Genomic DNA, 60,948 nt, shown 5'->3' with positions numbered 1-60,948 from the left:
ATCTCTCTGTAACAGTTCTGTAATGGTTTGCCCCTTCACCCCCCATTATCTCCCAGTGGTTCCACCCCGATCTTTCCCACCTTTCCCTCAATGCCAATCTCCCTGAAAATGCTCAGTCATTCCCCTGTCCCTCCCTGGTGCCCTGTCCATCACTCTGCTCCCCATCCCACTCTCCCAGAATCTTCCACCTTGGGCGTTGAGTGAGTGGAGGAGGGCCAGGGGTCCCTCCCTTGAACTTCCCCCATTGGTTTGTGTGTCTGTCTGTCCTTTTGCCTTCCACTCCCCCAAATCCCCCCATTGATGGTGGGCGTTCCTTCCCCCTGGTTACTGCCCCAGTATTTAAGATGATTGTAAAAGGCTCGGGAGGGCTTTTGGCTGTCAGGACAATGGTATTCGGAGCTCCTCGGAGCTCGGATTAAACATGAGACTTTTTCCCCAGCCTTGAGTCGACTCCCTCATTACCTCCTCGGACGCTGCCTCTCCTCCATACAAGGCAGACAGCAAAGCGCTCTGTCTTAGCCGCTCCCCGAATCTTCTTGAGACGCAGGGGAGTGTCCCCTGCAGCTGACTGTGCCTCGGCCGGGCAGGCGAAGCCAGGGGGCTTCAGGGCGGGCATGGCGGCACCCAAGTGCCTTCTAGAGCTGTGACAGTTAAATGTCATTCAGTCCCAGTCCAGATCCCTGATGCTGTTTGAGTTGGCACCTGGTCTATCCTCCCTGTTCCATAAACACCCAGGTAACATCCACCTCCTCTCTATACCCCTCCCATTGTACATTTTTCTTTGTCCTGCAGGAAAAAAAACCCACAGGAATATTTATCACGCATCCAGGATATTTTCCTACTTGCTTGATGTCATTAAGGGAGAGGGGTGCAGCTGCTTTCACCTTGATTGGACTGTTTTATAAAAAAATCATGCAAGAATCTGTATACAATCCTGTAGGGGTGGCTCTGATGGGCTCTGATGGGGACAATCACTTGTAAAACTTGCTGCAGAATTCTGTGTGTAAATTTTAAAATGCTGTGAAAAACAGCATTCTCTATTATACTTACAGCCAAACTTGATGGGGAGGTTGGGGGGAGGGGGGTGAAGGAGGTTATTTCAGATGTGCCTGAACCAGCATTTTTCTAATCCAGGATAATGTGAAATATGGCGGGTTTTGGTGTTGAAAAGCATCATACAAAAATGCCAAGGCCTCTATGCTTTGGGAAGAAGTGATGTGAACAGGAGGGAAAACAAGGGCCTCAGGAAAAGAATAAAAACTCGATTTAAACAGGGGTATCTGGTGCCCTCCTGTGGAAATTAGAGGAGCAAATACTGGGTGGATTTAATGAGCAGATCCTTCTCTGCTCTGGAGCCAGGCTGGGGGAGATGAGGGTATTTACCTGAAGAGGAGAAGGATCCAGGAAGATCTCAGAGCCCCTTCCAGTGCCTGAAGGGGCTCCAGGAGAGCTGGAGTGGAACTTAGGACAAGACATGGAGGGAAAGGACACGGAATGGCTTCCCACTGCCAGAGGGCAGGGTTAGGTGGGGTTTTAGGAAGAAATTGTTCCCTGTGAGGGTGGTGAGGGGCTAGGATGGATTTCCCAGAGAAGCTGTGGCTGCCCCTGGATCCCTGGAAGTGTCCAAGGCCAGGTTTGAGCAACCTGGGATAGTGGTAGGTGTCCTTGCCCATGCCAGAGGGTGGGATTGGGTGAGTTTTGAGGTTCCTTCCAACCCAAACCAGTCCATGGTTCCCTGATATCAGTTGTTCTCATCATTCCATGGAGCACAGCCCCAGGAGGTGGGGGAAGGATGGCTCTAGAGATGAGCCTCCAGATCCCAGAGCACAGCTCCACACATGTCAGAGGGGTCTTCTTTTTTTTTTTTGTGGGAGTGCAGAACAAGAACTGATGGCAAGAGATGCAAAGTAGGCCAGTTCAGATCAGAAACTGAGAAAAATGAACCATAAAGATGATTAATTGTGGAATAAATTACCAAGGGATTTCCTACCATTTGAGGTTTCTCAAGTCAACACTGGAAGGCACTCATGAAGTATTAGTGGTTAATGGTCAAAAAAATGCTTGTGGAAAGAACAACACATTCAAGCACAGAGTGGTAAATCCACAGCTGGAATGCCAGAGCTGGAAGTCAGTCACAGCTTGCAGAAATTAGCAGAGGGCACCTCCTCTGGCCTGGGTAATAGAAGAGAAAAAATAATTTCCTCTAATTGCTTACTTTATCTCTTTAATGAAGGGAACTTTGTCCCACCCCTTGCCATGGGCAGGGACACCTGCCCTTATCCCAGGTTGTTCCAAGCCCTGTCCAGCCTGGCCTTGGACACTTCCAGGGATGGGGCAGTCACAGCTTCTCTGGGAATTCCATCCCAGCCCCTCACCACCCTCACAGTGAGAAATTTCTTCCTAATATTCCATCTACCCTACCCTCTGGCAGTGGGAAGCAATTCCCCCTTGTCCTGGCACTCCAGGCCTGTGTCAAAAGTCCTTCTCCAGATGTCTTGAAAGTTTGGGTGTTCTTTGATGTAATAAATTAGATGGGTAAAGTTTAAAACTTGCTCTGTATCTGATTTGAGACAGGTGTCCTGTGAGGCTTTAACAAGAAGAGAACACACTCAGGTGATTCATATCTCTTTAACATTGAAATACCTTCCAGTATATTACTATAACTGACAGGATGTATGTGTGTGTCACGTCACAGTAATCATAAGCCCTGTGCATTTTCCACATTTATTACATCCTAGATCATTCCCGAGATGATCCATGTGCCTTGAGGGAGCTGAACCTTTACCTTTCCCCATGTCCTGCTGCCACCTGATGGTGCTGAGCAAAACCGGCAAATTTGGGGCTAAAAAAAAAGGCGGAAAACGGATCCTAAAGCTTTTGTAATATAGTGACATTTATTGCTCTGCCACCAAGGGGTAAATCAGGCTGCATTGTCCCCATCTCTGATAACTGACAGCTCCTGTTCCAGGTCAGAGTCACATTCATCGTCTACTTTATTTCTTCTCCTTTCAGCCACAGAATACTCCACCGATGTTAAGGTCAGATACAGTCTAATTTGGGCCTTACACAATGGGCTGGCAGAGAACCTAATTAGCACCTATTAATGAGCTGTGGGCTGCCAGATCAGGAATTACCTGGATTAAGGGGCTGACCAAATACAACTATTCCTGTGCTTCTGTACAGCACCAAACCAGGGCTGCCCCACTGACCTGAACAGTCTCCTGAGCTTCCTCCCTGCCTAGGTCCCACAGCACATGTTTGGTTTAGATCTGGCTGTTGGCAATCCTTCCTGACCTTAAAACCTTCTCTACTCTGCCAGTTCCAACAGCTTCCCTGAGTCCCTGACATTTATTTCCTCAGGAAGAGGTTTCTTCCATTCCAATTCAGGTGCTGGAGGAGAAAATTAATGATAGAATAAAACCAAGTGGAGGCTCTGCATGTGTGTGTTAACTGAGTACCGGTGCTTCAAGCTGAATGCATCTTTCACTGGGATATTATGGTTGGGATTAGCTGATAAATCTTATATACAGCTACCCACCAACCCTGCTCCATGTGACCTGATTGCACAGATACTAATATTTAATTTAAGATGCAAGTAGCCAAATAACAGCATGTCATTGGTGCCAGAGCCAGGATCCTCATGTTAACCAGAGGTCTCTTTACCAGGGGATGGCCATTGACCCCTTCACAGCAGATAATAAGGAAAAGCCACTCTGTGGGGTGCCAAGTTTAAAGCTGTGTGGAAGAAGCTCAATGCATTTCACAGAGTGCCCCAACATTTGGGTTTGTTCAGATGAGGAACAAGAGCTAAAACTCCTCACAAAGTCAGTCACAAACTTCAGCTGTGCTCAGATTTGGGGGAAGATCCCCCAGAGGGTTGAGCTGGTGGGTCTAGGCATGCAGCATCCAACATTCTGAGCAGCTGACAGGGATGCTTGTCCCTGTGACAGTGAAATCCAACCACCACCATCCCAAGTTCTGCTGGTGGTTTTCCTGTAAAACCCAACGACCACCACAGGAAGCTCCACTGGTGTTTTTCCTGAAAAACCCAACAACCACCACCCCAAGTTCCACTGGTGTTTTCCCTACAAAACCCAAACATCACCACCCCATGTTCCACTGGTATTTTTCCTGTAAATCCCAAGCACCACCACCCCAAGTTCCACTGGAGTTGCTCCAGCCAGCTCCAACTCTCCCCACTCAGCTGCTGCCTGTGGCTCCTATTTACAACTGTGCTTTTTCCCCCATTCCTTGGCTGGCAGAGGGTCCAAGCAGATCCACAGTGGGGGGCTGAGAGCTATGCCAATACTTTTACGGGATTTTGCTCATATTCCATCAGTGATCTGTGCAATGCAGAGCCAGGACTTTTCAGGCAACTGTCTCTGCTTTGCCAAATGCTGTTTTAGACAAAGTGCCCTCAGTCACAGCTCGCTTTCTCCAGAGGAAATGACTCCATGGCCCATCAAGTCATCTTTACCATCACCACGGGAGTTCCTCTCCAGCTCTGCCCCTGCACAGCTCCACATCAGTCCACCTCAGCCTGGTTTTCAGGGCTGTTTGTCCATGCTGAAGGCAACAGCCCAGAACGCAGCAACACACAACACGCAGCGCCTCGAGACACAGGTGCACCTACTGAAACAACAACATTTTGTCTTTATTAGGAGTTCCCATGGTAATATAACACAGAGTTCTTAAGGAATAAAACACAAGACTTGGGGTTGGGATGGGGGGTTGTTTTTGCCATTGAGACAATGGTCAAATATCAGTACTCCTCTTTGTCTACACACATGATCAGCTTTAGCACTTACAGCTCTTCCACTCATGGTTCACAATCACAAATCCAAGGGTTAAATCCAGCTAGTATTAAATCCTACTTTTTTCTTTTATTATTTTTAGAGCTTCAAGTCACTGCGGTTAATTAATTCATTAAGTCATCGTCTTTTTTTTTTAGCATTTACATATGACATTCATTAAACAGACACAAAGCGAACGAGCTCTCACAGAAAAAACATGCTTACATAGCCTGCAAAAAACTTTTTTTTGTGATTTTTTTTCTTTCCTTTTCAAGAACAAATTAAAATTTAACAAGTAATCATGAGTCATGAAGGAAAAAAAAAAAGGAAGACTTAAGTGAATACTGAAGAGCTGCAAGTGTTTCGTAGCATTGAAACGGATCCACAATTCTTTTTTTTTTCTCCCCAACTCATTCAAATTGATTTTAACATACAGGTGACAAAGAAAAAAATTAAAAAATGAAAATAGCTGCAATATATATATTAAGTTTATGGGTTACTTAACAAACAAAGTGCAAACTCTTTATGCAAAACTAGAAGACCCAGGAGTTGAACCTAAATGGAAAATGCGTGGAGGAATATGGCAAAGTTTTTCTTAACTTTTGTGTTCAAAGGGGCCTAAAGAGTTTAGGTGCTGCAGCTGGTAAGGTTTGGGTAGCTAAGTAGCTTCCAGACACTTTGCAAATCCCAGCATTGACACCTCATAACAACAAATTCGGTACTCGTTTCTTGAAAGCTTTCATATATATATATAGGTTTTTTTCCTAAAAGAACCTGTAAACTCCATTTAAGAAAATACAGCTATGGAAAAACAAGGTTGATGAAGGTGGCAAAGCATAAAGAGAAGAGGGAGCAGAAGATGCAGCCAAGTGCCAGGGCAGGCAGACAGTGGAGGCAACACTCTGGTAATAAAAGCTCTCTGTGCTAAGACAAGTCCTTGGGACTGCTGAGCCCTCCAGCTATGCCTAAGTAGGGATCTGATGGTGCAGGCTTATCCTCCATGTCCCAAAAACAAGAAGCCTCCAGTCCCAGAGCTACCAGACCTTCAATCCCAGAGGGTGGTTAAACACCCAGACCCTGCTGGCTGCCCCAAAGCTGAGGCATTCCTTTAAGGACCACTGATGGTGTCTCAAATCCTAGGCATGTGAGGCTGGGTGGGGAACAGCCAGGCCTTCCCATGGGGATGTGCAGGATTCCTGCAGGGCTGGGTAGCTGTGACATTTGTACAAGAGATTCTCAGCTGCTGGGGACTCAGCCAGCTCTCAGTTACAGCAGCTGGGCTTGGACTGGAATTGCCACAGGTGCTCAGCACACACTCCCTGACTGCCCTTTGAGAGCTAAAGATAAGCCCTCAAAGCTTTAAATAACCTCTCCTTGATGGCCAGGGAGGGGGTTTCTGCTACAAAAACCTTTCAAGCAACGTGTTGCTCTTTGCCTACAGCTCCCTGCCCATCCATACCCATCTTCAGGGGCAGAAGAAAAACTAACTGCTACAAATGCTTCCAGATACTCCATCCCAGCAGCTCAGATGGTGTCCACCTCCTCTGTTTGCACCAGCTCAAGACATGATGGACTGAAGATCCTATGGACTTGCTCCATGCCCTTACTGCAGCTACGTGACAAGAAATGGCTGGAAAATGCAACTAAGGGACACCTAAAGTACCAGGGTGGCAGTGGCAGTGACACTGGCAGGAGTCTGTTACTTGGATGAGGTTCGGGAAGAACAGGGAGATTCCCAGTTCTCAGATAAGGCTTCGTAAACACAATGACACAAACATATTAAAAACACACACACAAACATTTAAAAAGAAGTTTCCTCAAGGACCTAATTTGCAGCAAAGTCCAGAAGAAAAAAGAAACCAAGGAAAACCAACTGAACAGAACGGAGTCCCCAAGGATTCTGGCTCACCCACTGGCTGGGGTGATGTTCTCTGCCATTCCTAGTGCTGGGTCCTGTTTCTCTCTCCTGGCAGCATCTAGTGACCTCAGAGCTGGTGGTGGAGAATGGTCACAGACAGGCTGGGATTCCTGTCCCTCTGTGCTTGCCTAGCTAATTCTGCTGGAACACAGAACCCTACAGAATATCCAGTTTAAAACCCTTGAACTACTCTTCTGCTTGACATAAAAAAAAAAAAAAAAGCTTTTTTTATGCATTTATTTTTCTTTCTTTCTTTTGTGTGTGTGTGTGTGTGTCTTGAAGGCAGCTCCTGGGAAATTCACTTTATCCTTCCTTTACTAAAAGAAAGATGCTGAATAGGACAGAGACCATGTATCTCAAATACCCTCTTTACATTTACTCTTTCATGTCAGAGGTGTCAAAACAGGGTTTATTTCTTTAAATGTGTAAGGGGCTGAGGGGGGGAAGTGCAAGGGGTTGGTGAAGATGAGAAAGGAACCTGAGGGGACTGAAAGAGGTGCTTTTACTTCAGCCCCTCCCCACACTCGGTGCCCGCAGTAACTGTCACAGGCTCTAAAAGAATCAAAAAGGGTCTCCAGGTGCCCCGGTCCCCCCCAGGTGTACCCGGTGGGCACAGGAGGGTTCGGTCCTTAGCCCAAGCTGGTGATGTTGGCACGGCCACCCGGCGGGGCCACAATGCGCTGGGTCGTGCGGCGTGGGATGTTGTCATCAATCTGTGCCCCTGTGGGAGAGAGAGGAGGAGTCACCAACTCTGCCAGTGTTTAAAATCCATGTGGGTGTGGCACTTCGATGCTGCCTTAATGGCTGGATTTGCTCTTAGAGGTCTTTTCCAGCCTAAATCATTCTGTGATTCTGTCTTTGGGGGAAAAGCCTTCACTGGCCCACACTGCCTTAATTCTGCTGAAATCTGTTCTGCATTAATAATATCTCTGCCCTGAGCACCTGAAGCACCCAGCCCTGCACAGTAAGAGGTGGATGAATGATTATCCCTTAGCCAGCTTTCCTATCCCTTTCTATAGTCTGCCCTTCTTGCAACTGTAACACCAGCTGAGAAATCAAATCTTTCACATCCCAGATCCACAGCTGCTCTCAGCTGGCAAAGTGTGTCATCTTAAAAGAAAAAGGGTTTTTTGCAATAGCCTCTTAAAACCAGAAAATTCCCATTTCTAAACACAGTTGGAATGGTCTTAAGCTGAATGAGGGCAGAGTTAGATGAGATATTGGGAAGAAATTCCTCCCTGTGAGGGTGGAGAGGGGCTGGGATGAAATTCGCAGAGGAGCTGTAGCTGCTCCATCTCTGGAAGTGTCAAACGCCAGGTTAGATGCAGCTTGGAGCAACCTGGGATAGTGGAAGATGTCCCTGCCCGTGTCAGGAGGTGGGATTGAATGGGCTTTAAGGTCTCACCCAAACTATTCCAGGATTCCATGATCTGCCCTCTCTAGACAGCCAGCCAAGGACTGAGCCCAGAACACATTGGAGTGCTCAGTATTCATGTCATGAGAAGAAGCAGGAATTTAGGACAGCTCCTGTACTACTCTTCTTCCTCTCTAAAGGGAAAAGCTCCCAGCTAAAATCCCCCCACAGCCTCTGTCATTCCATCCCTATCCCAGGAGAATGAACTCAGATTCAGCCACGATTTCAGTACAATAAATCACTCAGCAGTAAATCATTCCCAAAATCACATACCAGACAAGCTGAACCCAGACTGGTGCAGGTTCCTCACGGGGGGTGCCTGCTGTTTGGCAGGAGAGGTCTTGGCTGAGGATGCTGGTGTGACCGTTTTGGGTGTCACCGACACCTCACAGACTGGGCCGTCATAGAGGCCTCGGGGCACCCCCCGCAGCTCAGCCAGCTGCAGGGAGAGAGGGCAACACTGCCTTAAAACACAGCCACAACACAACCTTAAAACACAACCATAACACAGCCCAACAACTGCCCAGATGTGGCTCAGCCAGTGACACACGTTTCAGGATTGGTTGTTGGTAAGAGAATTTGAAAGCACATAGCATCTCCTCTGTACTCATCCCTGGGGAGCTGCTCTCTATCTATATTTATTTTGTATCTATATCTAGATTTTATCTATATCTATTTTACATCTATATCTATATCTATATCTATATCTCTTTATATCTGTAACATATTTATATCTGTATTATACCAACATCTATATCATGTCTATTTCTATTTAATATCTAGCTCTATATCTGTATTATATCTATATATATTCTATATCTCTATCTATATTATATCATATCTATATAACTATATGTTTATATCTATATCTGTATTGCATCTACCATCTATTTCTATTTTATATCCATATCTATATAAATCTTTCTATATAAAACATGTCTGTGTCTCTCTCCAACCCAAACAGTTTTGCAGCAAACAAATATTTTCCTATAAGCTAAAACCAGTGTTTGTGCAGCTCAACACCAGGGGCTCTGAGTCCGTGGGCACCCCAAAGCTCCTTGGCAATATGGACTTGGCTGCTCTGCACTCCCAAAACCCCCACTTTTGGTTCATCCTTGCTGTGCGGTACTGTGAGTTGGGAACAGGGTAGGTTCCTATTTTGGCTCTAGATTTTTGTGCAGGACAAGATGCCTACTAATTAGTATGTGATATGGAATGTGCTGTGGCTCCATCCAGTCTGTCCCCTGCCCCAAGGGTGCTATCCTTTAATGATCCTAACCTACCTGCCACTGGATTAAAGGCTCCTTATAGGTCTCAAATGCACCTTATTACTCATCCCCAAGAAGTCAAGCAGTGCTGAGACCAGCAGGGCAGACCAGAAGAGCCAGGCTGGCTTCAACTGCCAGCCCTGGAGCTGCAGATTGGGATAAATGCAATTATTCCAGTTGAGATGCTGCCCAATTTGATTTATGGGCCAGACATGTATTTCTGTGGGAGGACACAGCAGAAACCAGGGATGTGTTCTCCATGGGGCTACATTATGCCAGGTTGTAATTTTGATAACTTGCAATTTCTTTAAAAGAACAATCAAAGAAAGATAATTGCAAGGAGTGGGAGGATCACTTGTGGCCAGCAGAACCAACACAGCTCAGGAGTTGTCCAGGAGAGGGCAACACTTCAAACAGCAAAATAATTTATTCTCAGAAATTATTTCATCTGTAAATAAACCTCTTCAATTCTCAGAAGTTGAGTTCACTGTCATCTCCCCTGTCAGGCAAATTCAGGCATATCAAAAGACAGGTTCAGTTTTGAATGGGTGCATTTTACAGAATCACTTTCCAACTATTTTAGCCTCTTATAATAGAACATTGTTCCTTTTAAACAGTCTGTAGGCTGTGCCTGTGACTCACTAATCACCAGACAAGAGCATCTGATTGTATCTAGGCAGAAGGGAAAGCAGTATAACATATCTGTAACAATAAATTACAATTCTAAATTGCTGCTGAGAGCTTTGATATATAAATGCTAATACTAACTTTTCCTGGGACCTCTGTGACAGGAGAAACCTGGTGGGTTCTGCGTAGTTTGACTCATGGCCAAATTCGAGGGTTCCTGGACAATTTTCAGTTTGGCTGTCCTCAGACAGAGAAAAATTAAAACCTGCAAAAAACCCAAGCTCAACCCAAAGTATATTCCTGTAATGACTTGAGTGAACAGCAAAAATGAAAGAGGAATGAGACAAATGTAGCTCCCATCCAAGGAACAGCAGTGTGGCCTGAGCCAGGGGACAGCATCTGTTTTCCAGCCACTTTAACTCGGGGTTGTCAGAGGGAGAGAACAAATGTGCAGCCAACCATTGACACTCACCCTGCTCCTGGCTTTGATGCGCTTGTAAACGAAGTCAGGGAAGGGTTTCCTGGGGATATACCTCCCAGAGCCCTCAGTGACGTGGAGATTCCCATCCTCCAGCACGATCTTGCCCTGGCTGATCACCACCAGGGGAGATCCACGGCACTCCATGCCCTCGAAGATATTGTACTCCAGAGACTGTAATGAGCAAAAACAGCACATAAAGCAAACATATTCACCCAGCAGAGCCAGCTGGGCTTTAATTAGCAATCATCAGCCATGCTAATTGCCAAAATTTTAAAGACAGATTGAAGCAAACTCAACAGTGCTTACCTGAGCTGTATTTGCTGTGATTTAATAAAGGCTGCTCTTAATTATCAGTCTAAGTTTAGAGGTTTATTAATGCAAAATTTCCATTGAAATAAGGTTCATAAAGAATCCCAGAATAGTTTGAGCTGTAAGGAACCTTAAAGTTCATCCCATTCCAACCCCTGCCATGGGTTGGGACACTTTCCACTAGACCCAGTTGCTCCAAGCCCTGTCCAACCTGGCCTTGGACACTTCCAGGGATAGAGCAGCCACAGCTTCTCTGAGAAAGAGAAAAAACAGTTTCAAATGAGAGCCTCCCTGTTTAAATATATTTAGGCACCTATCTCTGCTGAGCTGGGGGCAGATTTAGGAGCCACAGAAAGCTTTATGTGAGTTTCCTAATAAAAGAATAATTTGGAAAAATCTGTATTTCAAACCAGTGTTTTGGTTGATGGGTCAGGGATCAGGACAATCTTATTTTATTTTAATGGGATTGCTCATCCTCAATTAACTGGATTGGAAACATCACACCATTGAAAAAAGGCAAGTTTGAAAGAAATCACTGCAAATGTGAAACATCCTGGAATGAGATGCAACCATGTTATTTGGGGACTGTTACTCTAGTGACCATCTCTGAGTCAAATGCAGGTCTTTTTTACCAAGTTAATGATGGAGTTTGCCCTTGAAGTGTGTTATAAGTATGGGCAGGCCTGAGTGCAGCTTTGCAATTAGCCAGACCAGTGGTTAAACCGAGTCTGAACCATGTCCAGCCTGAAAAAAAACGGGGTGGTAAAGGAGGAGGCTGGGTCAGGAGCTTATGGATTGGGCTGCTTCCAAGAACAACACCACCTCCCTCTCCAGCTCCTGATGCTTCCTTGCCAGAGAGTGGCAAGAGCAGTGTGAATTCTTGGAAAATATCCGTAAGTTGCTCAAACATTTCAAAAAGTAGCAATCGTCCAAGGCCACATAATCAGAGGCTGTCCCTGTGCCTGACTGTCAAGGGGCCTTTTGTTTTCTGCTTGGCCAAACCAGGATGTCTGGACTCCAAGGGCATCACTTGTATCAGTTTCTCCTCTAACACAAGGCATCATGCAGTGTAAGACCCAAAAAATTACAGAATTTCAGAATCATTAAGGTTGGAAAAGAGCTCTAAGGTCACTGAGTCCAATGCCTGATTCCCACCTTGTCGCTGGCCCAGAGCACTGAGTGCCATGTCCAGGCTGCCTTCATTGGACACCTCCAGGGATAGGGACTCCAAACCCCCCTGGGCATCCCCTTCCAATGTCTAATCACCCTTTCCATGGAGAAATTCCTCCTGATGTAGCTTCAGGTGTGATGCCAGGTACAACAGGTGAAGCGATGACAGGGGACGAGGTCAGAGATGCGTTTGTAAACAAACAAGCTGTGATTGCTCAGCTTTTCAAACTCTTGGGAATGAGAGCCCTTCCTCCTCCATGCTCTTGGCACAGCTTAAGGATGCAGCCTTTGGCCACAGCTGGCCAAAGAGTGCTGGAGCCTCTTACACACTGTCAGGGTTTTGGGGGATCTGCAGCTCTCAGCAGACAAAAATACTTCTGAATGGAGCTGGTCCTCCTTTGCCTTGCCCAAATCCATAGCAAAATCATGGGACCAATCCTGACTGCACTAGAGCATATCCACAAAAGAGAAAGTCTATGAATTCTGTGTCAGGAAATTGAAAGACCCCAGTTCATTTCCCAAACACAACAGCTACTAAATAGAAATTACTTTCAAGCACTCCACCCAAACTACTTCCATCTCTCTGAGCTATTTGTAAGTACAAGCCCAGGTTCAGATCATGAATTCTGGCACCTAAAAGCAGTGAGTCCTGGGTTCCCTCTTCTTACGTCATTCCTCTCCAGATTGGAAGGAGTCTGGAAGCACCTCTAAGGTGACTGAAGTGACCAGACTCCTGGAATTCCTCTGTCAGAAGCCTAAGCAGAGGCAGGATGAAGTGAAACCATCTGTGACCAATTCTGACAAAGAGTTAAGTCACAGGGAAGTGAACCAAACCTTTAAAAAAAAAGATGTTTCCTTGTGAATGTGCCCGGGGATCCAAGTGTGGAAGAAAATTTTGCTCCTTCAGCTCCAGAGTGAATGAAAGCATTCATGGGAAGAAAGAACAAGCAGGGTTTTTTCCAGGGAAATATTCCATAGGTTCATGGTCAACAGCGAAACAAGCTGTCAACAAATGCAAACAGTGGCTGCTTTGTCTGAGAGAGGGCTTGAATGTCACAGGGAGACTCCAGCCAGGCCCCTGCACTGGAACTATTCTGCAGATTCCCACAGACTGAGACAGCTTGGTCACTGCAGGGGACAGGTGTAAGGCATGGGACTCAGCAAAAGCGTCCCTAAGAGTGCCACCACTGCAGAAGCTAACAGCCACAAGCTGCAGAAGAGCTAAGGGGAAGGTCTGGTTGCTTTGGGTACTGCCCTTTGCCGGCTAATGTGGGGGTGACCACCAGGCAAATCCTGACTCCACACACATGTGCCAGATCAGTAGGTGGTATAAATCCACTCAGACCCTAGATCTGGGCCAGATTTCCAGAAAAAGTGTCTGCAAGCTGAAAACACTTCAGTGAAAAGGGGCAGTTGCCATTCCCAGCACTGGCAAGCCTGGATGTCATAAACAACACATTGCCCTAAGAGGTCTTTGCATATTTTAGAGGATTTAAAGAGCTTTCTTTGAGCTCAGATCTATGCACCCAACACTCAGAAAGAGCAGACATGCTCCCTGCTCCAGGGGGAATCCACTTGATTTCAGAGGGACTCATCCTGCTCACACAACTGAGCTCCAGAGTGAGACAAGAGAGAGGGCTTCAGGCACGGGGAAAATGAGTCCTGAGTTGCCACAAGCTCCCACTGCTGGCAGCACAGCCTGGCACTGGAAGAGAGGGGGAAAGGAAGTAGGGAATAGTAGGGAACATCCTTACTATGTTGTGAGTCTTGGCAGAGATTGTCTTGACACTGTCAGGATCCCAGATCACCAGGTCGGCATCAGAACCCACGGCGATGCGGCCCTTCCGTGGGTACAGGTTGAAGATTTTGGCTGCGTTTGTGCTGGTCACAGCCACAAACTGGTTCTCGTCCATCTTGCCGGTCACCTGGGGGGACACCACAGGAGTCACTGCATGAGCCAGCTAAGAGCTGGCAGTGCAGCAGATTCCCAAGGATCTCCACAGGGGTAAAAACACCAAGTGGAAGGACCATGACAAGAAAATAACACATTCCTGCAGCTCCTTCCACTCTGAATGTCCAGCTGAAATGTAAACGCATGACAGGTGTGACCTACCACAGCCTTATCCCAGATGATGGACATTCTCTCCTCAGTGCCATTGGTTCCTTCAGGGATCAGGGTGAAGTTGTCCTTCCCAACAGCTTTCTGAGCAGTGTTGAAGGTGCAGTGGGCACTGCCAGTCACTTGGAGGTCTCCACTGGAAGAAAAACAAAAGGTATTTAAGGTATTTTATTGTCACAGGAATGCTCCTGAAGGTAAAACAGCTTTTTGCTTGCTGGCAGCAACATCCCTTATTTTATCACCCATTTCCTCATGATGAATCACATGTTGTTTGAACACAGAAAGCTCTACTCACCAGGACAGTAATGAGTTGAGAAAATCAGGAGTGGTCGGGTCAGGACTCAGTGGTGGGGATGTAACAAAAGCCGCTGCCTTTGCCCAGTTCTTGCTCCAGTAATGGGATCCATCAGTGCCCAGGCTGGCTGTGATGGGCTCTCCATACACCACAGTGCCTGTGGGACAGGGACACACATAAACCCTCTGTGAACACCAAGGAATGTGCACTTCCAGCCTGGCTTCCTGGCAGAAGGCATCCTCCTGGGAAAGGACACATGCTGCAGGGCTGCCTAGTACTTCCTCTGAAGCATTAAATAAAGATATTGCTACTGACCAGAGCTGGGAGCAGCAAAATGTGCACAATCCTTTACACAACTGCAGAGGTTGGCACTGATTAATTATCCTTGAAATGGTTACTGTAAAGATTCATTTTATTGTTTATATTAAATTTATTGTTTATTTATCCTGAGCCAAGAACTTTGTAGAAGAAGCTGAGAGCAACTGTAAGGGAGTGAGGAAATTCAGTCTGATCCAGAAGAGATGTGCAAGAGAAAGAATTTTAAGAAAAGTTTTGTAAATTATAGTATGAATTAAAGACTTTCTAACAAGGCCAGGTTTCTTGGAGTAGGGTCTGTGCATAGACCACGTGGGAGAAAACTCCTACCAAGAAAATTTTTCTGCATACAAAGAAAACCCATCACAGGGGAAATATCAGAGTTCTTGGTTCACAAATGCAGCGCAAGGGAACTCTGTGGTCCCCCCAAACAGCAAAACTGTGGCAGAACTGGGAAACGGAACTGCATCTCCTGACTCTGTCCAGTGCGCTCACCACCACTGCATCCTTCCTCCTCATTAACATTTTTGGAACCACATGAAGGAACAGCAGATCCTTAAGGCCAGAATACTCTGCAAGCTGGAATGTACCAGCACCATCTGCACACCAAGCAGATGATGCAACTTCAAAAGCAGCACAAGCTGGCAGTCCCAGGATCTGCTCACCAAATGCAACCTTGCCAAAATCTGTTCTGTGCCCACCCACCTGCCTCCCCAAGCTTCAAACTTCCCCTCCTCCAAACTTCATGGGTTTGGATCTGCCTACCAAAGATGAGGGTGGCTGAGATGCCAACCCTAAATACTTCAGTCAGGAAAGATGGGCAGAGGGACAACCAGAGCTGGTCAGCAGGGTCTCACACCTCACCATGCAGAGAGAAAAGACAGAATACTTCTTTCACTATATTGCCAGAGCTACTCTTATGTCTCTGGGGTCTCAAGACAGCTGGGAAAAAGCCCACTAGCTGAGGCAGGGCAATGATTAACTGGCTCCATGCTGCTCCCAGGACCCTGCTGACACAGCACGTCCAGGAACAGCCTTTGCTAGAGAGTTTCCAGGAGCAGAGGAAGAGGCTCCCTGACATCACTGGCCACAAATAGGGTTCTGAAATCAAAGCAAGGCCTAACACATGCTGGCTGTTAATGGGAGGCCGCTTGTGGTCCAGCACACTGGGGATATTGTTCTGCAGGGAGTGATGTTTTCGGGTTCCAGATCGCCAGCGACAGAGTCTGCAGGGAATCTCCTCCATACAGAAGCCACTGGGAACATCTGGCTTTAAATAATGTCTGTTCTTTGCCATTTAGCAAATCAGTCCTGGTTTGGTTTTGCCTTGGATAGTCTTGACTGTTTCCTCTATTGTTTGGGAGGGCAAGACCAGTGTGTGTGGCCCTCCTCGGTTACTGCACAGCATTTAACTTGAGTTATTTGAATAAAGGAACTGAGGATGGGGCACCATTTATACCTCAAATTCTCTTTATAAGGAGAAAATGCATTTTGAATGAAAACTGCATGTTCTGGCTGGCTCAGGAGGCTGAGTGAAGTGAGCCCTGTGGATCATTCATCTGGGACAATCCCAGCACCTTTCACAGGCAGGGTAACATCCACCCAAGCCAAGCTGTGTTTTATGGCTTTCTGTGATCCAGGTGTGTGGTCCCTCATCCCGAAGCCCCACTCCACTTGCAACTGGTGGTCTCAGGACACTGAGTGTAGCAAGAAGTGTTTCTATTGATGTTCCACCTTTGTGGGGCATATGCCTTCAATATTTTATCTGGAAAAGGGAAGAGAGGCTTCCCTGGCTCTCAGTATACAGCTGCACTGCGACATCAAGTTCTTTTCTGGGATGCAGCATGCAGCCACATTGCTAGGTCAATGCATCTTCCTTCAGGATGATCCCCTCCGATGGAGCTGGGAGAGAAAGATTTATTCCAAACGGCTTGAGCTGCTTTCACAGACAGCCTTGAAAATCAGTCCTCCTCACCAACTCCTTTAACAGGAATCATGGGACCAAAATACTCCTGAGCCGATGCACAAACACCAATCTGTTTGCTGGAAATCAGCTCCTCTCGCATCAAACACCCAGATGGAAAGTGATGTCATTTGTATATCCATCCAGGCTTATTTAGGCTGCAGAAAATTAAATCCAAGCCTTGTGAGGAAAGAAGGGGGTAAATCATCCCTCCTGGTTACTCACCCAACCTGAGCAGCTTTAAATAGAAGTGAAAGGTTTAGTAACAGGGTAAAGCAGCAGACAGCACTCACTCCATGAGCAATCCTGACTCCTTGAGGGCCAGGCAACAGGGACAGGGCTGGGGGAAGCTCCTGCATCCCTCAGAGCAATTCAGCTCCCTCACAAGCCTCAGTCAGAGAGGACACACATGGGCAGCAGCATCCACAGCAGGTCTGAGTCTTGCTTCTTGCAGCATCCCCAAGCAGAGTTATCAGAGGCAGTCGCAATTCCCAAACCTAACCGAGCCTGCTGATTCCCATCCCTGCATGGATGTCAGGCTATGAGTTACACCACGTGGAAAGCATCTATTCCACAAGCAAGAAGCACAGCAGGCAGCTGGAACTGGTTGGCCTCTTTGGCTACTCCAGCTAAATACAAGAGGGCTTGTGAGTCAAGAACTCCCTCAGGAATCACTGCTGACCCCAGGAAGCACAGCAGAAAGCACCAAGGTAAAACCACAGCAGCTGGAAGGAGGACCCAGTTGCAGTCTCCAGGTGAATTTACTACATGGGGAGAGCATGGAATGACTCAGTGGTATCATGAAGGCACATGGCTTGGTGGGGGAGGGTAAGTGTGAATAGACAAGTTCAGGACTGAACAGAACAAGCAGCTCCTGGCTCTGACACAGCCACTTTCCCTGGTGTGTGGGAAATGAAAAAGAAACCTTTCCTGTAGGGATGAAGCTGATGTTGGCAGGAGCTGAAGTGCATGAGCTAAGGAGGAAATAACTTACCCTTTTTCCTGGCTTGAGCAATGACATCAGCAGCACTTTTGCTCATCACCTTGGTGATGTACAGGGGGCAGTTGGTCTGGTTGGCAATGGTTATTGCCCGGTTCACAGCCTCTGCCTCCACCTGAGGAACAGAGGCGGCAGTAGGTCAGGGACACCCAACAGCACCCCGCTCATCCTCAGACCCTACTCTCCCAGAGAACAAAGAGTGACAAGGCATTTCCCACCTCCGAGCCTGAAAAGGCACAGCGCAATCACAACAATTAAATGACATCATGCTGCAGTCCCCTCTCATTACCACCATTTCTCCCAGGCTGCTTCAGAGCCTCTCTGATTGAACTAAAACACCAGTCCAGGTGCTCAGGGTCAGAATGATTAAGCCCCTTCTTTAACCTAGACAAAAATAAGCAAGTAAATGTTGACTCAACAGAACTGCTCCAGCTCCAGCTCATGGAGAAGGGAGATGCTGCACCACATACTCTGGTAAACCACATTTGCAAACAAGCCTCCTAAATTGTACCCTCCACTACAGTCTCTGGCTTGGGATCTGAGAGAGTGTGAACCACCCCATAAATCAACTGTTTTTCCTTGCATGTGTACAGAGAATTAACCTCAACCAAACTGAGGGTCATGTTGTAACTGCAGCCTCAGGATGATGGGCACTGCTCTGATTTTATGGATCAAACACGTCCTAATCAAAAGATCCAGAAGACAGATTGAACAGCTGGGTTATGCTCACTGTGCCTGCTGCCAGCAATGCCACAGACATTTTCCAAGTGAACAACAGAGGAAACAAACTCAGAGCAATCCCCCACCAGATTCCCCAATGCAAGAGGCTCCCAGAACCCCTCCCATGGACTCTGGTGGCATTGGCACACAATCAGCATTTGTGAAAATCTGCTCTGCAGTGACTGATAGCCCAAGTGCCACAAATCACCATCACCTGTCCCAGAATACATTGCCCAGACAGGTTATGTCTCATTCCTGGAAGTGTCCAGGGCCAGGTTGGATGGGGCTTGGAGCATCCTGGAGTAGTAGGTGTCCCTGCCCATGGCAGGAGTGGGACTGAGTGGGCTTTGAGGTCCTTTCCAAGCCAAACCACTCTGGGTTTCTGTAACTGCTGGCTCTTAACACTGTCCTTGGAGGAAAAGAACCACCAGCTTAGGGAAACATGGCCAGGCTGATGTCCAAGTGTCCTGAACAGCTCTGCTCATGCCAGCAAAGCCACCACTTGCACCCATGCCCTGTTTGCAGCCAGAATGCTCCAGGAAAACAAAAGCCAGGAGTTTTTTACAGCAAACCAGCCCCCCAGAGTCAGCAGGGTGCTCTCTGGGGCCCAAAGGGTTATAGCCCCAGGCAGGTGATGCTCACAATAGAGTATTTTCTCACCCTGATGCCCCAGGCAAATGGGAAAGGCTGTGAGGGAGGGTTTTGTTCCAGGATGTTGGACCCAAAGTGTCACAGCCAGCACCACTCACAAGGGCTGAAAGGAAGAGCCAAGAGAAGCCCAGTTGTCCCTTCTGAGAGACAAGGGGAGGACTCAGACAGGCCAGAACTTCCAGGCCATGGCCTCCCTTTGCAAACTCCCCACTAGAGCGGGTCTGTGCACGGCTCTGCCTCTGCAGCACTTGGGAACCCCATTTCTACTCCGTGTCTCAGTTTCCCTGCAGGCAAAGCAGGGATAAAACAACACACACCCCCCAGACTTTTGGGCAGAAGGCGTTTGAGCAACTGTGAAGCAGCAAGAGAATATTTTCTGAACTAGGCTGCTGAATTCCTGCCTTGTGCCCAGATGCTATGGTGACAGGCATATAACAATAACCCAACAAGTAGTACAAAGGGGAATGTTTGCAATTATTTGGATGCATTAGAAGCCCTAGCACAGCAGTTCTCTTGGAAAACGAAACAAAACAAAACAAAACAAAACAAAAGACAGACATTTCCTGGAGCATTTTGACTGCTTGTGCTTCCAGCATTTTTGTGGCTGAAAAAAAAACCCCAAAAAAATGAAGGATTGCTCTGAAAAGTCATCACAGAATGAACTGAGCTGTGAGGGGTAGAGTTTTCCAAGAAGTGATGGGTGAGGCTGACTTGAGATGGTGCTGTCTTAACTCAGGCCCTGTTTTCTTGCTCACCTCTGTGCTGAACACTGAGATGAGCAAAGCTAAACCCCTGAGTCAGCAGTGAAACTTAAGCCTCAGTATGAGCCTCCTGCCAGCCTGGGAATTCAGATGTGTGCACTCCAAGACACAAGTGCATGTGGCCAGCCCCTGAATGCTTCACTCTGATTTATTCTACCTGAAATGAGTGGGAGTGTTGAGTTAATAAATGTTTTAGACTTGCTCAGCAACTCCTGCTGGTTTGCTGTAGATGGAGGTCTGAATTAAGGAGCTCTCCAGTCAGATGCCAATCATCCTTAGGACTGGTTTTGCATTCCCTAAGGGACAGCAGGAAAAGCCAATTCTAGTGTCAACAGCACCCCAGAGGGATACAACAAACATCCACTTCGTTGAAGTCAACAGGAATTAGGGATCTGCTGCCACCCTTGGAATTTGGCCTCTATCACCAGCTAGCCCAAGGGGAGCTGGATGTTTTTAAAAGCACAGAGTCATTCCCTCACTGCAGAAAGGGGAGGAGGGAACAAGATGACATCATTTCCTGCTCTGTTTCCTATGACTTTAAAGGAGGAGAATGTTGGACCAAAGGCTTCCCAAGCCTGAGCAGAGCACAGCTGAGTTCAGCTGCACAGAGGCTGCCCCATGTGACATCAGGGAGAGGCTTCACTGAGCCTCATCTGTGGCAGCCACGTGTCCTCAGGCTGCCTTTTTCCTCCCTGCACTGAGGCAGAGCACAGTCCTGCACAGATTAACAATCCATCCATGCCTTGGAACCACACAACTCACAGTTTAAAGCTCCTGCTCCATGAAGGATGAGCTCTTAAACAGCCAGACACAACTTGGCTGGTTTGTGTCCAGATCCTTTAAGGTAAGAGCAGTGTTCCTTTGAAAACAACACAAACTGAACTCCCTGAAGTGTCACACCAGCATCTGTTCCCATTCCCCTGATGCAGGCCAAAAAATATGTTAAAAAACCACAAATTGGATGGGTGACTGGAAAGCTCAGTGCAAAGTGTTTGCTCACAATTTCAGGAAGCAAAAGATTCCAGCTCTGGAAGCCACACACAGATTCTGTGTTCTGTGAGGATTCACTTACAAGTGGAACTTTTTTTTTTCCCCAGGCAACAGAATGATTTACGTTCCTACTGAAATGCCTCTGGATGCTGCTTGTCAGAATCAAGGGGAGGAAATGGAGAGTGAGCACGAGGGACATGTGTGGATGAACTCACAGGCCCAACTCCCACATCTGGAAGGCAGCAAAGCCCCAGGATCTTGGAGGAATAAAAAGAGCTGCTTTTTACAGAACAGATGAACCCCACAAACCTGGAATGCCACGGTGAGGTGTCCGGCTTAGAGACAGCGAAGGACTGTGAGTGAAGAATGCAATGGGAACCAACCTCAAAGGCAAAGTTTTAAGGCTCTTTCATACTTCTGGGATTTATTTCAAAAGCTTAGAGGGATTGGAGTGCTCATCTCTGGAGAAATCCATGGAGAAATATGAAGGGTAACTATTTTATATAAAGTGCTGGGCTAAGGCCTGAGCATGACCTCCCCTCTCTGGTACATATTTTCTGTGCCCTCAGCAAACCACTTAATCCATTGCTGTAAAAACCCCCATCCCATTGGTAATATTTCATCAAAATATCAAGTATCACAGTAATGGAAGCTATGAAGTACCTAAAAACAATGTCACGATTTGGGCATATATTAAAAATTCTGCTATTCACTGGAAGTCTGACAAAATAACGACCAAGAGAGACCAAGAGAGACAAAATAACGACCAAGACACTGGACCTAGAAAGGACAGTAGCAGAATTCCACCAACATAACCCCAAATGCAGAAGAATTTTGTTTCCAGCCACATTCATCCCAACATGAAGTACTTAATGGCAATGCAGAGATGTTATAAACTGGGGAGGGGGGTAAATGCAAAGACAGGGGAGTTCTCACCTCTTCAGGTCTGCTCAACACATGCCCTTCAGGGCCTGTGATCCCCAGCTCCAGGATCCTTTGCTGCTCCTAAAGCAGAGAAGAAAAAAGAGCAGGGATGAGATTTAAAGCAACAGGGAATTTTTCTTGCAGCACACACAGCTATTGTAAAGGGGCATGAGTGAGATCCTGAGCATCTGTACTGGCTAAAAATCACATGGGGCTTTGCATAACGGCCCTGCAAGAAGGTCCTGTCCAACTTCCTTTGCTGAGAATAACCAGAGCTCACAAAACCTTGCTGATTTGTTCACAGGAGTTCAAGGAAACCTTTTATTTGGATTTGCTTCACACTGGGTTCATAGCCCCTCGACTTTCAGTACTCATTTGCATCTATAAAATCATCTATAAAATCATCTTGTGGCAAAATGATAACTCATGGAAAAAATCGTCCTGCAACTGGGCTCAAGGACTGGGGTGGGTTCTTGCCCAGCCAAAGAACACAGAAATCCTCTGGGTGCTTGAGACACAATACACAATGTACAAAATGAGCTGGAGATAAGATTAAATTGGATACATTATTAACATTTCTCCCTTGCTGCTGTTTGAAGGATAAACAGACCCCAAACATCAGCACCCCATGTACTGTATGAAGCTACATCCCTTCCCACTCCCCCGCTTCTTATTTCCTTCAGAATATTTTGTTCCACACAGTGACAGTCACACCCAGCTTTTCACTTTTGGGGAGAGAGGCAGAAATGCCCAATATCCACCCCAAACTGTACGCTGACACAAAAAACCTATTTTATCAGTGTCAAACGGGTTAAAAACTGCTTACAGCCCTGCTCACACCCTTGATACAGCCATGCCATGCTCTCAAAAGGCTGGGTGGCTCTCAGTTTGCAAAGAAGGAGTCAGAATTTAAACCCCTCCCAGCATTTGAAGCCAATAACTGAGAGAACAGACAGGCCATACCTCAGCAATGATGTCACCGTTTTCAGCATGCACTTGGGCTGTGGCGCCAATGTCCCGGATCACACTTAGGACCTCATAAATCTGGGTGACAGATAACACACATCACAACAGGAACACACCTGTTGGGAAGGCCACACCCCAGATCCCCATAGAAAACAGAATTTTGCAGAAGAGAAAAGAGAAAGAGAAGCACTAAGCAATATAAGATGTGCTTTGCTGGAGAGATGCAAACCATTTTCATGCCTGCCACTGAATTTCCCAATTCCACAGTTGGATGCTGCTGATGGGCAAAGAAGGATCATCCAGTGGCAGGTTTGGAGTACCTTGGAGGAAGAAACAGCAACAACTCAAGCCCCATTGCTGGATGATTTTAAAGGACTTGCAGAGTTGTACCTGCTTGATGTTTCATTTACTGATGCCTGGCATGAAAAACATCCCATTATATCTGAGTGGTAGGGGCATGTCCTCCATGGAAATCCAGTATCTGGAGGTAGGAGCAGTGTGATTTCCCGCTCCAGCAACCAGTCTGAGCAGGCTCAGGTCCAGTAACCCCCAGCTGGCGCCATCAATGTTCCCTCATCAAAATGTTTCCAGAGCCCTCAGAGATAACTCACACACCAACACTCCCTCCTCCCACACCTTCAGAAAGAGAGGAATTCCTCTCCTCCCATACCTTCAGAAACATAAACTGCCCCTCTGAACCGCTAAATGCGCCCAAATGTGCCCACCAGAACAGCAAACAGGAGGGCAATTAATTCCTTTCTAAAGTCACAGTGATTCTACCACCAAAAAACTACCTCTGGACCAGGATCAGTTTTAGCTTCTAAACAGAGTAATTATAATTAGCCCAGAGATCTCCCTGTCCTGCCCTGTGCAGAGGCATAAAGCAGCAATTCCTAGAACTGCCACTGCTTCTACCCCAAAGGAGCTAGAAAAAACCTCTGACCTCTCAAAATGAGAGTTTTACTATTGCTTCCCTCGGCCAAGTCTTTCAGGGTTTGCTGTTGGTAAGGTTTTATTCTTAATTAAAAATATAATCTTCAAACCAGAGCTGTTGCCGATCTTAGGTACTGTTACACACATAAAGCTTGGAAACAGGTGAGAGTGTCAGATCCCAGGATATTGAATTTAAACACTAATTTGTGACAAATTAAACATGAAGCCTTCCTTCCTACCTGAGAATCACTGAGCTGAAAGCGATCTTTGAAAGCCATGTACACCAAGAAGGAATTCACACCTGGGGGAAAGAGAGCACATTGCAGGTAAAACCATGGACTACAATCCCTAAATCAGCCCCCAGCAGTAATTCCATGAATTCACTGTAGGAGGTTGAGTAACAAAATAAAAGCAAAAATGCATTTCACACAAAAGCAGAGACTGGGCCTGCAAAGCTGATCCCCCTCACCCTCCAGGGAGAACAATGGGAAATATGTGTCTGTGATGCGTCCAAACTGACCCACTGATCCTAAGCTGGCTTTTCCTCTCCAGCCTTTGGAACCAGTAAAAGCTCTCACCCAGCATATGTGGGAAGCTCCCATTACAGCATAAAATGCTGGGTTTTGAAACTACAAATAGGATGGAAAATTACTCCAGCCTGTGGATGAAATGCCAAGGAAATAAAGAGGGGGGAAACCTATGAGGTAATTTTACTCAGCTCTTCACTTTTAGCATCCAGAGCTGGATTGGTCCTCCTGGGGCTCCTATTTCCCTTGTTTACAGCACTTTAATGGCTGCAGGTATCATCAAAGGCCCTGATGAACCTGAAGGACCTTCACTGGACAAAGGAGCAGCTCTGCATGGGAAAAGCAGGAGATTCACCTCTAGAAAATCAGTGCTGCAACACCAGTGTGCCCCAACCCCTGAGCCCTCTGCAATCCCAATTGCCCAAACCTTCTCAAGGAGCCAGAATGGGCCCAAAACAGCTTTATTAGGATATAAAAGTAAAATACTGCATGAGAGACAGCCCTAAATAATAGGGGATCCTGAAAAACAAGGAGGGGCAAGGCTTCCCTGAGCTTACCATGATCTTTAACCAGAGCTTCCATCTCCTCCTGGACACCTTTATGCCACTCAGTGATGTCCACGTGCAGGGAGTAGTCACAGCAGGATTTGCTGTCTGCCCACTCTCGCCACTGATCGAACGCAGTCAGCAAACTGGTCCCAGGCTCAGGAACCACGTGGTCAACTGGGAATGACAACCAAAGCACTGGTAAATTCCTGGTGCTGAAGCTTTCCTGGGTGCCCAGGACAGCAAGCACAGCTGTGCAGAGGCTGCTGCAAAATCAAGGCATCCTCTTTCCCTTTAAAATATGTCTAAGTTTGCAATTTTTCAGTGGTTTCTAGAGAATGCAGCCATGGAAGTTGATTATGGAGCCGCAACTCAGAGGTGCTCCTGCTTGGGATGTGTAGCACCAACAGTTGTAGTAAGCAAGTTGTAGAAACAACTCATTTTCCTTGAGTTGCTGCTCCATAATCAACTTCCATGTTGGAGGAAGCAGGACCAACAATTTGTGGCTGGGGAGATCTCTCTGACACTGAGAAGGTCCTGCTGCCTCTGGCACCTGCTTAGTTTGATCATCACACCAAATCCTGCAGCAACTGGATTCACAGGCAGCTTGCAGCTGCAGGACACCCTCAAAGGGTGATGCAAGGGACCTGGATCTGAAGGTTCAGTGTTCCTGGTTTTTATTTGAGCACATGGAGTCTCTGAGATCTTCAAAAGACAAAGTGAAATTAAAAAAGCAAGTCAGCATCTCCAGTACTGAACTGAGAGAGTAAGAAAAACCTGTGGGATTTCAGGGGTTACAAACTGGGAAGCACTGCTGAGGAGGAAGAGAGGGCCCGGCTTGATTCTATATTAAAACACACAGAAAAACAAAAAGTTGCTTCAATTATCAGCACAGAAATCCCCGCAGCTTTTTTTTTTAATTTTATGGTGACGATCAGGGCTGCTCTAAGTCACAGCTAAGATGAGAGACAGAGCCTGTGAGCTCCACTCACCCTCAGGACAGAAGAACCATCCCTGCTGCAAAACTCTGCCTACCCTCTCCCCTTTGCAAAGGGAGACAGCTTAGAATATTTGTGCTTTCCAAAAGGCTTTTCCCCTGGAAACATCACACCAAGGAAAGGACATGCCATGCACATCCTTACTGCCTTAGCAGCTGCAGCTTCAATCAGTTCAGCACTTCAGGAGTGGCTGGTGGTCTCTGTCTTTGTTCCCTCCATACCCATCACAGAACTCCATGCTACGAGTAAAAACTTGGAAATTTGCCTCCTGTCTGGCACCACTCCGAGAATGTGCTTTTCACCGCCATTGCGGAAAGCAGCCCAAATATAAGCAGATAATAAACTGACATGTTTTTTAAAAAATCATCCCATTTCTGTTCCATGATCTGCTCCACCCCAGTGGTCAGAAACCTTCCACTAACTTCCAGCCTGAATTGTTTCTTGGCCAGTACAGAGCCCCTGTCACTCTGCCAAAGTTAATCTTTAGCTTAAATAGAATGAACAACAAGGAGAAAAATAACATTCACTTTGCTTTTCCAATGGGATGTGGAGAAAGCCCAGGTTTACACAAATGTCTAATTAAAAAGCCCAAAAAAAAAGTCCATTTAATCTCTTAACACGTCACAGGAGTAAATCCATCTCCACTTGAGACTAAAGGTGCCCTCGGAGCTCTGTCAGCCCGAAGATGATGGATGGCTTGTGGGCATTGGGAAATTGTGCCTGAACGTAACAAGTGGTTAATACAGAGTCCTCAAAGCCCAGCACTGAGACCCTGTGAATGCTCTGGAGCTCCCAGGAATGACTGTGTTGTCAGGGATCAGAGCTTTATCACCACCTCACTTCATGCACTGCCCAAGGATAACTACTGGGATTTTTTGGAGGCAGTGGAACCAGGGGTAAGGGAGCTCTATTAGCTCTCTGACAAAGCCAAACCACAGCTGGTTGCAATAGGAGTCAGGCATGTAGGTGCTGGTGCAAGTGTGCAGGAAGTCAGCTCCAGGGGTTGGGAATATTTCCTGTGGCATCTCCCCTGAGCTCCCTGACAGCCAAATCACTCTCTAGCCCCTTCAAAACACAGCACACTTTTTCTCCACAGCAGCTCTGCCAGGCAAACATCAGCAAACAACCACTTCCCCACATCCACATGGAAGAACTCAGCAGGAAAGCAGCCTGAGAGTGCAAGGTAAGCAACAGCCTTTGCACCTGGGACTGAACTGGTCTGAAGAGACTCAGGGAAAGGACCCAGCAGAGCACACCAAGAGATAGTCATGGTGACAGGGACGTCCCTGGAGAGGGGCCCAAGAGCTGGGATCCTGTACCTGGCCAGGGTGGAAGCTATGCTGCCACAGCAGAGCAAGCAGGAGGAGTGGATGCTGCACAAAAGGCATGGAGAAAGTGGGTGTAATACCAAATCCTGGTCTGGAGGCAATTCAGACACAAATGGCAGTCTCCTCAATTCTTCCATCCTCTGTGCAATGGGAGGAGCCAAACACATTGTAAGATCATGGCCTACATCCCTTCATGTGAGGGTGGGGTTTTGGGGGAGACCAAATAAGTAAAAATGAGCCCAGATCCAGGAAAGGAGAGTAGTCAAGGTTGACTCTTTATCTGCTCTTAAAAGGACTGAGCTCTCAAACTGCTTCTGTTGAGATGGCCAGGAATTCCAGCTCTCAGGCAGAGCTCAAGAGCTCAGAGTAGAACAAAAAGCTTTTTATTTCAGGTGCCTGTACTCCAGAGCAGCACAAGAAGTTGATGGAGGCTCCATTCCTCTGTTCCCACAGCCCCAGGCTTCCAGGATGACCCCTGGGGATGATCTGTCCCAGGACCATGGACACAAGGGCTGACCTACCCCAGCTCACAGCAAATCTCCCTCCGGGAGAATTCCCAGGAGGCTTCCCATGGGAAAAGCAATGCTGTCCCGATCCCACAGTGCTCCTTCTCCCTGGGAATCCCATCCCACTCCCCCATCTTTCCTTCCATCACCTCAGGAACCAGGAATGTTCAATCCCTGGGTGGCCCCACGTCTGCAGGGCACACACTTGTTCAAACTGCTGTGACATAGGCTGTTGTCACCCCTTTATTCCCTCCACCACCACAGCCTTGATCTGGTGTGCTTCCCAGCCCAGATGTTTTCTTCCTGTTGTTGATTTTTTTTGCTGTGCAAATTAATTCAGCTGCTTAAAGTCTGAGAAGGAAGTTGCCAGCTCATTTTTAAGTTCAAAGCTTGTTCCAAAACCAGAAACAAAACGGAGACGGGAAAGAAAAAAAAAAAAAAAAAAAAAGGAAAAGATAATGTAAGAATCACTTCATCAGGCTGAAATCTTCAAAGATGAAATTAAATAGCTTTGTGGGCTTTGTAGTGGCTCCCTGAATCTGAGTGAAATTCAGGCCTAATCCTAATGTATCTCTTTATTTAACACACTCTCAGCAAGGCATAGGGCAAAGCCAAGCTCAGGGTTACCTTGGTTTCTCAGCTAAGAGCAGAAAACATTCTGTAGATTATCTTTTAACCTTTTGAGCTGCACAACCCAAAATGCAGCAGCCCAGGGCTGAGGGCAAACAAAGCTGTTACACCAGCAAATGAATTTCTTTTAAAAAAATTAGAAAATCTATTTATACATTACAAATATTCTAATTTTTTCCTTGCTAAACACTGACAGGATTCCGAATACCTGGATAGTCTGTCTTTCTCCCAGACAATCCAAGCTCTCACCTCCCCTCTGAGAGCAGTGGCATTTGAACACCTGTGGACACACATGCTCCAGCCCTAATCATCCAGACTCTTAATTACCCTTCCCATTCCTGGTTTGGCTCTCCTATCATTATACACAGGCTTACAAGGTGCATCTGCTCCTGCTTCCCAGTATTCCAGCTGCCACCCACCACCAGCCAGGGCTGCTTTCTTGCCTGCCCCACTCAGTTCAGGGTCCTTCCCTCCTCCTTGGGCAGATTAATCGGCTCAGGATTAAAGGCAGACAATGAGCTGAAGTGAGACAACAACACTGGGTGATCCATGTTGCTCTTCTGCACCAAAGCTGGCACCCAGCCATGCTGGAATATTCTGTATCTCATGGGCCAAACTGGTGAGATGTTGGTGGGGAGAAAATTGGGTGTGAAATGAAAGGGGAAGGCAAAAACTTAGGGGAATGGATTAAATGCTCCAAGGATTGGGAAAATAAAGCAGTGTTATTTTAACATAACCATGGAAAAATCTACACAGGTTAGAAGTGCTAGCAGCACTTCATATAGAGTTCTAGCATCACCCATTATTAACACATTCTTATCATGTATTAATATAAAACCTGTACTAAAATCAGAGCCCAGCACAATCCCCCACATACACAAGTAATTTCGAAGTTTTTTTTTCCTACTGCTTTTTTTACACAATTCACAGAATCATGGAATATCCTGAGCTAGAAGGGACCCACACAGATCAAGTCCAACAACTGATTCCAGAAAGGACAGCCTAAAAGCTGGACCACAGTTAAGGCTGGCCTGAAACATCTCCTTGTCTTCATCCAGCTGCTCCCAGACTTTAAAACCACTTCCACAGCCCACTGAAAATGGTGCCAATCTCAGCTTTAAATGGTGGCTTTAGGAAATGTTGCATCACATCTTGGCTCCTTCTTCCCAACCCAGGGGCTTTCTGCTCCTGAAGAGCTTTCCTGGAGCAGGGTGGTATCTGCACCCTGAGCAAGAAGGGAGATGGGCAAGAGGGATCCAGCACAGAGGCTTCGGGAATACTCAAGAGCCTGCAGGATACTCTGAGACCAGAGCCAGAAAAATCCCATATGATCTCTTGCTGGCACTTGGAATCTCTCTCAAATTTAAAAAAAAAAAAAAAAAAAAAAATGCAGATGAAGAGCAATGCCTTTATATTTTTGACCCCTTGCTAAACTCCAGAGAAATTATTGTTCCAGAGGGAGAGTTGGATCCAACTCTTTGCCTTGCCTTGAAAACAAAACTCTGCTTTTGGGATGGATGTTCTCATGGGTGGGGATTAATGGGTTTTATAGCTTCCTGGCATTGTGGCATGTGCTTTTTTTTTTCTTTTTTGCATCCTGCCTCAGCTGAACAAGCCTTGGCTTGCAAACAACCCGCTCCTGGAGCTTCTATTAATAGCCCATGCTTCCAGCTTTCCTCTGGAAAGGATTTTTTTCAACTGGTTTAATTAAGTGTCATCCAAAGCACGCCTGAAAATTTCCTGGGGCTTCAGCTCATGAATGCCACTACCAGGAAGGAGAAAAACTGTTTGAAATGGACAATATAAACATGAATTAGGGTCAGATGCTACCAAAATTGTGTATGTAATAAAAAACATGTATTCAGGGTTCCAGTTGCTATTACAGACTGCAGTTTTACACATTATTTCCTGCTCCTACCAGCATTATATGTGCCCATTGTTTAAGAGGAGTTTATAAGGTGAAAATCCTTAACATTTAAGCTTAACTGTTAGCGGGCAGATCTCCCCTACTGAAAACTTTAAATAGCAGCTTGGTCACTATAAACACATCTGCCTTTTTAATACTACTTAATCCCCACAGCAACTGCATGTGATGAAATCTGGTGAATTTATTGAGTTGTACATTCTGTCACAAGCCATTTTATTGAGAGACTGTAATTAAATTCAGCCCTGGTAATTGCACAGGTCCCTACTTAGAAGTCTGGAGTTGTCAGGCTGTGGCTGCAGGAATATTCTCCTGGCACTGATGTGAAGTGGGAGTAATTCTGTGAAAGCAAGAGGAATAAAATCAATCTCCGTGAACTGAAAGTCAGGCCCTTGACTGACCCAGAGATTATTCCATAATCACAGACCTTATTTCATCCAGAGGCTTCCAATTCTCAGCTGGTAAAATATCACAATTCCTTCTACCTTTATGCTTCATGACCCTTTTATGTGTCAAGGAATTGAGCTACCAAAAGCTGCCTCATCTAGTAACAAAGCTGTTTTCAGCAGCAAAAATTCTGATTTAAGTATTAAACCCCAATTTCCAGCACAGCAGCCCTGCACCCATCCAGAGACCACAGCCCTTCTTTGAGCTCAAAAAGCCCAAATCAAGTGGTCCAGAAGAGCCTCACACCGAATTTTTTCTGATTCCATCCCAATTCTTCCTCTAAACCACACTCCGGGTCATGGGTTTGATCTGGGAAAAGGAAGGACAGCGACAAAATCACTTTGAAGGAAACGGCTCCATGGACCTGATGCACCTCAGCTAAACAGAAATCAAACAAAGGGTTTTCTTCATGTCGTGGTTCCAGCAACCAGATTTTCAGCTCTGTGTATTTGTGGTGATTTATTCCCAAAGTATTTTATTCTCGTTCCCTCCCTGCTGCCCCCTTCCCTCAAGAAAAGATACTGGAATAAAGAGATTATTCTGAAGAATTATAGCCCTGCACAGAACAGCATTTATGGTGCTAATACAACTACCTAAGGACTGTTCTCCTGTACATGCCTGCCAAACTAATAGTAAAGGCAGCCTAAATGACATCACATGTTGTTTTCTGTCAGTTCAGATCCAGTTTATAAGACCTGATGCAGAGAAATCAGACGCTGGACCAGAGTCAGAAGAATCAGACACATCCGTGCTCCACTGATTTCATTTTTAGAACACAACATTCCCTTATTCCCTCACTGATGTCATACAGATATTTCAGTTGCCCTTTTGGCTGATTACATCCAAAATTCAATTAACAATTTGAGGCTGGCTGGACACAAACATAAAGAATTTACACAGTAATTAATAACTCTCCCCAGCAGGTGCCATGGCAGCATATTATGGTCAGATAAAAAAAAAAAAAGGCTGCATCTCTTTCCAGTACAGGTTTATTGTGCATTTATTGTATCTCAGGAGGTCACCATGGCAGAGAGGGAGGGGAACCAAGCTCAAAAGAGACATTTAAGTAAGTGGTTCCAAGATTTATTCTTTCTTTTAAGCATTACTCCACACTTGAAGGCAATGAAAAGAGCACACAGGACTTCAAAGGCTTCAAAATGAATTGGTCTGTAAACCTTGAGGGACTGAAATGGAAAAAAACCCCTCGGTTTGTAGCCATGATTTTCAAGTCAAGACAAAACACGAGAATTAATAACACATCCAAGGGACAAGATCAGACACAGGAGGACAAAAGATCACGTGCCATGAGCCAGCTCTGTCCCTCTCAGGTCACTGGAGATGTGTCCTGCCCCTTAGGCTTTTTTCACTCTCTGGGAACATGGAACAGTTCTGCATTGGCATTGTTATCACCAAGTTTTGGATTCTCACCTTCATTTCATGGCCTGGGGCTGTCTCAGGATGAAGATGGAGAGATGAAGAGGAACACGACTGCAGGACGCCAGTTTTTACAATGGAAATTTGTGGTGGTTCTGAGTGGGCTTTGTGTGTTTGGGATTAGAAAAGTTGGTTGCCCCCCCTCCCCGATATAAACTAAATGTGAAGAGCTCTGATTTTATAAAAGCACTTTTTATTAATACAGCTTGTGAGAGAATTGGGGAAAAGAAAAACCCTGTATTTGTCAAATAAACATCTCCCCTGCCCGGATGAGGACCAGACACTTCCTCTCCTCATGACTGTGACAAGGTGACATCATGTTCCAAGGAGGAAGTTGTCACCCATCACCACCAAACACAGTCACTTCTGCTACAATAGCGGCAGTCCCCATCCTGTTCCCACTCAAACCACTGACAACCCTCACACACAACTTCAGGCAAAGAAGTGAGGGCTGAATCAGACCTAAATGTTCCTGTGTTAATGGAGAAAACCTGGTGGGAGGCACAGCAGAACCTGGTTTCCACCAAAGGACAAGGATCAAGCAGCACATCCACCCCTCACACAGCCATTTCCTGACCACACTTGCCCATCTGCAGGTGTTCCCTCCACTCTGTGGCACTGATATTGCCTACAAATTAGCTCTTGTGCTTCCTGAAATCATTAACCTGTGGGAGGTCCTAACTAGATTATCCCCAGTTTAAATAGAGACTCCTGTGGCATGTTCCCCTGCTGCTGAACTTCCTCCTCCAGCTCTGAGCCAGCCCAGCCTGGCCTCACAAGCTGTCTGGTGTCTTCCTAGACCTGTGAAGAATCCAAGATTTGGGGCACAAAGCATCACTCCTGGGCAGCACTTGAGCTACCCAGCCAAAGAGAGACACCCATCCTGCGGCAAACTGGTTTGGGAAATTCCTACACACAAGCTCTAACTTTTGTTTTTTCCATGCACCAAGTCTTTAGGGACAACTGTTGCTTTCTACACCTCGGCTTAATTTCCTGTCTCAAACATGGTATTAGAAGGAAATTCTTTACCATAAGGGTGGAGAGGCCCTGGCACACATTGCCCAGAAAAGCTGTGGCTGCCCCATCGCTGTCCAAGGCCAGGCTGGACAGGGGTTGGAGCAACCTGGGATAGTGGGAGGTGTCTCTGCCCATGGCAGGGGGTGGAACTGGATGGACTTTAAAATCCCTTCCAGCCCAAATCATTCTGGGATTCCATGAACAGCCAGAATTGCCCCTGGATCTGGGCAGGATGGCTCAGTGGGAGTTGCTCCATACAGCTGCCACCTTCCCCTTTATGACAGAGTGTTTGCATTGCAGGAGGACTGACTGGTTCAGAGTCCTCAACTCTGGTCCTGGTTCCATGGCCTAATTCTACTTCTAAGAACGCACTGCACGCCTACATTTTTCTCAGCTGCACTACAAAGGCTTTCCAAAACTTTTTCCATTCACAGTGGAAAGAGTCTCTGCCCATCAGGCTGAAAGGTCCTTTGTAGCCCATCAGTAGCCAAACTCTTCTCTTGGGACATTGATACTAATCCTCAGAAATCTTATCTGAAGTAAAGAAAAGCCTGGTAAAGTATCATTAACTGATAGCCACTCTGGAATGAGATTTTTTTTAAGCAATATTGGAATATTTGAATAGAGAATCCTGTGACACACCCCCTAGATGCTGAACGGGCCTTCCTGGCTTTTCAAGAAGTCTGGAATCTTGCCAGGCCCACAAAGAACCCCAGTTTGGAGGCACAAACCACTCAGGGTGTTGTTGTTTGGGAGCTTCTCCCCTTCCCTCCACCAACTCAGGGCTGTGCAATAATTTGGGAGGGTTCTCCAGGAACTCCTTCCCCAGCTCCTGCTGCTTAGAAGCTGTGCCAGGGAATTTCATTCATATGTAAAACACTACCATCGAGTTCCCCAGATTCCAAAAATATCCATGCTGCACATACGTAGCTGCTTCTAGAGACAAAAGCAATATGGTGGAAACACACTCAGACAAGTGGCTGAAAGAGAACCTTCCAAAAGCTGAGCCCTTTTTGGTGGGTTCTGAAAACCAACCAGAGCATCTCCCAGTTAATATTTGCATGTGAAATCTACAAGTTCCTTCTTTTACCTACAATGGGAAGCCAAAAGCACTTTCCTCTGGATCTGCAGATACCAAGTGGGAGGGACAGGGATTATCTCCTTACTTCCAGTGTTGCCCACACCAGCTTCTCAGGTAGCTCTTCATAAAAATAATAATTTTTTACTTATGATATGAGGCTCTAGGTGAGCTTAATTAGTTTGAATTAAAACCACAACCCCTCAGCAACAAAGCCACCTCCTATAATAGATAGCCAGCAAGCAGCATGGAGAAATGGAATGACATTCCCACTGTCACAGATAGGGTCCCAACACCAGCTGCAGGGTACTAAGGGAAGAAAAGAGTTCTCCCAGAAGCCATAACTTGTAAATGTCTGTCCCTGCATTCCTTGCAAATGCACGGGGCTTCCATGGGAGTGAGGGCTATGAAAAGATGCAGGCACAGCCCCAAGCTGCTAACAACTGGCAGTTCCTGAGTGCGATTAAAGTGTGCCAGACAGGAGGAGCTCATTTGTATTCCTCAAACAATTCTCCCTCTCACCAGAAAGATTTTTTTAAAATCCAGTTTCTAAGAAACAGATGGGATCTACGAACTCTAAAGGTACCGGGGCTGAAGGAAAGAGGGAAAAAAGGCTCTGCTGATCAAAGACATCAAATCCTACTCCACAGGCAGCACTCCAAATCCATCCCAAGTGGGGAATCCTGCAGTTGGTTACAGCCTTTGCTTCTTTCAGGCTCCATCTGCTTCCCTCCCATGGCATACAGAGCTAGTTTCTAACGTGGAGAGCTAAAAGGTCCTGCCTGACCAGGGCATTTTCTGCTGAATCAAGCTCACAGGAAGGCAAAAGCGTTGAACACTTGGTGGGGAGGCGAAAATTCCCTGGCCAGAAAAACAGGCCAAGAAAACAGCTGGAGGCACTACTTCCTGCTGCTTCCTTGAAGACCTTGTCAAAACTTGAAGGTAAGTGTCCTGACTTGTAAGATAAGCATATATTCTATTTGCCATCAGTCGGAGGTGGGGCAGATATCTTCTGTTAAGTCGGGCAGTTTTCTTATCTCTTCCAAGAACAATGTCTCCCTGGGGCGGGGGGGGAGGGGGGGGGGGGGCGGAAATCTTCTGTTAATGGGCCATTGAATGGCTCACTGCATGACTGAGAAAGTTACATCATCCCATTGTGAGATGCTCCACCCAGAGGGAGGAGCCAAGCATCCCTACCTGCATAAAATCAGCATTTCTTGGAACATCAGAACGGCCTCTCTGCTGGATTCTCATAAGAGTAGCTTCTTCCCCACTGGATTCCCAGAGGAAGAACAGGCCCATCTACTCTATCACCAGACCTTCAGAAAAAACTACATCCTTCTACAGCATCACCACTTCAGCAGCATTTCATCTGCCACTCCAGGAGGAGCGGCCACCATTTAACTGGACTATCACCAACACCCTGACTCCTCAGGGTGTCAGGTTTCTGATTCTATCAGTAGTTTTGTTTATACTAATTAAATTTTTTTTTAATTTAGTTTTTTCTTAGTAAAGAACTGTTCTTCCCATATCTTTGCCTGAGAGCCTTTTTATTTTAAAATTGCGGTAATTTGGAGGGAAGGGGTTTACCTTTTCCACTTCACAGGAGGCCCTTGCCTTCCTTCACAGACTCCTGTCTTTTCAAACCAAGACATTAAGACACTTTATCTAGCAAGGTTTAAGACAGATGCTCTGACAACCTATCACAAGCAGCTAATGTTATATGAAGCGAGGTGGATAATTTCATTTTATTTTTTAAGATTTTTTTTCCATCCACAGCAGACCTGGAGGAGCCAACTTTTACACCTGCCCCCATGAAAACATCAAGTACATTTTCCATTGATGTAAGCGGCTGGGTGAGAAACAGTACATCAGAGAGATCCACTGGCTCTTCCGTGTCATCTCTAAGGCCTGGAACTTGGGGATGAGAACGCTGGACAATGAAAGCAAGAATTTGGGATTTTTGGGACTTTTCACAAGGGCATGTAGTCATAGGACAAGGGGGGTGGCCTTAAGCAGAAGGAGGGCAGGTTTAAATTATGTATTAGGAAGAAATACTTTATTATAAGAGTGGTGAGGCCCTGGCTCAGGTTCCTCATCCCTGGAAGTGTTTAAGGACAGGCTCGACAGGGCTTGGAACAACCTGCATAGTGGAAGGTACTCTGCCCATGGCAGAGGATGGAACAAGATGATCTTTAAGGTCCCTTCCAACCCAAACCATTCTGTGATTCTGTAAGAAAAGCACTTCAAAGCAGCTCTTCAAGCAAAAGAATTCTTCCCCATGCAGTGGGAAAGCAGCATCATTGATCCCCAGCATTAAAGGGAATAAGAGGCATTAAGTGCTATTGCATCAACAGACAACATAGGTTAATTTCTCCTGAAATAAATCCCTCTTTTTGGATGCATGGAAAAATCTAGGTCAGTCACATCTGCACTGTAAGAACTGCTGACACTCCAGTACTTGTGTGTTCAGAACTAAACCCAGCTCCAGCATGCATGGAATTGATTCCATCCCCTCCTTCCTGCACAGGGAGCAGCTGGAGCAGAATGGGTCAAAGCAAATGGAGAAAGGGACTCCTCACCTGCTCTTTAAAAAAAAAAAAAATCAGTGCTACCAAAAGGCAGAAGGATGGGAGAGGAGCAAGGAGCAGGATCTCCAGCAGGGAAGGAAAAGATGGGAAAATAGGGAAAAATCTTCTGATTGACTCAAAAACAAGCCAGGCTAGACTGCAGAGGTTTCACAGGACTCCAGCCCAACACCAGGGCAAGTGATTTCACCTTTCAGCACTGAGGGGGGATGATGGCCCAGCTGAGTATGTGGATAGGCAGCATTAAACACCTCACCACACCACAGGTCTCCTGCATCACCCTAGGCACAGCTACACAGTTCCTGAGTCCCTGTGTGCTCCTCACAGGAGCCTGTTCCTCACAGCACAGAGAGGTGGCAAACAATAGCTACAGCCCAAAGGGTCAAAAAATGCCCCCTCAGCACACACAGAAACACACAACACATCTGAGGTCTGCACAGCTGTTTCCTCCTGCGCTCTCTGGCAAGGGACATCAAGGACTTGGCAGATCCCCAAGAGTCCCCGCTGGAATCCCCACCAGAACAATGGGGGATCCCATCCAGCACTGCTGGGATGCTGGGAGCGGAGCAAGCCCCGGACAGAGGCTGCACAATCCACTGCAGGCAGAGCCTAATGGACTTAGAGGGGTTTAAAAGCTCAGGAAGAGGAGCTCACACCAGGGAACTGCCCAGCTCTGCTTACAGCCCCACTTTCTCATTGCAGATTTTAAGCCTGCCCTGAATGAAAGGTACAAACACAGCAGCAGGAAGCTGGAAGCTGGTAAAGCAAAGAGATTTAGGGTGAATCAGGGCCAAGGCTGGTTTTGGGGGTGTAAAAAGGATCAAAGGGAGCTGGAGAGAGGGGGGACAGGGCAGGAGGGACTCTGCACCTCTATGTGGCTATGCCATTATTCCAGTCAGAGAGAGCAAGGATTCCCACTCATAGAAATTCCCAGTAATGTGTGGACATTTTCACTATGTTTCTAGAGAATTAAACATTTCTTTGGGGAAGAAGAACTGCTGCCAGGAAGAGAAACATCTTCCAGAGCCAAGGCAGCCCGTCTGCAGGGCTGGTCCCAGTGCACAGTTCCTCTTTCATCTCTGGGTGCAAAGAGAAACAAACTGGGGCTGGTGCCTGTGGAACAATGCCGTGCTGTGTACACACAGCCAGGGACCTGGGGAGACACAGCAGCTCTGTGGTCGCTGCTCTTGGATGCAAAACACTTGGTTTTATAATTCCAGCTTGGCCACAAGTCCCTGCCTCACCACTGCTGTCACTTCCTTCTGTCTCTGTTTCCCTCCTCTTCCTCTCACCATTTAGACTCTAGACCAGCAGAAGACTAACCCTGATAATACAAAATAAATGCAGCCCCAGTCAGGTAGAATAGGATTTAATCTCCACTGGGTGTGTTTAAATACCACCCCACACCCTCCTCCTGTCTAAGCCCCACTTTAAGCTGAGACTATCACAGAGTCTGATCTCCTTTGGGGCATTCTCTGTCACACTTCGATCAAAACCCAAGAGGTGAGGAATCATTCCTGACTAGAAACATCTCCTTCCAGCAAGGTGGTGATCTTCAGAATGACCTGGGAGACCTGGTGTCACCTCACTTTGAGTTTGATTATGGCTGGGCAGCTCAAACCCTGCTCAAACCCCTGCCAAGCTGCCCACAGGAATTCTTTAATAGCAGGGTCAGGAATTAGGGAGCCAACAGCAGCCCATGTGAGGCTCCCCTTCATTTCCTGAACTTCCCAAGATACACAGGCTCCCCTCCCCAGCCTTCCCTCCCCATGTCATTAGGATAACTGCTACTCGAGTTCAAAAGGCTGCTGGCTTCCAAGCCACCAGGCCAGAAAAAGCTATCATTTCTCTCACTGTAATTTCTCTCTATGATTATAACAGTGGTTGACTGAGTCAAGAGAGGCAATGTCAGCAAGAGATTCCACCCAAGGACAGCAGATGCCAGAGAAGAAGCAGAGTCTGGGAGGAGGGGCCCAAATGTGTGTGGGAGCTGGCCTGGATGGATGGAGTTCTCACTGGGACATTAAACAGGCTCAGGGATCAGAGAGCCAGTAAATATACAGAGCTTAACTTTCTCATCCCTTCTGCAGGGCTGGGAGCAGAGAGAGGTAATCCTGCCACTGCTCAAATCAGGGGGAGTTTTTCCACTGATTTTGATGGGGATTTCACCCACCACAGTTAATCAGCAACCAAACTATCAACAGGTTCCGAGAGGCCACCCTGTTCCTAGCAGGGATTCTTCCTCCTCTAACAGCTCCAGGGACTGGATTATTTCCTGGGGTATTAACCAAGCTCAGGTTGTGAAAACAGGGGCTCAAAAACAGGTGTGTCTTGTGCAGAGCCAGGCACTGGGCTTTGGTGATCCTTGGGGATCATCCCTTGAAACTCAGGATGGTTTGTGAGTCTATGAAAAATGCCATTTTTAGCTCACCAAAACTTTAGCCTCTTGGAGAGGGCAACTTCACACAGAGTTCTTTTCCAAAACTCTGGAAGGACTGTTCTCTTTCCATGGAATACAGGGAAGTTTAGGGAAGCAACCAGAACAGGTTGGAGCATATTTAATACTCCTCTCTCCATCAAAATTCTCTGCAGAGCATTCTGGAATTCTCCTTTCAACTTAATGCCCAAACACTGCATTCTGACATTTCAAAAGGGCAAGAATCCAAGTTTTTCTCCCAGAGCAATGTTATCCTAAAACCCAGAGGGAGGGTTTTTCAGCTAACATACCCACACCAATATTTTTCTAAGGTGGGGACCAAGAAAAGGACTGTGCAAATTGTCACTGCAGAAAAACAAAGATATCACAATACGTCATTTCAGGTAAAACCAACTCCGTTTGTTCCTCCATTAGCAAAGTCAGCTGGAACTTTGCCTTTGGCACTGCAGAGGGGAGAGACAGAAGGATCATAGCTGGAATTCCTGCTCAGATGGCCTCAGGGGAGCCAGCAGAAAAAGCAATCAGCCCTAACTCCTGAGCAACCTAGGGAGGGGTCAGGAAAGCAAGGGGAAGAGAGACAAAAGGGCAGATTTGGATCCTCACCCCCAGCGCCTTTCCCCTGATCGGCTGGGAAGCCCTGGATTGGAGCTAGATCTGCTTCACACCAGGATAAATTTCCCCTGGTGCCACAAAATCCACACAACTGTTCCATTTGACACCAGGATCCATCCGATTCCCCCTCCCTGATGCTGCACAGATGAATTTAGAGAGGAACAAGCAAATGAGGACAGGGCTTGGAAACAACAGGTTACATTCCTGTGCATTCCTTGGATGTGTCTGCCATGAGAATTAAAGGGGCAACATGGAATTTGTTCTGACCTGAAAATGAGGTTCACCGAAGCAGATCCTCCAGGTGAACTCCTGGCAATGCAGATTGATGCCAAAATTCAACAAAGTCAGAATTTTGCCCACAATTTTTATAAACCAACCACCAGTGGAAGTCTATCCAAGGTTCTTGGTTCAATTTCACTGAAAACTGCATGCAAAACAAATATTTCCCTAAAATGATTGTAAAGTAAACAACCTTAAAGTGCCCTCCAGCACAAAAATGTGAAATAAATTGAAGCGTGAAGCTGAGGAAGCTGTTTGTGTGCCCAAAGTGAGGGTTTTGCATAAAGCAGAGAAACAGATGGAGTAAAGGTATTTGTAAATAAATCATACAAAGTTTGCTTAAAGTACTAATGAGGAAATTGGGTGTTTTTTTCCACAAATCTCAAATCCAGAAAGAAGTGTTTTTTCCTAAAAAAGACTGAAGAACAGAGACACAGCTGGATACAAGTCCATGGGAGGAGCAGATTCCCTTTGCAAATCCCAGCATTTAAAACATACAATGAGAGTGTCATTTTCAGGCTGCAATTTGTGATATTGTGAATCCAGCTCACTAAATATTGTCCTGTTAATCATAAGAGAAAAAATATTGCCATCCACCACAACTCCCACCTGCTCTGGTGAAGCCCAAGGGCCACCCACCAAGAGAGTGTTCACCAGAGCTTCACTGTGGAAGAACTTTTCCAAATGCTGTAATTTTGCTCAGAGAAACAGCTGAGCTGTCACAGGGCAGAGGCACTGAAGCTTTGAAGTCTACTCTGGATCATTCATCCTGCTTTCCACTGCTCCAGTTGCTGATTCCCACCCATCAGAAATGTCTCACCATCATTCTATTTAGTCCAATTAGTCCTTGCTGCAGTCTCAGTCAGAGATGACTTTGTATTTTGGTGTCTTAATCTGAGATACTCAAGATGGTCAAGTTTAATCCCTAGCTTCCTGTAAATGGCTTGCCCATGGTCATAATCCAAATTATGTTTACTTTCATAGCTGTAAAAGGAGAAATTGTAAAACGGGGTATTCTCCTTCCACCTCCCTAACTCAGAAAAATGATACATTACCATTAGTGAGGTATTCAGCCATAAAGGCAATACATATTTATGCACATAAAGGATTTCTGAAGCAGGAAGCTATGCAGAGGTAAAATGAGGCAACCAAAGTAAAGGGCTACTCCAAAAAAAATTTGCCAAACCAATTTCTACTTTCAAAAAGTGCCACTGAGGGGAACAGTGCTGCTGAAAGGTCACATGCAGATGACAGAGAATGTTATTTTGATCTAATTCAACTTAACAAGGAAGAACAAAAAGATAAATCAAGTGTGAACCAGGTACTCTAACAAAGGAACAACCAACGAAACTAAGTCAATGAACTGAGACTGAACATAAAAAGCCATTTCAATGCTATTGATTTAAGTTGACAGCAAAGACTTGAAGGAGAACTGGGTATTAGTGTGCACAAAGGGACCATCCACAGCCACATCCCCTGTGTGGGTGAGGTTATCTTCAGACACAAACCTCACATGCTGAAGTGATAATGTTATGAAAAATAATTTCCCGAGTTATTTTATTTCTTTGAAGCATCAGACTAAGACCTACTTCCAGCCTCCTGTCAATCAGTTCAAGTCCACCCACCAGGCCAGGGATCAAGGACTGCTCACAGTCATGCTCTGGGAGATGAGGATGTTCCAGTCCATGCACAGCTTGGTTTGAACTGAGGAGAGTTAAGCTGGTTCCTGGCTGTGCCTAAGAACTCTTTATACCCATGGACTGGACAATAGACACTAATACATGCTCTGAATCAGCTTCTTTTATTCCTCTGTACCTGAACTCCCGTCCTGTGGAACGGCAGCACCTGAGAGTACATGAAAGACTGTGAGATGCTCAGATTTTGGATCACTTCACACCCTTATCCCTCATTCCCACAAGCAGCAACAGAGCCTGGGACACCATGGTAGATTTTTACACCTGATCAGCTGCCCTGCAACAAACAGAGGGGTTTGGTTTTTTCCTCTGGCTCAAAGTTACAAGGTTTTGACTTGCTTGTGGAGTTTTAAGATCCTGTGGCCATCATAAGCAGGGACAGATAGCCTGGAAGTTATTCCTGAAGCATTTTAGAGATGGAAGGGAACACCCAAAGTATCTTAATCCTGCTGCCAGCACAACAGTCAGTCTGTCTTTTTTATTTTGAGGTATTTTCACTTCACAATTCCTCTCTTTCTCCAAAGGAGGAGATGAGCCCAAGCAGAGCTACACTAACAAAAATCTTGGTGGCTAAAGCAGATCCTGAAATAAGTGGCCCAGTTTTCAAAGGCATGCTGAACACTGGCATCAGGCTTCTGGGTGTGAGAAACACAATAGATATCTCTCCACAGACAAGGGACCAAGGCATAGGAATGTGGGGGATCTGCTCCTCACTCTGGAGCCAGATGTCACAGAGCTCACTGGTTCCAGCAGGAGCAGACCCAAAAACCTGAAGTCACCCCACAAGCAAGGGAAGACAAATGAAATGAGTGACAACTGCAAGATGGGGAAATCCTGGAGTCCTGCTTTTCCACCCCTATTCCCACAAGCTTTTCCCAGCAACCTGGCCAGACATCACCCATTGGTCTAGAACAAGGTGACTCCCACAGCTTCTGTTCTTATCTGGGAAAGAGAAAAGCCCAGCTTTGCTGGAAGAGGAAAGCAGGCACTTACTGATCATTGTGGTGCCTCCAGCCAATGCAGCCTTGGTCCCTTGGAAGAAATCATCAGCAGATGTCATCCCCTGCTCTGGCATCTGGAACCGGGTGTGGACGTCGATCCCTCCAGGAATCACCATCCTGCCGTGGGCCTCGATAGTTTTCACTCCCCCTGGCACGATCAAGTTCTCTCCTATTTGCCTGGGGAAAGAGGTTTTGAGAAGCAGGTCAGGCACACTCAGGTAAGCAGCCTGTAAACAAACACCCCTGTGCTACTTAGCCTAGCTGCAGTTGTCTTTTTCCATATAAAGCAGGGCACAGGATCAGCACACACAGGGCTGAGGGTGTTTTAGTCTTCCTGTGGAAGCAGTTGCATAACGGTGAGTTAAGTGTGCAATTCCTTCAGGACTTTGGGACAACATTAAAGGAAGGAAAAGAAGGAACCCCTCTAGAAGGGGCTGTGCAGGTCATGGATAATCACTGCACCAAACACAGCTTTCCTGGGGCTGGACTTTTTAAAGCAGCAGCTCAGCACTTGATTCCAGCTCTCTAACAGCAGTTTCGATGTTACCATTGGTTTGGGAACACTGAAAGAATTTTTGCTTCTTGATTTTCTACCTTCCTCTCATATGCAAGTATTACAGAGTCTCTACACAAAAATAAATTCAAGCAGATATTGGTCACCAAATTCCTGGTGAGACCCTCAGAGGTCTCTCCAGTCCAACACTTCACAGACCTGTTTTTAGCAGTGCAGTAGTGGATGCAATTAATTAGCTGTCTCTGGCTGGCTCCTTTAACTTTTAACCTTGATTAAAAAAGCACATGTGCTGACTGTTTAGCCAGAACAGGAAAATTCCTTGTTTGTAACCTCTGGCTTGTCTGTTTTTTCCTAGGAGTAATTTTCCAAAGAAATCCGTAACACATTTAACATGCCAGGAACACATGTTCCAGGCCTGAAAACACAGAAAGAGGTCTGAACCTCTTCCACTACAGGGTCCTTTTTTACTTGAAGGGGGGTTGGAGTGATCTCTGCATCACAGACCCAGACAAGTCAGCACTGTAAGAGACTTCCAGAGGTCACCTAAGTCCAGCCTCCAAGCCTAAAAGAGAATTGGGTTAGGACGCTGAACTCTGAATTCAAAATATCTGAAGTCATAACTCAGTGAAACTTTACAGCACAGATAACTTCAAACACATGTGTCATCTCAGCATGGGGCTGCTCTCATGGCTAAAATTAAGCACATGTAAGTACCTCCTTGGAGCCAGCAGGGTTTGGGCCCAGTTGTTTATTTATTCAATACCCTGCTTTTAAAGCTCCTTCATTAAACACCAGGATAGACATGGAAATATTGATTTTTCACTGTAATTTAATAGATCTCTTCGAGATTAAGCTATTCCAGTCAATCTGCAATGCATTTCTGTACATACCCAGTCCCACGATGAGGCTTCACTTACTTTATCAACCCATCCTCCATGTAAATGTCTGCATAGAAGGACTGGTCGTCATTAACTATTTTACCACCTTTGATCAAAAGACGATCGCTCTACAACAAAAGAAGCACAGCACAAGCCACAATTATTCAATGGGAGAGCTGACAGTCTGCAGTGTCAGTCCAGAGATGAAAGAGGAGGGAAGGCAACAACCTCTACATTATTCACCAGCACACATCAAAACACAAGTCAACTGCTGCACTTTCAACTGGAAAGATAAAATGCTTTATTTCATCTGCAAGGCCTTTCATCACTGATGAGCCAAAAAAAAAAAAAAAATCAGAATGAGGAAAGAGGTGGGTTCCAGTGATCTTATCTACTCTGGCAGCTTCACTCCTACCTGAAGCCTGCCACCACCACCTGCAGCAGCAGCACTAAATAACACTTGGAGGGATGTGTTAGAACCACATCTCTTATTTCTTTCTGCCTTGGTCATACGCAAAATTTCCTATATGCATCCACACAGTGGAGTCACTGTTTGGCTCAACGTGAGTCAATTGCTGTCAGGGAAATGGCCCAAAAGTCTGTTGCCAGGGGTTACACAACACAAACAAACTCCTTTGGTCCACTTCAGTGATGTTTCGATGCAGTGGATCCAGAGCACCACTGCAGAACCAGATGGAATATATGCACGTATTTAGCAAATTAGGGTTAAGGGAAGGATATACAAAACGGTTATTAAAATTTCCTCAAATTATAAGTCAGTTTGGCAGGAACAGGAAGGCAATTATAAAAAGGCAGCTATCAGGCAGCGCGATTTTAACCCAGCCCAAGTTACAGCTTGCTTCTGCAAGATTTTAGGTCACAAACAAATGTTGGCTTTTGTTTTTTTGTTTTTTTGTTTTTTTTTTTGTTTTTTTTTTTTCTTGCAGTAGTCATAAACAAGAGTCAAACTCACTGCAGAGCTCCTGATGGGGAGGAGAGTTAAAAGTGTCTGGCTGCTACATCCCCCTGGTTCCTTCATTCCCCACATCACAGATGCATTTTTACAGCAGATGAATATTTAAAGCAAAGCACATACATGCTGTGAATCTTTGGTTTAAACCACACCTTTGGCCCTCAGATCTGCGCTTGTACTTACTCTGATTCTTTTCTCCCTTCTCACAGAAACACCTTTGAAAAAGAACAAAGCAATACCAGCACAGGCAAAGGCTGGGGAAATCAAAAGCTAGACTTTTAACTCAGAGGTGCCATGGACTTACAGAAAATGTATGTAAGAATTTATAGAAAAATACATATAAAACAATGACGGTGGTGCTCAGGGCCCTGATTTTGAAGTGCCAACTCCATTCGTTGAACAGAAGGAACAATCGGGCATTTTCCCAAATTCCTCATAATAAAGCTGAAGAGTTGGAGCACCCAATTCTCAACTGACACAGCTCTTTTAACACCAAAAGGGCTCCATGAATTGCATCAGATACTGATTTATACCATTATATCCATCTTTTGTATCACTGCTTAACATCTAGGAGATGTTAAGTCCCCTCTCCCTCCCTTTCTACTTCTCCTTCTTCCTCCTGCTGCAATGGAGAGTTCCCCTGGAAAATGCTACTGATTTCAAATACAAAGAAACCCTCAAAATTTAAATTTAGGAGCTGCTGCAAATGCCAATAAACCTGAGTGAATAAATCTGGGGTGTGAAAAACCCACTTGTCTTTCAATACCAGCCTCTCCGGCAAACTGTCCTACATGTTTACCATTTCCAGAAATACTGCAGTATTGATGCCCACCTCCACTGCAGGCTCCTCATGCCATTAAAATGGGAAAGCCTGGCCATGGATGTCACCAACAGCCCAAGTCCTCACACACTGGGCATCAATTAGGGAAGAAGAAGGGAAAAAATATATATAAAATGGCCACAAAAACGCAGCCTGGAGCATTTTAATGATGCTTCTGGCAGTAAGCAGGGCTGCTGCTGGGCTCTTGAGAAGGCTCTGAGATCAGGACGAATCCTCCTGCTCACCTCAACCATCCTGGAGACAAAAGCACACACAGCTCACATCCCTGCGAGGGCCTGCCACCAAATCTGTGTCTATTCAGCAGCAAAATCAGGGCAGCCACACATCCATTATCCTCCTTTTTCCAGCTTTAGCCTTGGTTGATAATCCCAGGTTTGCACAACAGCAAACAGAAGCAGAATCTGATTTTTCCTACTCCTTTGCAGGAAGATTGGGTGCACAGAACATAAATCAGAGCGTTCAGCCAGAAGAAAAAATGCGTCATGCTACTCCTGGCCCATGACAGGGATTCAGCAGGAACCTCCATCGCTCTTTAAACAGAGGCAGCTTTTTAAACTCTTTACCATTGGACTCTTGGAGGGAAAGTGACTCCCCTTTCCAGAGAAAAAATAATTTAAAAAAAGAAGGATGCTCGATTTATCAATAACCATTTTGCACATCCTCTCCCTTCCTTAAACACTGCAATTGTACAATCCAGCGACTCCTGCCCAAACCCGACACGTCAAAGCCCCGTTTCGGAGCTCCTTTTCCTGCCCCCGAGGATGAGGAAGGGTGTGTCCGTGGGGAAGGTGAGGAACCGCTGCCAAGGACGAAAAACTCCTGTGTGCAAAAAAATAAGCGGCTCCAGCAGCCCGTTAGTCGAGGATATCTTACGTAACCAAAAGTTGGTACCCTTGGATCTGCAATACCTGCCCTACATCGGCTCCCACAACAAGGAGACCGAGGGAGGGGTTTATATAACGGCTCCTTTCCTGCTCCCCCAGGACCGCACCGAAACCTGCGCCTTGCCAGAAGCTTCCTGGCGAAGAAAAGGCTATCCTGGAAAATCCCCAGCGACAGCCCGGCGGGGACTGGGGTCTCGAGCTGATGCCCTCGCCCGGCGCCGCCCTTCGCCGGGCTGGGGCGGGCGGGGATGGAGCCCCCGGGAAGGCACCGATCCCCTCCTAGGCACACTCCGAGGGCTGGGAGAGCCCCTCCGGGCACAGCCCGAGGGTTGGGACCCCTCCCCGGGCACAACCCGAGGGCGCCAAACGCCCGAGCGGGGGTCCCCGATGTTCTCCCGGGGCCGGCACGGCGCTGCCGCGGGGCGATGCCGCTGAAGCCGCCCCCGGCCGGGGCTCAGCTCCGCCGACCCCGGCCCCCCCGGCGCTGCAGCACAGGAAGCGCCGCATTATCCCTGATCCCATTATCCTGCCCCAGCCCCGCATCGCTCCGACACACAAAGGGCTCCATCTCCGCGCACCCCTCCCCCTTCCCCGCCGCTATTCCCCTGCGCTCCACTCACCGTGATCCGCGGAATATTTTTCTTCCCCTGATAAGACATCTTGGGAAATCAACCCCCGATGTATTTATTCAATAATGTTTTTTTGTTTTTTTTTTTTAAGAGAAGCGCGGCGGCTGCTGCACCGCTATTGTCTCCCGCGCAGCAACTGCTCCGCGATCTCCCCTTCACCAGTGTGTAGATCAAGGAAAAAAAAAAAAAAAAAAAAAACCAACCAACCAAACAAAAAAACACACCAGAAAAAAACAGAACAAAAATAAATCCCCCGAGGCCAAATCACTGCGATCCAGGGAAGAGGAGCGCGGGGAGGGGGCGCGGCGCTACGCGAGAGGTGATCGGCTCTCCGCAATGGCAGGAACGGGAGAAGCAGCCAACCCTGCGCGCCTCCCTTTCTTCCCTGTGCCCGGAGCCCGGCCCAGCCCAGCCCGGCCCAGCCCCGGCAAAGCCCAGCCCAGCCCAGCCCAGCCAAGCCCGGCCCAGCCCAGCCCCCGCAGCGGGGCGGGAGGCGCGCATGCGGCCCCCGCCCCTGCCGGGCCCCGTCCGTCCGGCGCGCCGCGCCATTGGCTGAGTGCCCGCCGGGATGCAAATCAACGGCGGCCTCCACCCAATGGGAGAGCGGGGGACGCGCGGAATGTAAATGAGCGGTGAGAAGGGCTGCGCGCTCCCGGCGGCGGGCGCGGGAGCAGCGTCGCGGACCGGGAAGGCGTCGGGACGTCTCGGGAAATCATCTCGGGATACACGAACCGGAATCCATCGGGATACGCCAGGCACCGCCCGGCCGGCCCCCCGCTCCCACCGAAACGCGTCCCGGGGGCCCCGGGTTAGTAAGCTGCACCGCTGGGCGGGGCAGCCGCGGGGCTCTGCGAAATGACCCCTTCGGGGGATGCGAACACCCCGTTTTATTCCCTGCCGGGGCTGCGAGATCCCCTGGGAGGAGAAGGAACTATTCCCAAGTGTGCGGACACCCCCATGCATCCCCCACTGAGGCTGTACCCCATCCCGGGAGGAGCGGGAACCATCCCCCATTCCCGGGGCTGCGAACAGCCCTCCATCCGAGCCCCCGCACGAAAAGAGCGGAGGATGCCCGGTGGGGAACTCGCTGCTTTCGATCTTCTTTGTCCTACCCCACCCCTTCCTGGCGCTCCCAATTAGCAAATTGGTGGGGGGGGGGGGGGGAGGGAATGAAGATTTGAAGCCACTCCCGACACTTTGTTTTCCCAGTCTGCCTTCTCCCACACCTCGTCCAGAAAATCCAACCCAGATCCACCCCCCCCAGACTCCTCTGGTCACTAACCTGAAACCTTAGTGCCAGGGAAATGTGGGCTCAGAGCTACGCACCCGGGCGTGGGGGTCCTCTCCATGGTCCCTCGGGCCATTCCTTACTACTCCAGTGCTGCCAACTCCGTGTTCCATGTTTCAGTCACACTTGGAGTCAAATTTCTCAGTCCCTGAACTCCATAAGCTGGTACTTCAAGGAAAGAAATGCATTAAATGGCATAAATATCTCCTCATTGTTTACAGTGCACTTGTCTCAGTGCAGGGAAAGGTGGTGGGATCCATGGCCAAACAGGCTCCTCTGACATCAGCTGTTCTGGGGTAAGGTACAACACAATTTTTTGAGAACTCAATGCCACAGATTCACTTCTGCTTGAAGATTATAACTAATAATTAATGATCAAAGACTTACCTTCCCTCACTCATGATGAATTTCACATCACACAAACAGCATCTTTGCCTGCCATGAAATTGTGATCTCTACATATCCAAACACACCATGCACAGCCAGTAAGAAATGAAACCTTTGGTCTAGGAGAGCTATAAAACATTATAAAGACAACATCTATTCAAACAGACTTCTACCAGGACCTTTTATGTTCATTTATTCACAGGAAGCTCTAAGGAATATAGGGAAGTAGTTTTTCCTGGGTATAGGTAGGCTATCACACAACATTTAAGGAGCTGATGTGTCAATCAGTTAATATCCAAGTAGCAACAAATGAAAAAGTGTCTTATTATGGCAGTGACAAAATGATTAATTTGTCAGCCTGTAGGGTTTATTTTGATTTAATGATTAGACTAGACAACCGTGAATGAGTTATCCTGAACCTCTGATGTGTGCTTGAAGATTTGAAACCTTAGCATATTTTTGCTCAGAACATGGCACCTACATCAGGTCTACATCAGGTCTCTAAATTTAGACAGTGCAACTGTTCCTTTTTTTTTTCTCTTTGATGTTTGTTTTCCTCTTAAGTTTAATGTCTGAATGGTTCCATGCCTTTTATTTGTAGGTAGGAGAGTACCAGAGAGGAATCACACACTGCCCAAGGTTGGGAGCTGGCACCCAGGCCTTAGGCAGTGGATCACCAACACACCTAGAGCCCATCTCAGCTGCCCAAACAAACCTATTTCAGTTTTTCTTTTTTTATATTAAAAAGGCTTCCTACTGAAACATGGGCTTAATTCAGAGCAGCAGTTCTTGAGCACTGGATATTCCATAATCATATATTCCATAACTTGGATCCAGCAGTGACTAGGGTCAGAAAGCAATAACCAATCTTCAGGTGACACTTAGCTTGTCTTTCTCATCACCTTGTTGCAAGAACCTAAGTGATACAGAATGAAGTAAATTCAGAGATTAAAGGGCTGGAAAACCACAGTTGTTGAAAATACAACATCTACACAGCACCAAATTTTTAAAACTTCGATGATTTAGGACCAGAATTGAGCTCCCAAGCATGTCTCTTAGCTCCATTACAGCACACTGATATGCCCCAATTTTCTTTGCTTTTAACAGTGAGCTAAAACGTTGTCAAAATATATAATTTTTAAATTACTGTAGTTGCAAACTGGTTTATTTAGCTTTGCTAAAAAAAAGGTGAGGAATGGAAATTGCCTATTGTATAATCTCAGAGGAGAGGAGAGGAGAGGAGAGGAGAGGAGAGGAGAGGAGAGGAGAGGAGAGGAGAGGAGAGGAGAGGAGAGGAGAGGAGAGGAGAGGAGAGGAGAGGGGAGGGGAGGGGAGCGGAGGGGAGGGGAGCAGAGGGGAGGGGAGGAGAGGAGAGAGGAGAGAGGAGAGAGGAGAGAGGAGAGAGGAGAGAGGAGAGAGGAGAGAGGAGAGAGGAGAGAGGAGAGAGGAGAGGAGAGGAGAGGAGAGGAGAGGAGAGGAGAGGAGAGGAGAGGAGAGGAGAGGAGAGGAGAGGAGAGGAGAGGAGAGGAGAGGAGAGGAGAGGAGAGGAGAGGAGAGGAGAGGAGAGGAGCTAATGGACATTGTTGGGATGAGAACAAGTGGGGAACAACCTGGAATTACTTAAGTGTATCTTTTTGGTTGGTTCTGATAGAGCTTGGAGCAATCTGGTCCAGTGGAAGGTGTCCCTGCCCATGGCAGGGGGTTGGAACTGGATGAACTTTAAGGTTCTTTCCAACCCAGACCATTCCATGATTCTCTGACTAATTCCTCTGGTAAATCTCTAGTTTCTGCATAAATTCCCCCACAAGTTAAATTAAGAAAAGTAACTATTCATGAAATGTCAGGGGCAGGAGTTGGGTACTTTGTTAAAAGACGAGAATTGAACTTCCTCGTTAAATCCTGGCAGAGCTGCATCCAGCCCTGCTGCCCTACAGCAGTGCTAGGATATTTTGAGACGTGATGGGATTTCTAGATAATGCTGATGCACTTTGTCTTCCACAGGTCTCTTAATGCACACAGGGGGCTGAACAGGATAAAATTAAAGTTGTCACATCACTGAGCACTGTCTAATCAATGCTAATAAAGGGAAAGAGTGTCCCTGACCCATCCTCAGGCTTCAGGTATCTGGGGGAGTATTGGCCCAGATTATCGTCAGCCCTTCCTGCCCAGCTGCTGCAGCACTTCTTGTGAGGCTCTTGGCTGCAAAAACTTACTTCATGTTAAAGGAACATATATATGTCTAAATTTATATCCTGCAAATGTCTAGAGGGAAAATGGTACAGGAATATGAGAGTCTCTGTGCAGTGATAATCTATGCTAAAATCATCAAAATAAATCCACACTGAAATAAATCACCACAGGCATCAGAGGAAATCAATTTACATCAGCTCTGAACCTTAACTCACAGATTCTGTGAACTAACATAAAGCACTTGGAAAAGAATTTTATTCCCACTGTGGAGTTACTGGATGGTTGGGAAAAGAACTATTAAAAAGAGTTTCTTCCTCTGTGGAATTTTAGTGTAATGGCAACAAAGCCCACATAATTTCTGCAACACTCAAATTTCTTCTACTGAATACTTAAAGGTGTGTCCACAATGGCATTTTGCCATGAAATTAAAAAACCTGCAAATGGAAATACCCATTTTAAAACTTCATGAAAAAAGGGATCAGAGATGGATTTGAATAAACTAGGCCAAAAGAGCTTCCAGGAGTTCACCCATCAGGCCCTAATTTTCTGCCATGATCCTGCCAATGCCAATTGTTGCATCAGCTCCAACTCTCAATTATTTTAAAGGAGTTTTCCATGGATCCAGGAATATTCGGCATCCTAGGAAGTGTGGGGAGGATTAAATCCAGGCTGATACATGGTAATAGGAGTTACATCTGTCCTTCCCAAAAGATTATGAAAGAACTGTCCTTCTTTAATCACTCTAAATTAAATTACTGAGGGGAGTTGTACTTGACAATGGACATCTCTTGTTTTATTATCTTAGAGCAGAAAATTAAAATTAAGAGTCGTAGCGTAGAAATGACCATGGGGGTCAAACATGTTACTGTGAGGAGGTAAAAATCATACAGCTTCTCAGAGAAACAGCCTGATTTTTTTTTTGCATACAGATTATCACCTTTTTGAGGGTAAGATTCACTTTCTAGCCACACAAACAGGTCAATCAAAATGTACATTCAATCTGCAAATTAAAATTAGCCTTACAATTGATTTTCTTTCTTTTAACATCCAGGGAACCCTTCAGGAGGCTCAAAAATAGCATTTTAAGAAGGCTATTAATGTTGGAGTGTGTTTCTTAGAAGAAATGTCCTGAGCACCATGATGTGAATTATCCTTAAACAATCCCAGCAATTAAACAATTCTCCATCATGTACCCAGGAACAAGCCAGGCTCTCTTCAGGGTTCTAGACAGGGATTGCTCTGTCAGGGGTTGTACAATTCAAAGAAAAAATGTGCTATTCTCTCCAAACCGCTCACAGCCACATCCTGCCCTGACCTGCACCACAGCTAAATACAGAATTTCTGGAACAAAGGCATGGGACATTCAGGCCTCACTGTCACTGCCTCTCCCTTTCATCCTCTCGCACCCCCAGGCCCATGGGAAGCATGGGTAGGTGCTAAGAAATGGCTGTTTTCAGTGATTATACAGTTTTTTTATCATTATAATCCCTTCTCCTTCCCCAAAAACCTAGAGGGCAAAGCATCAAGCTCTCAGCCACTGCTGTCCCTGCTTGTGCCAGCCAGCTTTGCCTTCCTCTGAGGTGCAGGATGATCGTGACTCAGGGAAAAAATGGAAATTTGACCTGTATTCTCCCACCATGAGAATCATTCCTGCTCTTTGGGAGGGGATCAAAGGACAGGACATTGATAATCACACAGAAGTGCAGAGAGGTTTGGGTTTTGGTGGTTTTCTGCTCCCAAATGCTGTTTTATAAGCTAAGAGAGTTCATGAGAACACATGCCCCCAACTCCACGTGAACTTTGTTGACAACGTCATTTTCCAACTTTACAACAACATCCCCAGAGATACACCCAGATTTGATGTGCCACAAGACAAATGTGTGATACAGGGAGTCAGACACAGCCCTGCAGGTAAAAAGCCTTAGGCAGACCCTAAATGACAGCTCAGCACCTACTGAAACCAGATGGGGCCTGTTAAATGGTGTCCAGGGAGGTGGCATAAGGGTGGCACACTGAACTGCCACTCCCATGTGCCAGTAATCCCTTGGGATGCAGCCTGTATCAGCTCCAAGCCAAGCAGGGAGATCTGGCTCCAAGTGTTTAAATTTTCCCATAAAATCTTTAACCCAAATAATCCATTGGTCCTATATCAAAACCCCTTGTTCATTCCTGCATGGAAGTGCGGTATTAGTAAATTCTGCATATAAAACCACTCCAGAAGACACCCATTGGATGTATGGATGTCTGCAGCTGTGCAGAATGTTGGCTTTGAGAAGAAGTTAAGAGGACTTTGGCATTTTTGCTCCTCACTGTTGTTTTGGTTTTTTTTTTCCACAAACCATCCTGACCCATTGGAAGAACATGCAAGTCATCCTCCCTTATGATTATTTTGCATGCAATGATTGTCGAAACAAGGCTAGAAAAATTGCAGGCATTGTAGCAAATTAAACTCAGGATTGCATTTCCAGCTGTCTGGAACAGCTTCTTTGTTTTAGACAACAGTTCCATTAATGTTCCAGAGTCTGTGATTATTTCAGCTCTCAACAACATCCTGTTATTCATTATTTCTCTCCAGGAATGAACAACCATGATCCTGAGAGCTTTGAGGTTTTAGGAAAAAGTCCAGTCCTGTCACAAGCTTCATGACAGTGTTTTGCAAGTGAGTCCTCTCCTATCAATTCTAAACTAAAAACATTTTCCTACTGTCTGTTTATTCATTGTTGTTATTTGTTAGAATAGACTTTGTTGGTTTATACCAGCAGTTTACACACAGTGCTCTGTGCTTCCCAAAGGGCCAGGAACTGTTTTAAGGGAGGCAAAAAAAGGAATGTAAAGGTGCACAGGGGAAACACCTGAACCACTGGAGTAACTACGAGATGGCAAATGAAGGAGAGATCTGGGATCCCAGGTCTTGTAATGGTGGTGTGGGGTCTGAGCAGCTACTCAGGCTCTCTCTGCAAACCAGATTAAAGCCCTTGTCATCTCTCTTGCAATTAAACCTTGCTTTTCTCTATAGATGTTCCCTAAAATACTGTCATTCTCCCAAAAATGTGGGAGGAAGGAATAGCAATTACAGATATGGGAAATCTGAGAAATACACTAGGAAAAATGACCCAGCTCAAGCAATCAATGGCCAAAGTTTTTCAAACCCCAGATGAATGCCCCCCTCTCAAGACTTGTCATGTAAGGAAAAGGGGAATATTGCCCTGGGATGCCATTCCAGCAGTCCCTGCTCTGGGACCAGGAGCCTTCCAGCTTCTGCACTGACTACAAAGCAGAGCTGATGGGCAACAGAGCTGGGGCAAGGTTTGGGGCACCAGGAGAGGCTGGAAACGTGCTCAGCCTGGAGAAAAGGAGGCTCGGGGGGGACCTTCTGGCTCTGCACAACTCCTGCCAGGAGGGGACAGCCGGGGGGGTCGGGCTCTGCTCCCAGGGAACAGGGACAGGAGGAGAGGGAACGGCCTCAGGCTGGGCCAGGGCAGGCTCAGGGTGGACAGCAGCAGGAATTTCCCCATGGAAAGGGTGCTCAGGCCTTGGAACTGCCCAGGGAGGTTTGGAGTGCCCATCCCTGGAGGTGTCCAAGGTAGGCCTGGACATGGCACTCAGAGCTCTGGGCTGGGGACAGGGTGGGGATTGGACACAGCTTGGACTTGATACTCTTGGAAGGCTTTTCCAACCTGGATTATCCTGTGGGTAAATCCCACTGCAGAAATTGATCTTCCAGGTGCACAGCAGCTCCTGAGAGCCGGGCCAAGGACCTCTTGCCTCATTTAAGGAATCCCACATCTGAAGATTATGTTCTTGGCACATCTCAGTGTTGGGGTCAGGGCCCCGGAGCACTGAGCAGGGCCCAGACACTGAACCAGCAGCTCCAGAAACAGGAACAGCCCAAACAGGGAAGATGAGAAAGTTCAGATGGGAAACAGAAGCACAGTCAGTTCTCCAAGGCCTGGAAGCTGGAAGTAGCAGAGCTTGGCTCCAAGCTGAGCTGCAGACCTGTTGAATTGGCCGCCAGAGACAGAGCTGCAAATGCTGCTGGAACTGAGGCTGAGCCTTCCTGGTGCCTCCAGAGATGATCTTAACCCTGAATTATGAGGCAGCACAGCCGAGGGGGAACACATGATAGATGGGCTACAGAATGTCCCAGGAAAGACAGACACAGAGAGATTTGATTGCCCTTATCTTGGCCCACAAAACAAAATACTGCAATTTAATGTGGAATAATTACATCCCCTTTTTTATCCTCTTGACAGTTGAGACCTCGGAGAAAAATATAAAAAATAGCTTGTCCATATTGCTTTGTTAACTATTTCAAAGGGGATTAAGACAAGATCTTTCTATATGTGACAGAAAGGATGACTGAGTTTTAAACCCATAAAGCCAATTTTACTTGCTGAGGATTTAACCATTGATGCAAGCTATGGGTGCAGTCAGCTGGAAAACCAAAGCTCAAACATTCCTGAAATAAATTCCCAATCCATAGCATGACATTTATCCCAAGAGACTTGACTTACCCCAATTCTCAGCACCCCTGATATCACAATCCATTGGCATCAGTGTTAAGTAAAGCTAATGAGAAACAGCTCAAATGTTTTGTACCATCCCATTGTTTCATCTCCTCAGTTAACATTTAGACAATAATCTTTAAAACAGAACAAAAAACACACTTAAAAATATTATTAATATTCTCAGTGGATTCTGATTTTGCACAATGTTGTACTTAAATTTTTATTGTACTGGTCAGAAAATAATTTATCTTTTCGGAGTTAATGTATATCCTGCTTATACTTATGTCCCACAGGACATCAGATTGTCCAAAATTAGCTCTTAAAATGTCGTGAATTGCAGAACCTTTGACTCCCCAAGATGAAAAAGCCCTTTATTCTTGAAATGCACCTTGATTGGTCCAATAAGACTAATTAATCATGGAAAGTTACTCCATTAATAGACACTCCAGCATGATCAAGCAAACTTGAGGCATCTGTAGTGGCAAATTTTTGTTTGGGATTGGGAAACCAGGTTTGGAGCAGTGTGGAGCACATCCTCCTCCTCAGTGGGGCTGGTGTGTGGGAATTCTGAAAATCTGTGCCTGCCTTTGTGAGCTCTTTGTAGCAGCAGTAGTTCACATGTGGAAATATGGCTGGATGGAGCCCTTAGGTCACTGCAGCAGAGTCTGATTTGGGGAGGATGAGCCTCTAGTTTATATTTTATAACTAATACATTTGATTAATTTATATTTTTATATTACTTCCAGTAATACTTCGCATTTCTGAAAGCAGGAGAAAGTGGTGAACAAGCCCATATTCTGAATTCCAGGCAGACCAGCATACACAATCCATATCAGAATTAAAAACCAGAATGCACATCCTAGGAGCAGCTTCCAGAAGAAAGGGCTGCTCTGTACCCACTGGGAGACTACTCAGAGAAACTCCTGCCCGATACCAGGAGTTTAGCAGGCTGCTGGTGGGTACTTCATTCATTCATTTCTGCTCTTCCAACCTCTGCCAGCATTGTCAGAGGTGTGCACTGAGTATTTCCTGGCTCACAGCTGAGTAAAGCTGGTTTAAATTGATTTATTGAGGAAAGCAGATGGGCATGGTCAGGCAGATCTATGGGTTCAGTGGGTTTTGCCTCTGGAAGAGAATGGGCTTCTTTACACCCTGACAAATCCAGAGAATGAGAAGTATCTGCAGCAGTCTTTAAATCCTGGGAGGAGTTCTGGGTTGCTACAAGGATGCCACATTCCTGTGAAAGTCCCAGATCTTCCTGAGTCAAAAATTCCCACTGTAGCCCAGCAGCCCTGCTGAAAATTGGCATTGAAATGCAGCTCCCAGGGGTCGCTCCGGTGCCTGTCCTCCCCTGGGAGCAGGGGTAGGAGTCCCCCCTGGAAGAAGCCTGCAGGGATTTGATCCCGGTAGGTGGAGGCTCATTGATGCTCTTTTGCTCACAATTGCATTTCTGTTCTGTGAGCTGCATTCCCTGCCTGGGTGGGGCTTTTCCCTACCTTCGTGTTGGGGGAATCGCCTAAGAAACAAAAAAGTCGTTGTTTCTCCCCAGACAGGAGGGCAGGGCGGGGTGTTTGTGAGTGCGGGGGGGGGTCTTCTTTCTTCTTGTGCCCCCCTCTCGTACACCTGCAGAGAGCACGCAGACAGCATTCGAGCTCTGGAGGGAAGGCTCTGCGAGAGATGCTGCTGCCCGGAGGAAGGCACAGGCTGCCACACAGATGCAGGGGACATAAAAACCAGCGGCTGCAGGTGGAGAGGATCCGTCCTCTCTGCAGCCTATCGCGTGCCCGAGTTCACCCCACACAACATATATATATAAATATATCTCTACATATATGCACCCACCTTGTCATTCAGGTTCTGCAGCGCCTCCTTCCCCGTGGCACTCCTGATCTCCACCTTTCTCCCGAATTCAACAGATGGTTCCCCTCCCTTCCCGCTCTGCTTGGAATAGATGGACTGAGCATCTGGAGCCAGGTGGGCAACATCCTTCTGCTTTGCCACGACTTTGTTACATCCGCGGCCCACCGAGAGCGAGTCGAAGTCAATGGTCTTGTTCTCCAGGGAGCCTTCCACCGGGCAGAACATGCCACAGAATTTCTGCCGGGGCTTGGGACTGCCCGAGCCCAGGTTTTTGAAGAAGGCTGGCACTTCTTCTTCCTCGCCCTGCCACCCGTTCTGCTTCCTCTCTGCCATGGCTGAGGTGGTCTCCCTGCTAAGGGGGAATAACAACAGCGGTAACCAGGAGGATCCTGCGCGCACACACACACACACACACACACACACACGGAGAGAAGAGGTGGGGAGGGGGGAAAAAGGAGAGCGATAGGAAAAAGACGGATCTGGGTCCTAGAGATACGGCAACATCAACTGCAAAGGGCTGTGCCCGGCAGGTCCCCTGCCCCCATCGGCACCAGCCAGCCTGTGGCTCGCTCTCTTTCTTTGATGCAGCGCAAAGTTGAGGCAAGGATGGGGCAGATCCTGCTGCAATAAAGGGAGGAGGCTTCAAGTTCCCAGCATCCAGATGAGGAGGGAGGGAAAAGGAGAGAGAGAGAAGTAAAAAAAAAAAAAAAAGCTCACTCTGCAGCAGAAACTGAGGACTGCTCCGGAAGTGATGCGAATGGTGAACTGGCAAATGGACTCGATCAGGTTGGAGCAACAGCCCCCTTCACACCCACCCTCTCCCCCTCCCCTTCCCCGGCGTGCAGATCTCGCTGTTCCAGGAGGCTGATGTAGACGGGGCACCTCTTTCCCTCCGGCTGCTCCCCTTGCCCGGGCAGGGCAGAAGGGGGCTCTGCCTCCGTCCCTCCTTTCCTCCCACCAGCCTGTTCCCTGCCTCCCCCAGCCCAGCAATGGTGGAGTGCTCCGGGAATCCCATTGTTCCTCACTTTTCCTAGCGCCGCGGAGCCGGAGGGCGGGAGCAGCTGGGATCGCAGCTGGGTTAGTGGGGTTTAGGAGCAGAACGCTGACTCAGCTTCTTGGGATTTCGGGCGTCGCTGGTGCAGACCCTCTTCAGGGGGAAAAAGGGCTGATGGATGGCACTGAAGAGAGGATGAAAAAGAGACACAGATGGGAGAGGGATATGGGAACCGGGGGAGAGAGGAAAACGAGCTGGCAACCGGGACTTACCTCCAGGAGCCAAAATTATTGACCTTGTGAGTCAGTTAAGCCTCTGCAGTGCCAGGAGACCCCGGTTCCTCCCTGCGGGAGATCAGGAGAGGCAGCCAAAGGCGGCTACGGCTGAGGACAGGTTTCTAGAGGAGGAGACAGAGCAGCCCCGCGTGCTCCTTGCCCGTGGTGACAGTGACCCTGCGACGGGGGCGAGGGGAGGTGGGGGAGATGGGGGTAGAGGGAGGATGGGGGCGAGGGCAGGGAGGCAAAGGATAGATGGGGGCAGAAGAGAGATGGGAGCAGAGGAACGATGGGGAAGAAAGGAGAGATGGGGTAGAGAGAAGATGGGGGCAGGGGGGAGATGGGCAAAGGGGAGATGGGGGCGAGGAGAGGTGGGGGCAGAGAAGAGACGGGGGACAAAGGGGAAATGGGGGATGGAGAGCAGATGAGGGCAGAGCGAGGGTGGGGAGCAGAGCGGAGATAGAGGGCGAGGAGAGATGCAGCGCAGAGGAGATGGGGAAGAGGGGAGATGGGGTCAGGGGAGAGGGGCTGAGATCAAGGGCGAGAAGGGGGCTCCGGCTGGTCCCGGCCCAGCCACCGGCGCTGTCCCTTCAGCACCACCCGCGCCCGGCGCAGGGCGGGTCGGAGCCCGCCGGACTCTCGCTGCCCGGCGCAGCCCCTTCGCTCCAGCCCAGCGCCTGCTACGCGTGTCTGGCATCCTCTGGGACTTATTCCCCGGGGTTGTACCTAAACGAGCCGCTCCAGGGCCAGCGAGGTGGAGGGAGGGCTGGGGTCATTCCCAAAGGGACTCTTCGAGCAGAGTCCACCAGAACTGTGAGCCTGGGAGACCCTGGGGACGTGGGTGCAGAGCCACTCTGGTCACAAAGGTAAGAAGTGCAGCGCACAATAGGTCGAACGTGGCCGTCTCCACCTGATAATACGTTTTTCATGTGTGATTTGGGACCCTCAGGATAATCCATATGCAATATTTGTGCTGGCCAAACCTAATGGCCAGGCTGCTGATTCCCATGCATTATTCATTGATAGGCATCTTTGCACATGCATGCATTAACTGTTAATTGAGAGGCATCTGTGTCCAAATGGCTACCAAGCACCTTTGCAAGATTAAAAAAAAAAAACAACAACAACAACAAAAAAAAAACCAAAAAAACCAAAAAAACAAACAAAAAAACCAAAACCAAAACCAAAAAACAAGAACAACCAAAAAAAAAAACCAAAAACCGAAAAACACTAAAAAAAATAAATCGAGGTGTATTTAAAATATAATAATCCCAGAGCCATCTCTTCCTGCAAACCACACCCAAATCAAGGCATTTGTATCCAAAAGGTGGAAAATCACCAAAGCCAAGGTCACAACCGAGCAAAGCCCAGTAATAAATGAACAGCACAGTGATAAAAAACTCCAGACTTAAAGGAAAAAAAAAAAATAAGCCTGCAGCTTGGCCCTGAAGGATGAGGATGATGTGCTCTGGTAACTAATGAAGGAGGGAGGAATCCAAAGACAGGGGCTCTCCAGGGAAACACCCCCAACATTCCCCTCCTGGGATCATCCCCGAGGACCCAAGCAGGGTTACAGCCATGCTGATCTCAGGTGCTTGGTTGGGGACTGGAGCCCAACAGATGGTCTCTCAGGTACACACAAGTGCTGTTTTATTTAAGGTTTATAAATATTAATTGCCACAGCGCTGCTGACCAGGCAGCACTGGAGCTGCATTGAGTGTTGGTGGAGGCTCCAGCAGGAGGAAAGCCCTGGAGTGATTGTGTTGACATGTTCTGCAGTTTGCTAAGATGAAGGCAGTGGCTTTCAGGGACAGCCTGGAATCCAGCTCATTCATCCCTTGGCATAGCCCTGGAAGATGCTCAGATGGCCACAGGCACAGGCTCTGTGGAGGGGTAGGAAGGATCTGTCAGGAAAGGCAGAGGCTGTGCAGGGAACCAGACAGGAATGAAATCCTGCAGACAGCACTAAACCTCCAAATGTCTCAGAGCTGGTAAAGGTCACTACCAAAGGCTGAGTTTTCCTGCTGTACAGATCTGACTCTTTTACAATAACCCCACAACATAC

The 60,948-nt window shown here is 47.0% G+C and overlaps 1 protein-coding gene across 4 annotated transcripts; it reads right to left on the bottom strand.

The window, feature by feature from the left end:
- Positions 1 to 2,503: 2,503 nt before the first annotated feature.
- On the bottom strand, positions 2,504 to 58,723 carry DPYSL2 (dihydropyrimidinase like 2). 4 transcript variants are annotated; one of them, XM_054000594.1, is made up of 15 exons: positions 47,373 to 47,765; positions 44,094 to 44,182; positions 42,655 to 42,839; positions 24,702 to 24,866; positions 23,857 to 23,918; positions 22,682 to 22,762; positions 21,731 to 21,799; positions 17,667 to 17,787; positions 14,395 to 14,551; positions 14,094 to 14,235; positions 13,735 to 13,905; positions 10,493 to 10,672; positions 8,399 to 8,564; positions 7,315 to 7,432; positions 2,504 to 4,629 (listed from the first exon to the last, which is right to left on the bottom strand). In XM_054000594.1, exons 1-14 carry the CDS (start codon positions 47,409 to 47,411, stop codon positions 7,341 to 7,343), a joined length of 1,719 nt encoding a protein of 572 aa, XP_053856569.1. In that variant the 5' UTR covers positions 47,412 to 47,765; the 3' UTR covers positions 2,504 to 4,629; positions 7,315 to 7,340. The 4 variants fall into 4 exon arrangements, with proteins under 4 accessions (XP_053856569.1, XP_053856568.1, XP_053856570.1 ...); XM_054000593.1 differs by having other exon boundaries at positions 2,505 to 4,632; XM_054000595.1 differs by lacking the exons at positions 2,504 to 4,629; positions 47,373 to 47,765 and adding exons at positions 57,597 to 57,966; positions 58,640 to 58,723 and having other exon boundaries at positions 4,634 to 7,432.
- Between the last annotated feature and the right edge of the window lie 2,225 nt (positions 58,724 to 60,948).

Source organism: Vidua macroura, chromosome 28 (genome assembly GCF_024509145.1).
Source record: "Vidua macroura isolate BioBank_ID:100142 chromosome 28, ASM2450914v1, whole genome shotgun sequence".
Classification (NCBI taxonomy): Eukaryota; Metazoa; Chordata; class Aves; order Passeriformes; family Viduidae; genus Vidua; species Vidua macroura.
This window is presented reverse-complemented; position numbering and strand designations above follow the sequence as displayed.

Coding starts and splice junctions, on each gene's coding strand:
- DPYSL2 (XM_054000595.1), bottom strand. CDS start 57,947: ATGGCAGAGAGGAAGCAGAACGGGTGGCAGGGCGAGGAAGAAGAAGTG. Junction 22,763..23,856: donor TTCAGCTCAGTGATTCTCAG/GTAGGAAGGAAG, acceptor TCTGTCACCCAG/ATTTATGAGGTCCTAAGTGT. Junction 13,906..14,093: donor TCATCTGGGATAAGGCTGTG/GTAGGTCACACC, acceptor GTGTCCCCCCAG/GTGACCGGCAAGATGGACGA.